Raw genomic sequence first — 72089 nt, 5'->3', positions numbered from 1 at the left:
TTGGGAGAGACGTTAGCTGGCTGCTCCTTCACTTAGGATGTGTCGCAGGAGCCAGAAATTAGGTTTTCAAATACCTTGACAACACAGTCCAAGAAGGTTTCTTCTTTAATTGCCCCTATCTTAAAAAAAAACACCAAATTAACTAGTGTAGTGAGTGCCCAAGAGGTAACAGGGAATGAGAGGGCTCTCTGGCTTGTTGCCTGGTAGGAGGGAGTTTTCCTAGTGAGGAACAGAACTTGTAGTTTGAGAGGTCCTGTATTTATTGCCAGCTCAAGGCAAGAGAGGCAGATCTGTGTGCATGCAGCTGTGTGCTTAAGAGAGCAAGGGAAGAAGATAATAAAGGTAAAACTGAAGGAGAATTGGTACAATGGGGTACAAGGAACAGCTATTGTCTCTGAACACCAAGAAGGAGCAGGAGGAGCAGTTCAAGGGAACTGGGGTTAGCACGTCATGCTGAGCAGCTGGGAATTCAGAACATCAGGAGAGACTAGTATGTGAGTTACACTGAATACACAGTATGAGCCAGTCCAAGGGAGAAGTCCAGGCCCCTGGGGTACAGAATTGGGGAAAAACAAACTGTCAAAGAATATGCACCTCTGCTTTGTAAATGCACCATGGTGGCAGCACATACAGGTCCCCTTCTCGTATTAACACTGCGGTCAAGTGGAAGATAACAGAAAAACAAGCTGTCAAATTTGCAATGAGATGTAAATATTGCATGGGGTAGGGAGTAGGGGGCAGCTGGGAAAGAGACATCCAGATGAATAGCAGAGACTTTCAAAATACAGGAGAAACTCACATGAAGATGATTAGGGGACTTGAACATCTCCCCTATGAAGAGAGACTGAGATCCCTGGGGCTGTTTAGTCTTGAGAAGTCTGACAGGGCATCTGATCAATGTCTATAAATATCTGTGGGGTGGGTGTCAAGTGGAGGGGGCCAGGCTCTTCTCGGTGGTTCACAGTAATAAGACAAGGAACAATGGGTTCAAACTAGAACATAGAAGATTTCACCTCAACCTGAGGAGAAACTTCTTTACAGTGAGGGTGACAGAGCACTGGAACAGGCTCCCCAGGCGGGTTGTGGAGTCTCCTTCTCTGGAGACTTTCAAAACCCACGTGGATGTATTCCTGTGTGGACTATCCTAAGTGATCCTGCTCTGGCAGGGGGGTTGGACTTGATGACCTTTTGAGGTCCCTTCCAACCTCTGTGATACTGTGATACTGTAAATAGTATGTAAAATAGCTTTCTTGGTTAGAGAAAACTGAGAGTTAACTTACCAGTAAGAACCTGTTAGAGCAGAGGAGGTAGAGGGCTGAAGAAGCCATGAAGAAGTGCATCTTGTAGTGGAATATGGCCTTGAAGGACAGCCACAAGCAGCCTAGAGGCCAAATCCTCTACTCCTGGCACCCTGCTCAGCCTATGAGTATATGAGCACAAGCCAGAAAGCTGAAACCAGAACTTGACTCATCCATTCTCAGATCTCGAGGCAGAGATTGTGGAGGAACACAATGGGGCTGGATAAACCCAGACCAGCTATATAGATTTCCAGGACATTTGCTTTTCCATGTGATTTTGATTGTATTGGAGTATATGCATCCAGGATTTCAGCTCAAACTCATGTTTTCAGAGGAATTTTGAAAATAAATTGTTACTTTGTAAAAGGAAAGTTGTAAATAAAAGGGAAAATGCTGCTGAGGCAACTATACTTTACATATTGTAATTGGAATACCAGGTTACAGTGACAATGTAAGTGCACAAAATAACCTCATCAGCTCACTGAGCAGACCAGAGGTCAAAACCAGAAAACTAAAGAAAGTATAATTTCTCCTTTTCCTACCCCAGTACCCAGTAGTGCAGCTGGTTGTAAAATGCATTGAGGATTCACAGAGATTAATCTGTTTCTCAGGATGAGTGCTTCAACTAGATGTAATACACACATGCTCCATGACCAGCAGGTAACAGTGCCAAGTGGCTGCTTTCTAGGGGAGTACACAGCTGGGGACAAGGAAGTGGAAGGGGGAAAACAAACCAACAAAGAAACAAATAAAAATAGTGATTTAGTTTTACAGCTTTTACTTTGTTTGTTGTTCTGATCATGTTTCAGCATCAGGAGGCCCATTGGAACATAGCCTGTTGTTCCTACTCCCTCAGGCCCTGCTGGTACTTCCTCTACAAGTGACATCAGACACAGGAATCACTCTGTCCCTGCACTCCCCCTCTCTACACAGGACATTCAACATGCTGACATTTTTTGTTGTGAGGAGATAAAACTTTTTAAAAGGCACAGAGAAAGATATCCTGAGAGAGTTTTAAAAGGTATCTGGCCTCACTGTGGTAGATAACTGCTGAATTGTTGCTTCTCACAAAATGTCATCTGAGCCCCTGCTGCCTTGGGGAGCAGAGATGGGACAGGAAGCCAAAGCATCCAGCCTGAGATTGCTTGCTAAGGCAGCACCATGGGCTGCCCCTGGCACAGCAGGGTCTTACTAGAGACTCTCTGCCCCTTTGGTCCCTGCTGTTTCAGGCTCCCACAACGGGCAGCAACATGGTACAGCATTTCTACCATGGCCCTGGCTTCCTGGTGGTGGCCAAGCTCTTCATGGAGCTCCCTTTTGATTTCTTAATTGGCCATGGAGAGTCATGGCTGAGCAGCCTGTATGAAGCACCTCTTTCCTTCCCAAGAGCCAAGGCAGCCATTTGGCAATACCAGCAGAAGCACTCTGTAACACAGAGTTGGAGCTGGCTTACATACAGCCCAGAGCTGTATTGCAGAGGTGCTGGGCCAGCCCATTTGTATGAGGCTGCAGTGGGACTTGTCAATGTGTTGTGGCCCAAAAGCAGAAGTTAGAGCATACAGCAGAGTTGCAAAGAATACAGTTAGTCCTTTGTTCATGCTGAGGGAGGATTTGTTCTGTTCCAGGAACTGTGTTATCAAGGTTGGGGACATGCTGAGCTTTGTGTGTTTCTGAAGATGTACGTGACAGTGGCTAGCATTTCAGTCCTGTGCTTTGCTGAAAACTTCAGCATGTTGATTCAGCCATTCAGAACGGCATCTGGGAAATGGAGCTCTGAAGGGCAGCATGCTGCCCTCCAAGCAGGACTAGATCCCAGACAAGGAGATGAAGTGATAATAAACAGCAGTGATGAAACATGTAGTCACATCCTCAAAGAATATTTGATTTTTGACCCGTGCATAAACACAATCCTGAGGACAAATCCTGTCTAGTATTTTCCTACATATCTATGAAGTCTGTTGTGTGTCTCAAAATCAGTATGGGGAGGGAGAATCAATTTTAACAACTCTCTGAGCTAGGCTAGAGCACTTTGCTTGATTGCAAACTTCTTTCATTGATGCATATATATGTTATGTATGTGTGTGTGATGTATAGACACTTGCACACTAGAGACTGATTGGGTGGTCATTTGCCTGGTCAAGCTGAGCTATACAACCATGGTCCTAGTTTCATAGCTTTTGGCCAGTGAAGTATACGATTTCTTTTCCCCTCCAAACTAATTACAAGATTATTTCATTGTCTCATGAAAATGCTGTCCTAGCACATCTCCTTTACCGCTGTTGAGCAAAGTTCCTACAGTCTATTTCCAGAAATGAAAATTGGGACAATGCAAAGCCAGTCTTCAGTCTGGGCAAGAGGGCCTGGGAAAGTATGACCTTCTGAATCGAACTGTGCCCAACAAAAAGCTGCTCATATTGTCATCGAATCACTGCTTATCTGAGTATAATCACTACTCCTCTAAGAATAATAAACTCACTATGTGCCTACCTCTACTGCAATCTTTCAAAATCAGTTGCTTAATTGACGTTAGATCTGCTTGTTACTATAGAGCCACCCGTTCTTCCTGAGCTTGCCAAGAGAGCTCATTTCAAGTTAAATGCTTGCATAAAGAAACAAATACACCCAGAGGCAATTTTAACATTGCTGTTACAGGTAGCTTACCTGTCACAGATGACTCGGAGTCTCTGAGGTCTCCTGGACGCAACCAGTTCTGGAAAGTGTAATATGCACTCACAGGCTTAAATGAAAATCAAGCAAAAACCATTCTCTGAGCCCTTAAAATACCCAAGTGCTCAGAATTTCAAAGGGCCCTATAGAATCTGTCATCGTAGTATATATAAATATACATTATTCCTACAGGACTTGAGTACCAGCATTGATATTAATAAGGCTTTTCCAGTTCTGTAACCCTTTCCTTTCACACATCTGTGAATACAGGCCTTGGGTTTCCTTCTGTTACAGTGTGAGTCTTAGCTTTGACTTCAGTCCCTGTAGCCTTCACACAAAGGAAGCAGAAAGAGGTGTGCAGACCTGAATCTCCAGCAAATAGTCTTTGCTTACCATGGGGCTGCTGAGCTTCACGCATTTCCCTTTAGCCACATGGGGCTTTTCTGCATGTGTCTGGCAGAAAATCTGGGGATGGAGCAAAGACACTTGGGTCCCATTCTCTTCTTTCCCACCTCTCTTGTTGTCAATCCCTCACTAAGTTTTCTGTTTATCAAGTTAACCATTTTCATGCAGGCTTTGTGCTTACTGATTCAAACATCTCAATCAGACTGGAACTCTGCAGAGTTTGCCATTTTGACAAGGTTGTGTTGTTGTTGGCATTTTTCAAAGACACATTTCTAAACATTGTAGAAAATGTAGAGTAATACATTCCTCAAATGTTTTCTTACAAAGCATGAATTTTCTCTTTTTTATGAAGGAATGGCTTAACCTGGATTCCCCTTAGAGCTGACCAACAGAGATATTTTCTTGCATCAGAAAGATTGACATTTCCATCCAGCTACATTCTGCTGAGCATTGTTTCTGACAATGAAGATGAACGATGCTGTAGCTATGGAAAGGAGAGCAGGAAGGGTAGTGTAGTCCTCTTCCAGCCCAGCCTGGACAAGCATTCCTCACTGCAGCAACACCACCATGAGGCAAGTGCCACTAGTCTGTTACCAGTAGACTTGGCTAGGACTTATGCTGCATTGTCCAAGAGCATCTGGCCTCCCTTTCCTCCCAGAAGCACAAGCCACATCAGTCAGGGACAGAAGCTGTGGGATAGAGGTAAAGCAGAAGTCTCCTCTGCCTTTGCCCATGTAGGCCATTTCCAGGGTACCAGGCCCGGGCCTTTGGACACTCAGTGTCTGACTTGATGGCAGGACACCTTGAAAAAGTGCAAATGAATGAACCTTCAGCATTTATCCTTTCCAGCAGCAATCTTTCACCATTAAGATGGGCAAGCAGATAGTTCAAACATGTTTATCACAGAGTAAGTCACAACTGAAGTGTTCTCCTACATCCAAATGCTAAGGTAATTGCTAAAGTAGTAAATGGTAATATAATGTGGGACAGGATTCCTGATTGTTTAGAATCATAGATTAGGCACCAAACCATTGGAATTATCATCAGTGTACACAGAAGTTGGTATCATGAATAGCCCCTTCCCAAATCAGTCAGCAAGATTAACTCTGGCAGAACATTCTTCTTGGATCACTCATAGCATTTTCTCTGGATCCTCTTTCCTTCATTTTGCCCCCACAGACTGTAATAAAAGTATAGAAATTGTCCATATTGAGTAGACATGTAAAGTTTCCAGGCAAAATAGAAGAAAAGCAATTTAAAAAATGGTTTGGAAAGACATAAAAATTTTATATGAGGTAGAAACTTCTACCTCTTTGCAGAGCTGGCCAAAAACTTTCAGATGTTGTACCTTTCTGCCAGATTTTTTTTGTGAGATGGAAACATTCCACAACAATATATCAACTGAATTTAATATTTAACAAAAATGTCAACATTACTTAAACACTGTACTTTAACTCTATTGAAATCTTTTGACAGTAATAATTTTTAATGGCTTTAACATAAAAGTTAAAAAATCAAGTCCAGTTGATAACAATAGGGCAAAATGTTTCCATAGTATCTAAGTGAAATATCACTCTGTTTTTGTGGAGTGTATTTTCAGGATTAACATTCCAAAGAGGAAATGGGATTTTCTTTAAATTACAGCTAAGAATATCAGCTTGATACTGGGAACTGGGAAGAACACCTGAATTGTAGTTTTTGAAGTTTCAAGCAAGCCTCTTGACTTAAATTTATCAGTTATATGACATGGAGATTAATAATTATCTACAAGGGATAATGCAAGAGCCAGTGAGCCAGCTACTGCTGTCCCTGTCCAAACATTTATTCAGTGGAGAATTCTGCTTGAGTGAGGACTGCCAAACTTGCCAGTTGGAGTATACAGAGCTTTGATTATAAATGCAAGATACGGGTAAGAAAACAGTATGTCTCTGCTCAAGGATTTAATGCAGTTAACTAATCCACTTTAAATCAGTTCAGATTAATCTCCTGACTGACCCCATATAGACAAATCCTTAGAGAATGGTGAGGCCCCATTTTGTGAAGCAGGGTAAGAACAGAGCAGTAAATATTTTCCCTATTGTAAGATTAAGACCAATCAAAAATTGTAAAACAACATCAACAGCTACTCTCTAACAGTAAGAGAGAAAGAGTATTTGGATATAATTCCAAAAAGTGGGTGAACTACTGATTTAATCATCTTACAATGATTATATAGACATAAAATAATGGGATTGTGTAGGTCTGATTCGCTTGTTTAACAATACGAGTGGATCTCAAAGGTAGTGCCTGGGTTTGGTATTTTCCATCCCTATGCAAGGCAGTGCCTGATAATGAGGAAATACCTTCCTATATGGAAACCCATGTGGAAGTGACTAATGAACTGATAATGAGGCAAGGGAGACAGAGGACAAAAGTTAAACTTTGCTAATTGACAAAGAGAGAGAAAGAGGATGCTGAGTGCTGTTGGATGAAGACTCTGGGGTTGAAGGCTCACAGAGAAAATTTTTCTCATTAGTGAAATCTCCGTGGCTGCAGGACCAGAAGCAAAGCTCTGTCTGTGTGGCAGGCTGGACACTGCAGTCCATACCCAGTGCCAGGCAGATAGGAAGTTTACCTACAGCCTGGCCAGCATACATTGCACGTTAGTTACAGTGCTGCTCTTCCCTTTGGTATCAGAGCCACACACCGTTTATTACGACAATAAAATTTTCATCGTTTAGAATTCAGTTTTTAACCATCCCATTTGTTAAATGAAGTGTCAGCACAAAAAGTGAGATTAAAATTGTAAAAAGGGGGGGAGGAGGGGAGGGGAAAAGCACTCGGAGTGCAGACCTCTGCATTCTCGAAAACGTAGTTTGTATTTCAGAACCTGCTACTTGTTGCCTCCATCTGCTGGTGACATTTTGGACATGCAACAGATACTAAAAATTCGTATCTGGAAGCAGAAGTTGACACTGGAAAGTTTCTAAATGTCATTCACCATAGCAAAGCCTGCAGATATTTGAAAAACTAGTCTTAATTTAAAAGCCATTGCTGCAACTTAAAAAGCACAGTATAAAACATGTGCCTGCTAAATGAGACGAGACTACATGGCACAGGAAAATTGTGCAATAAATCAAGGAATAAAATCTCACTTAAAGTGAGTTCATCACATTATAAACAAATAAGCACTGCTCCCCACTCTTTGGAATCCAAATGTCAGAAAAAGCAAACAAAAACCAACTCACTGTACTAGGCGCTCTAGTACTCCCACTTTGGCAAAAGCACTCACTTAATGTCATGGGCTGTGATTCCTAATCCTTTCCTGCCCTTGACCCCTGCTGTCTAGATTCAAACTTGTAACCATTAATGGGGCTGGATCAAAACACTGGCCTTCTGGTGTCACCAGTGGTGTTTAGAGGGGATTTAAACTCCCTGCTTTTCAGCACAGTGAAATGAACACAGCAGTAGATTAATGCAAGGATTTGAGCTCACACAGCATGAGAGCTTTCAAAAATAGTGTTAAAAGAGCTACAACTGCCTCTTTCAGGGGAAGCAAAATGAGGGGAACAGAACAAATGAACAAACACAGGGGAAAGCCTCGTCACTATGAGCAGGGCTCCTCAGCCCAGGGAGCTAGGGAGAGGGCCAGTGAATGTGTTGAGAAGTGGAGCAGGAGCTCTCACAACCCTTCATGTCCTACAGGAACTGGCTTTCAAGCCAGTGCTAGGGTAAAACTGTGCTTTTGGGCCCCATGACTGCATGCAATTACGTAACCCAAGGATCTCTCCTGCAGGGAGAGGATGAAAACACAGGCTGTAGGGCTTGCCATGGAAAAGTTGCCAATCCACCCTTCCTGTTCACCTGGGGTCAGCACAGGCTGAGATTCTGGCGGAATGTAGGCAATGCTTACAATTCCCATTTCTGAACTTCCTTGTTCAGGAAGGTCATAGGGGCATAGGGTGGTCAAGTACTCCTTTACACATTTCATCTCTTCCCAGTTGCCCATAGAGGGGGCAGGAGAGCTGCTCTTCCTCCTGCTGCCCTGTGTGTGCCTGGCTTACAGACCCCACAGATCATGTTGCATCTCTTCTTCAGGCTCTGCAGCAAGATGTGCTCGAGCCCACAGGAGTGACAGGAAAACATCTAAAGTTTTACAGCTTTCATTTCAAAGATTGCTACTAACCCATCTGGCCCAGGAACTTCAGTCTGGGAATGAGCCTACACTGCTGAATCCAGTGGGAGTTTCACCATTAGCTTCAATGAGAATATGATCACACCTCAGTGCTTTGTTTTGCCCATGTTTGTTCCTTGCCTCAGGCAGGAACCTGTTTATTTGTTTGCTGCCTGCACTCACTTCTAACATCAATAGGACTAGCTAAGCATTCAAGCCATTCAGATTTGGGGAAGCACTCCAAAGTTTGTTTGCTTATCTGAACCATCCCAGGCACTCAAATTCACATAAGTCAGCTGGAAATAACGTCAGGAGAGGAAGTTTTCTCAAGCAGACTCCACAGCTTCCACTTGGAGTCTGTCCTGAGGGAGGAAACAGCACTTGTCCTTCTGGGAAGAGAAGGAACATGTGAATTGAAAAGAGCTTTAAAGAGACTAATTTGCTTTCTTACCAGCAGCCCCATCAAAAACTGATTGAATTAGTTAATGATGAGGGCAAATAATCCAATTTTATATGACTGATCTGTCCAGATTGGTTTATATAATCTAGGTGTGAGCCAATGGCTTGGTTCCCATACATGGGTGGGGCAGCTCAGAACCCCTTAGGCAGGCTCAGAGGTGGGGAAAGGGATGTTGCCTTTCTAGCTGGCACAGTTGTTGCCCCAAACACTGCTTCACCAGCCCATTCCCATGTGTTTGCTATCATGGTGGGATGCTCCCACAGGAAAGTGTCCTCTGACTCCTGCATTTCTGTCCACTCCAGCCACAAAAGGCACCAGTATCACAGGATCACAGCACAGGTCAATTCTGTCCCACTGGAGTCCATTAGGGAAACTTTCTGTCAAGTCTGAAAGCAACACAGACTTGAAAACTGTTTATGATTACTAGACTTGTCTGTACAGGAGTTATTTCCATGCTGTCTAGGTACTTGTCATTTCCCTCCCAGTCCTGCCACTGGCACCCTCCACAGCAGCAGAGGACAGCACTGCTACTCAGACAAAAAAGAGCTTAGTGAGAGTCACTGCTCAGGCCAGTTCTGGGCACTCACACATTCTCTGTGGTCTGTGAAAGTTTCTTTGCTAGCATAGTCTTAATGCTTGCACTTTTAGCTTGTCCCTTCACATAGCATCAGGATACCTACTCGTCGTTGCTGAGGAGTTTTGATCTTGTATGAGCAGATGACTGGCATAAAAAAAATTCTTTGTGATCAGTTTGTCACACACAGAACCATTTCTTTCCTCCCAGACTACCCTTCCCAACTCATAGACTACCCAGACAAGCCTTCAACAACTTGGAGAAGAAAGTGCTTCCTCCATCTGTCTGCTCTGTGCTTGCTCCATATCCAAATTAAACTTGCTGTGGACAGCAACACATTCCCATTTCACGCTGGTTTGATTAATGTGTCTCAGCTAAATGTGTGAAGGATTCCAGTCCTTTTGACTGTGAGACTGGGTTATTGTTCAGCCAATTGCAGCTACCATGTGAAAATGGGGGCTGTTTAGTGTTAATGCACCAGAATCAAAGGAGGGGCATCTTGGACTGGGTCACAGAACAACACCCACTTCTTTGAAAAGATGTTACTATGCTCTACTAATCCTGTAAACCTCTTGCTCAAAGCACATCTCCCTCCTTCTCTCCCCCTGCTCTTTTTAGCCCCTTCCAGATAGGCAGGCTCCCCTCACCACTCGCTTGGGATACAAGAGAGAGAGAATGACTAGACTGTAGATGGGTATATTTCACATTCTAGGGTTTTTAATATTTCACTTTTATATTTCTTTTACAGAATGATCCTGCTGAGAGGCTGAGAATCACTGCTTATCATTTCCCCCTCACTGACACTTGAATATATTTTCCCAAGAGAAAACATTAAACAAAAAGAGAAAGAGGGAAGGAGAGAGGGTGAGTGACTGAGCTAGCTTTTCAAAGCACTTCTCAACCTGCCCACATCAAAATAAGAGACAATTGGCCCTTTGAAGTCCAGGACAGAGATTTCTCTATCAGTCCATGTGGAAATAAAAGAAGCCAGCTTTATAAATCACACAGATTTCTCACCTTTCCCACATCAAAATCAGGTACAGTGACCTTTAAACTGAGGTTTAAAGGCCCCCAAACACATCTCCATAAAAATACGGAGAGTTCAGATAAACTGTGTCTCCAGGTACCTGACATTTTTTCCGGTCTAAACCAGAAGACATCAGTCCGCTGAGGAGTGGAGGCTAACTACATTGTGAGCACTTGCATCAATGAAATGTTCCATCAGCTTAACTCATTGAGGCAACTTTGCCATGCATGTCACTTGTATATTAGGCCAATCTTGGTGTTATTGTAGGACCTACAACAACACTGTTGATGAGTAGCTCAGGGGATTTAGTACCACTGACCTAAAAATTGAGTGGCTAGAGGATCAGAGTAAAAATTGGCATTCTTATGAGTTAAATCCTGCTTGGCTTATAGCTGGAGAATCTGAGAAATGCTGGTCAGGTATTCTTGTCTGGGACCCCACAGTAGCTGTGTAAAAGAAGAAGGAGAGTGAGAAAAGCAGTAGGTGTCTTGCAGTGTTCAGCCATATGAGGATGTTGGAGGGTGGCTTGCACCAACGGTACTTTGACAGCTCTGGATGAGGATGCATTCTTGAGTGGTGTGTGTGTTGTTTAGGCAGAGCAGGTCTGCCCAAAGCAAACAAACTGTGCACACAAAAGAGTGAACCTGAATGCAGAATTTGCTCTCTTTTGCTACCCTCTTAGCTTTCAAGGAAGCCACAGCAAAACCTCAAAAATATTATACATTGAAAATCCAGATGTGAGTTCTGAATGTGCCTTCAACTGGGCCCTCCTTTAGTTTCTTGTGAGCCATGAGTTGTCATTACTCCTAAAGGCATTGGCAGGAGCTGAGGAAGTTCAAAACACAGTAAAATCACTCTCCGGGGTCAGCTTAGCCCTCTACCTCTCTTTGGTGAAGAATTTTAGAACATAGTTATATATTCATAGTTGTACTTAGCTACATAAGGTTTTCAGCAAACACATTTTGCTGAGCAGAGATGTGAAAGCATTCAGAACACCACTCAACACCATATGAATATGGATTTATGTTTATCTTTTCTGAGTAATTTATTTACAAAAGATGCTATTCCAACCCATAAATTTGCATCTATTTTTGAATTTCCAAGGCAATGGGGCAGGTGATTTTTATGTTTTCTTCATTTCTGTATTTTTTCCCCTTTGGACCTTTAATGAGATTCCTTGCAAAATCAAACAATAAATTATACTTACGTAATTTAAATTAATTATACTCTGGGTATTGTTTCATCTGTTGTATATCCACCCTAAATCTAGCTGTTAACTCTCTGGTCCATGCCATCAGGCAAAGCAAAACTTACTACTCTGCCCTGCTTCCTCAAGTGGGCACTCTGAACTGTAGTGAAAAATCTTGGTGCAGCTCAGTTTAGTCCACTTTGGAGGAGGCACAGTTTCATCCACAAATGCCTGTATATCAGCAAGCTCTTTAAGTTGTTATAAATCATTGTTGTTTGTCTCTGCCCTCTGACTGCTTGCTTCTCCTGTGATGAACCAGCTGAAGGAATCAACCTGAATTTGCTTGGTTTCATTGGGAAGCTATATTTTCTGTTTTATGTAGAGAAGCCTTGTAGTTAATCATTTGGCGCTTGTCATGTTTTCACTTGTCAGCCACAGAAGCACAGTGGTAGCATGCTCCAGCCTAATCCATCCCATTCTCAGCACAATATTAATCAGTAAGATGGAGTTTTTGATGCAAAACCTATGTTTATCTTGACATTTGAATGATGGATTTTAAGTTTGTCAGGCTTCTTTACTCTCCCTGCCATGAGAGAACATCTCTAGTTCACATTCGCTCAGGACATACTTCCATAGCTAGCAGTGCTGGCCTCAGTAGGTGTTTGCTTTCTGTCCCCTTCCCACTTGGTCCTGCTCATGTGTCATCCTTTCATGAGCAGCACTGGCCATTAGTGACATTGTTTGTGCAGCCAGATGATGGACTGGGTAAATAAACTGTTCTCATTTAGATTAACCCAGGAATAAAACCAAGTTATAGCTCCCCAGTTCATGTAGGCCCAAATGTGACAGGTGACATAGGAGCAGGAATGAGCAGCCAGGCATAGAGACAGAGGATGGAGACTGCTTATGGTGGCACTTGGCTCTAGAAGGGATGTTGGTGAAATGTCAGTCAGTCAGTCCTGATGACTCAGCAGGATGAACACATTTCACAGAATAGGGATTTTCCAGCCATGTATCTATACGGTGTTTGAACCAAGAGTCCTACATGGTTTAAGCATGCTGGGTGATACAGACTCATGCACACAAATGCAGACAGTCTCTAAGCCAGTGCAGGGTGCCTCTATTATTAGTACATGAAAGGAACTGACTATTAGAAAACAGTAGGAATCCCTGTTCTGAACCTCACACTCAGCAAAATATCTCAAGTTAGGCATTGAAAGCCTCTAAGGAGCTTTGAAATCTTGGCCTAACACAGAGCCTCATTCCAGGATGTATAATAGCACAAAACCTCCTGTGAAAGTCACTAATTATTTCATGGCTTTTAAGCTTCCTCATGATTTTTAAATAAGGCCTCTTTTTGCCTTCTATAGCACAAATCCTATTAATCATGGTATTAGTTATAATACCAGCAAAATGGCAATATGGCTGTAACCCTCCAACTGCAAAACCACAGGAAATGTAGCCAGAGATTTCAGAGACACAAGTGGAAAGATACCCTTCATTCTCAGTCTGGGAAACTGGGCCCTGCCCTGGCTTTGAACCGTGTTAATTGGCCAAGTATGGATTTTTTTTTCCTCAATAATGTTTTTGACTCTTTGTGAAAGAGAAATTCAGCATTTATTTAAATGAACTGAACTCAAATTTAAGCACTGCACCCACTTACCTGACTTTTTTAGCACATTTAAGCTACAAGCAGAGAGGAAAACCTTACCAGGCCAGAGTGTTTCTGGATGAAGTGATAAAGGAAGAAAAATCAGATTTACACAGACTCGAAGCTATAAAGTCCTTTTCCACCCCTTTCCAAATCTCAGATTTCTGTACTTTCTCCTTTGAAAACCTACATTTGGGAAACATTCTATGCAGAAGAGTAAAACCCTGGGAAGAGATGTGAAAGGACAGCAAAACTCAACAGGAATCTACAGGCTGGCCTTCCTGATGAGTCAGTAATGGGGTCAGCAACAAGCAGTCAGGAACATACAGAATTCACTAGTGCTGGCAGCTGCCTCAGTTCTACCAAGCTGCACTAAGGACATGTCTCTGTGTTTCAGTTTCCCCAGCAGAAAAAAAAAACAGCTTAAGAGGCTCCCAAATATGTCTGCTCTCACTCACTGCTGCCTTTATAAAGTAATTTCACACTTTCCATTGTGCCAAAGCAGTCTCTAGGGCTGGATGATGAACTGGATGATATGAAATGTTCCAAGTTAAAATGAAGAAGGATCTCTGAAAAACTTCAGGGTCTAGCCATTTTCAAGGTACTTTAAGAACAGTATTAGCGTTCCTTTGTGAGAATATGGTGTGCTGTCTCGTACAATAAGTAAAGGATTTAAAAAGAAGGAATAGAATTTGCAGTACCTGCACACCTTTTATGCCTTCTTCAATTTTATGTCACTTTAATTGGCTTTAAATTTTTGATGAGATGACAAACATCAAAGGAAAGTAATTTGATTTAATCCTGTGTCTGTAAGAAAGTTGCCAAATATAAAATGAGTTACAAAGTCTGCTATGAACTTTGTAGGTTGGACCAAAAAATGTCTGCTACTCATGGGACTCATGCTTAGGACTTGAAAATTAAGTAGGGGCTGGAGCAACATATTCTTTTTCTCTCCCATTTCAGGGTATATTTTACTCCCCACATTAGATCTTCACCAGCTGTTCAAGAGCACCAGAAGTTCCTGCAAATATTGTCTGTCCATGGATAATTTCAACAAATATACAGCCTGCAATCCTGCAAGAAACCCAAGGTATTAACTCATTCACATACATGACATATGTAACAGGATTGTTGGGATGGTCAGGGGAGATAAGAAGAGAGATAATTGTTGGGATGGAAATTTGGAAATCCTGATTTGTAAATGCAGAAACCCTGATAGAAGCTATAAATGCTATAAAATGTAAATGTAAAGTCTGAAAAGTACCAGTCTGATATATAGGTATTGTATACCCACGTCATGTCACGAGTGTGTGTGTGAGAAACAAGGCAGGACATGCAATGTCTGTGTATAATAAATACAGGCTTCAGTGAAGACTGACAAGCCTCTACAGTATTGTGGTAGGCAGGCTATAGCATTGTAAAAAAGCCCTATCAGTTGTGGGAACTCAGGAAAGTTTCCATTGGGAAAGGCCATTTTATACATCCCTGGTCTGGCAGCAATGTTCTGTGCACTTGCAACTGGCCATTGTTGCAAGTTGCATGCAGTATCATTAATCTCATAAAAGTCCTACAGATTGAGACACTTGAATAAAAGCTAACGACTTATACAGGATGGGAGCAGACCACAAATAAATCACATTCACATCCCTCCAGGAAAAAGAGAGTCATAGTTCCATACTAGTCTGTTCCCATCTCTTTTTTCTCATCATCACCTTCCACTAAAAAACACCCACAGCTTCTACCTGCAAGACAAGATGCTCTTGTCACCTTTTTCCAAGGTGATATTCTTGAAAAAGAAACCCATTAAGCACCACTTTTTTTTGCTTTCCTTTTTTTTTTCTAGTATGAAAATTTTTTTTATGTTTCTTTCAAATTATTCTGTTACAAACCCATCTAAAAAGGTTTGACATGGCAGAAGCCTGTCAGAAGGAGAAAAATCGGAGTGATAAGAGTAGGAAAGATAAATGTGGAGTTACTACACACTATATTAGCTTGAAGCATACACTGATGTAGAAAGAAGCCAGAGGCACTAACTGCTAGAGTAATTTTTCCTTCAGAAGCAATTAGCTTTTCACCAGAAAACTGAAGGCAAGACTTCACAGCATAAAGAACTCAGTGACAATAGCAAGTTAAAGTATTCTTATTTTTATGTCATGTCCTCCTCTGCACTTGTGCCAAGGCAAACCAGCCAGCTTAAACAAAACCAAACAAACCAAATCCTGCAAAATATGCTTAATTTTAGTTCTGCTGGCAATAACAATGAGATAGTTGTGGTCAGGACAGGCTTACCTATGTGCAAGTATTTCTATCTCTTGTTGTATGGTGTAAAACTCTGCTCACTTATTTTTTTTCTCCAAAGTTTTGCTAGGTTTCCTGTATTTCACTAAGGTCTATCTCAAAATTTAAGGTTTCAGTCTCAGTCTTCTTTGGTTGTAGCAAAATTGAGTCCTTTAACCTCAAATGTTGAAAATCTAGCTTTGTTTAATAGGCTCTGAAAGTATTACTCTCACTTGCTGAGCTATAACTAGTAATCTCTTCTGGTCATTTGTACTGCTGTGTTACATCTTGTTTTTGCAATAACATAGATGTTTTTCCCAGCTGGCTGTGGTCATTTGAAAGCTTGGCATGGTACTTATCTATGGTATTCATTTTGGTCACCTTTGTGCATCAAGTAATGCCAAACCTGTTTGCACATCCATACCTAATGCTGATTTCACAAACATGTCTGCTGCATTCTTCCTTGGCATTCTGTACGGTACCCTTGTGTCTTGTGAGTTTAGTTCTTATCTGTCTAATATGCTCTTACTGGGTCTCAGTGTCATGAAACTTAATCCATAGCTTTTGAAACTTTGAATTTTTGGTGTTTCATACACTATCACACCACTAGTTATTATTTTAGAGCCCACGGATTGATGGCTCACCCTATTTTGCAACAACAGGGGCTGCTGTAATTCCCTGATCCCATTGCACAAGATTAACTGTATAAAGTAAAGCACTTTAGGTTCTCTTGCTTTCTTGGGAGAAGAGAATCAGCTTCATATGTTTTTGGAGCAAATGATCCTGACATTAACCCACGGTTGGGGTTCTGATATCCTACCCAGAAATGGCCATTAGACTGGCAACAGCAGAAACTGCGTGTGGACTCACTACAGCCTCCAAATGAGACCAATGCAACTAGATCCTCTACAGAGATCTAATGAACAGTGCCAGCTGTGCTGTTTCCTACATTGAATTTAAGACACCCTTCTGCTGCAGAAGACTAAGGCAACAGGATTCATGGCAGAGAAAAAAAACAGGTGTGCTATGGTTTCTGTTAATGCTGAGAATGCTCAAAGTACAGACAGCAATAAATGAAAATAAGAACCAGAAAGCTGATTGTTTGGGGGGGAAGGGGGGACTAATTTGTAGTTTTCTTTGTTTGTTTGGGGTTGGGTTGGTTTGTGGGTTTTGTTTGTTGTTTGCTTGTTCTGTAGATTCAGCTAGCATTTGCTAAGAGTTAGTCATAAGCAGAGAATTCAAAAATTCAAGTCTAGTGAAACAATCTTCTCACTAATGGGCAAGCTGTCAGTTTAAGGACAACTTGTGGGCCTTACCAATGCACCTTCTTGAAGAGGTGTCTTGTATTCCTGGTATATTCCCATTATTTCTTGAAATGTTAAAACCTCGTTGCCTTTAATAAAGACAAAACTATCAGAACAACCACAAATGCTGAAAAGGGAGGAATTTTTGTTTCCTGTAGTGAGACTCAGCTGACCAGCTGCCTTTAATGCCTGTATTGATTCATCAGTGGCAATTATGACTGTTTCTAGCTCTTGTGTGTTTCCATATGAAATACACTTTTCTTCACCAAAACCCATCATAAGTACATAGAATAACTGATGTATGGGCAGCCCCTTCTTTTCCCAGGTAGTTTTGTCAATCTGTTAAAACTGGACTTTGGAAAATAGTGCTAGTCATCATATCAGCCTTTCAGCAGACACCTCAATTTTCCATTTAAGATACAGGATTTACAGTTAGAGTTACCGACAGCATTATTATGATCCTTCTGTTGTTAATGAGGATGACTCAAAAGACATTCACTTTTAAATACATCTAAAGCTTTAGACTTAGCATTGGTTTAGTTTTCCCCTTTTCTTTCTTTCCCCTCTGATACTAATTTCAGAGGTTCTCGTACCCCTTCAAGTCTACAAGTTTCTCAAAGAGTCTCAGTCCTTGGGAAGAACTGAAGCAGAGGAAGGGCTCTTCTGGGAAGAGGCCTAGACATGATGTTTCAGCATGTGCACATGAATCAAGATACTGACTGCTAAAGTATTAAGAGAGGTATAGCTGGTTATAGGGATGTTTAATGAGCATAAACAGAGCTGATTCAGACAGCATAGCTGCATCTGCCTGCAATCCTGGGGCAGGTTTGAATGTTGCACTTCCTCCTCAGCCTGCAGTGCTGCATCACATATTAGAGAGATGACTTCATCAGGATTAAGATTTCTCTGTGGTATCCCAGAGTTCCCTCTCCACAGTGTTTCTGACATTGGGAGATTGCAACTCTATATTTAACTAGAAATATACCCTTCTCTTGTTCCTCACTGAGCATGGTCTGTACAGAGGGACCCCTAGTCTGTATCTCCCAGTTTGGCATAGCAAGATGATGCCAGCCAGGCTGGGAAGAAGGCTGTAGTGGGCCTGACAGAGCCATGTTAAATGACTATGGAAAATCCTGTTCTGCATGAGTCTACCTGGGAAGATTCCTGTGATCTACTTTTTTTCCCCCTTCTTTTTCTTTTTTAATGAAGATTAAAAAAGGAAAGCCTGTCTGAAAAGAAAACATGACTTAAAGTGTTCGTGATGTTAGCAGCTACTAGAGCCGCATATGCATAAAGCACTTGGTGTTTTTTAAAAAAAAAAAAAGTGAATCTCCTTCTTTATCTTTTTCTTCAGCTGTTAAAGGCCTCATTCACTTCCCATGTGTGTCCCACTGACAGTATTGCTGCTCAAGCAGACTATGCATGAATCGTGATAATGTTTTATTTTGTTATAATTGGTTTCTTTAAACCAAGGCTTTAACACATACTGTCTTATGCCGTTACTGAGAGCATTCTGACCTGCCCTCATGTAAATTGCAGCATCCAAAAGACATGGGGTTTTCTTTCCTTTCTTCCCAATAGAGAAGTAACATCTGTGTGAATTCACATTATTTCCTAACAGACGAAAATTGAATTTAAATGCAGTCTATAGCAAGATAATAAATTACTCTTGTTAGAGGAAGTTGCTGAATAGAGCTAACTGAAGCACTTTCTATTCTCTCAGTGTGACATCTGTCTTTAGGGCAAACACTTTGAATGTTGTTATTATAAGGAGGTGTTATAACAAAGGTACCTACAGTGTGAGTATAGTTCAGTGAGACTGAGAGTACTGTGTTGTTAGAGCTGGTGAGAGTGCTGGATAGGATCTTTCTATGTCACTCCTATGTTGCTATTCCTTACACTACAGTAGAGTTATGTAGTGCACCACCCCTACAGAGACAGGCTACTAGAGATGGGGCTGTTCAGCCTGGAGAAGAGAAGACTCCGGAGAGACCTTATAGCAACCTTCCAGTACCTGAAGGGGGCCTACAAGACAGCAGGGAAGGGACTTTCTAGTAGGATTTGTTGTGCTAGGGCGAGAGGAAATGGATTTCAGCTTGAGGAGGGTAGATTTAGACTAGATACTGGGTGATGACACACTGGAAGAGGTTGCCCAGGAAGGTTGTGGATGCCTTCTCCCAGGAGCTGTTCAAGGCCAGGCTGGATGAGGCCTTGAGCAATCTGGCCCAGTGGAAAGTGTTCCTGCCCATGGCAGAGGGGTTGGAACTAGATGATCTTTAAGATCTCTTCCAACCCAAACAATCCTATGATTTTCTGAAGAGGTGTTGATTCTCAATTCTTTTGAACCAGTTTTATGTGGCAGTACTTGCTGTAACTTAAATGAGGTTACTCCCTGCACTTATCGGTAAAAAGGCAAGAAAGGCTGGACTGACCACAGAAATATTTTTGTGACCTTCAATGAGAGGTTTTGCTTTTATGCCTGAATTGGCTGTGCAGTTCTATGTGCACCTTAAACCTTCCATCTGAGCAGCTATATTAGCAATATCCAAACTGTGACTTACTAAAGTCAGCTAATTTGAGGTTTCAGATCTGTGTGTTGTTCTGTTGTTGTTGATGTGTTGTTGTGGATATAAGCCAAGCCATGCAAAAGCTGAAATATGAAAAGACAGAAAAAGTCGGCAAAAAAATGAAGTGGTTTTGTGTGGCTTGCAGTGATACATTAACTCTGAACTTCAGCAGAATTCCTGCAACAAAGCAGAGACAAAGCAAGTAAAGAACTAGTAAAAATTGGTAGAGCTGGCTGAGGAAGAGAAAACTGCAGTGCAGCTTCCTGAGGTTTTGGGGATAGAATATTTGGCCATGAGGGCAGTTACAGTGCAGTCCTTAAGTGCACATTTTCGAAATGTCACTTTTCTTTAGAAATGGACTATTGATTGCAGGAGCAAGCACAACTTGCCAAAATACATGTCCAGCTTTCAGAACAGCAGATAACTCTGATTTCAGTGTTCATGACAAAGACACACAGCCAAGCAAAATGAAGGTTAGAGTAACTAAACGTTTTGCCTGCCCGAGTCAGCTGACACCAGCAGAGGGAGTTCCACAGCTGCTGTACAAATCACCTCTTCCCAGCAGAAACTCCACTGGCTTACTTTGACAATGTGAACTGTTCTCTTCAAGCTTGGAGAAAACACAAGGCCCTGATTTGAATAAATATAGCAAATAAGGAATGATGAGTGAAGCTTGCAAGAAAGCAGAAAAGCAAGCAAGAAAGCATGCAAGCTTGAAATCCCTAACTCCCACCACTATGGCAGTGTAAGTAAGCCTAGGGTAAAATAAGTTGGGCTGAAACAAGGTATGAAATTGGACAGCGGATAGAAACAAAATACAGCAAAAGTAATTAGACTTTACTAGAGAAAAAATATGTTTTGCCTGAAGCTTCACCTGAAGAGGATGAAAAACAGTGTCACCCATAGGTCATTTTTGTACCAGAAAAGTTTCCCTGTAATATTCTACATATTTGCATGACATTCAATAGGAATTACTCAAAGAAAAAAAAAAAAGGCAACATTTGAGAGAAAAAATTAAGCAAGCTAGGTGACCCTCCTAAAGGAGCAGAAAATCATTTTACAGTTCAGTTCCTGCTGACAGTGAGGATTTCGGACAGCAAAGCAGAGCAGCTGGCTAGTGTTTACTCAGAGAAATGCCAGGGAGTACGTGTTACAGCCACGTACTCAATGGCCTTTATGAGCCCCCTTGAGATCTGTGCCAAAACAATAACACTGCATCTTGGACACATATGAGTTTTCAGGATGTTTAAAATTTGGGGCTGCAAGAAACTTGATTGAATTGGTGTTGCTTAACAACTATCTGGAAAAAGATGTGAACAAGATGGCAACATTTGAAGATGACAGAAGTATTTAGATTTGCCGTGATAAGAAGTGACAGTGGAGAACTTCAGAGAGATCTGACAAAGTCAGATGAATAAGTAGTTTGATAAGATACAAAGTTATTGTTGGCAGCTGTACGATAAATGAATTGAAGGTGCTCAGAAAAATCATCCAGGCATTCACTGAGCACATCTCCACTGAAACTTGAAGTCAGTGTGCAGCAACAATCCTGAAAGTTAATTAAATGTGAAGATGTGTACAAAGGAGGATAGGAGACTATTATAACATCAGTCATGGTACATCTTCATCTGTGCTCACGTCTAGTCAATCAGTCTCAAAAGGGTGTAGTAGAAACAAAAGGGATTTAAAGTACTGTAAATATGAAGATAATTCCAGGTGAGGGGAGAGTGAGATCTGAAAGGTTTTAATTAGAGAAATGAATAATGTATTCCAATGGTAAGAGGAGACAAATTTGTGTAAAGACAGATTTCCTTGCCACAAGATGTCATTATTCACAAAACTTGAATGTCCTCTTGCAGGTTCAGAAAATGGGAGGCATTAACTGAAATAAAAGGCTTTGGAGAGTAAGAGAGGGAGATTATCAAAGGCAGCATTTCACCAAAGTGTTTATCATAGATGGAACAAATAAATATTAATAAGGAATTTACAGTGATCATACATAGTGGAAAATAACACTTTGTCATGCTTTAAAGGATACTAGATTTCTAAGGAACTCAGCATAACATTACAAAAATTAATTCCTCCAGGATGCTGGCCCAGGTACTGTGCTAGGTCTGTGTGCTGAATGGAAGAGAAGAACTTGAGGTAAAGCTACTAGTGTAAAATGCTTCTATCAATGACTTTGTTGTAAATGGAAAAAAATATGCAACTACTATAAAGGTGTCACTTTCCTCTTGATTATGGAGAACAAAAGGATGTGCTTAGGTGCTGGGTCAAATCAGGGACATGGCTGACTCATTATCTCACCCTAGAAGTTTATGACCTGAAGCTGATAGTTAACAAAATTCATACTTGACTCAGAATTAACCATAAGGCTGCAATGAGAAAACATAGCCTCTGTATTTTCCTTATAATTTGATAACTGCCAGCAAAAGCAACAGAAATAGAAAGACTCAAGTGGAAAACTTTACTGTCGTCCTGCCTCCCCAGGAGAGCAACCAGCAGCTTGGCCATGGTTAGCCACTGCGGTCAGTACCAAATCTGACCCCATCTGAGATGTGAGCTCATATAATTATTTCCTATCCTTGCTATTGCTCAAGAACAGTACTATTATTGTGTTGTCAAGGCAGAAATGGAGGTAAATAGCATCTGCCACTCTAGTGGCGACAAGATGTGGAATCATTTTTGCATACAGCTGTTGCATGTACAGAAAAAAAAAGAAGTAAAGCTGTGTGGCTGGAAAAAAATAGACCAAGAAGGAAAATCAATAATTGCACGAAAGGATTACAATCTGTTTCTTTGTAGATGTCTCATAATGCAATACATTCATTATGCAACCACTTCCCAATACTTCATAATACCTAGCTCCCCAGGAAGCTAGGAAAAGATCAAGTCTAGGAAGCTAGATCAAGATCACAGTTCTCAGCTATCAGCTTTTCCACTAGGAGAAAAAAATTCTTCAAGACAAATACTGAGAGACAGTGTCCCCAGAGCAAGAATGCAGCATCCCTCAGCCTGTCACTGGGCTTCTCATCCTTCTCCCATCCCTCCACCTTCTGGCATGTGCCCTCAGCAAGGCCCTTAGGAGACTTCTGGGGAAAGCTGAGTTTTGATCAGCTTTCAGCTTCACAATATCAGGGTCTAACAATCTGCCCAAAAAAATCACTTTTAGGTGCTAAGTTGAATTCTGGTTTTAGTTCTTTGCTTTTAGACTGGTTGGTTACTTTCTCCAGTTTAAAAGTCAAAGAGTCACTGAGTGAACAGTACCTTGTCCATATTTATATAACTATGGCATGCCTTCTCTTTCAGCCTAACTATCTAAAAGCATCATTGCAACTGTGTGGCCCTGGTCCTTATGTTCTGATGTGCCTTCACCAAGCCTCAGCACATCTAGGGTGTGGCAATGGAGCGGGCAGCATATAAAAAAGTCTTGGCCTCCATATAGACAAAACAGTGTCTGATGATTAGACAGAAACTACAGCCTTCTGAGTCTTTCACCCTTGCATTAGGTTTCTCAAGATAGAGCAAGCTCCAGCCCACATTGTCATGAAGGCAGCTTCTCAGCAGAAGGTCTCAAAGGTAGTCACTAGAGGAGATGAGCTGGCACAGCTCCATCATTTGCTACCATAGACTTGAGACAGTAGTTGCTGTAGCTCTGTAGCGAGGAGGGATGTGGGGAAGTGGTGGAGCTGGGATCACTCTGCCTGTAGATCACTGGCACTACTGAAGAATCCAAGCCAGCTATTACACCAAAGCTCCAAAGCTCAACAAAAACAGGGGTCCCTGACTCAGCTTCTGACATAGCAGAATAGCCTCATAGCTGCACCAGACTCACCTTTCCCTGCTGATTAAAGCCAAACTAGTTTAACATTCAACCACTCAGTGCTACAAATTTCATTCAGATAAGACGTGGGCATTTACAATCTTGTTTCTGCTGAATTAACTGAAGCATACAGTACAGACCTTGGGCCAGCCGTGGGAAGTCAAATTAATTTTGGTCCTGGATAAAAGCTGCTTTTTGTTTTTCAAACAACATACAAAAGATATTTGAAGAATTTCATGCTGGCAAAGCAAATTTACACTTTGCCTTTTGTGACCATAACAATTTCTCCTAGTTCTAAAAGCCCTACAGCCAGATACTCTGTACTCTACACAGCTGTGGCCTAAGCGTATGTCAATACTGGGCCTGCTGAGCAGTAAGGGATGTCTGATTCAGTGTAACTACTGAAACAGCACAGACTGTAAATTAGTTCTTGCACAGAGCTAAACTGCCTCTAGTACTGATGCCAGCCTATTTAGCTACCACCAGTGTATTTCCAGTGCAAAGCAGTATGAACCTTAAGCATGCTCCACACTGCACCAAATTGCCTATGAATCCACTAAAGATACCCTGGCTGGATTCCATCTGCTATGGAAAGAGGCTGCTAACCCGGCTCTATGGTACCTCAAAAATCCCTTATGGCAGAGCTGTTGCTCCAGAAGAGCAATCAGTACAGACGGTCCACAGTAATACGGAGAATTCAGTGCTTGTGTCTGAATCAGGCCTCTGGGAACTGCTCCTCACTTGGTTGCTTCTACAACCCCCTGCTGGGGTGTCAGGTGCTACAGCCAAAACTGAGCTTTAAGCACATTTTGTCTCTATGGGACTTCCTGGGGTGAAGTGGCTCTTTGTCAGGGGAGTGCCATTCCACCAGGGTAGCAGAGAAAGCACCACGTTAATAAATCTTGTGCTTTGTTTGTGCTACTGACTTACATTGTAAATTTGCAGTGTCATATGCTGCAAAGCCGAGCAGTATACAAAGGATCTATTTAAAGTAGACCCTTCTTAGGATCAGTCTTGTTTTCTCCCATAATGAATGAAGTTAAGGTTCTCAGCCTGTCCAGTAGAGCATGTTAAAGGGGTGCTGATCTTTAGAGCATCATTAGTTCTATGTATGTAAAGCTTTTAAGGCTTATTTTAGTGGTGGGCTACAAGTAAATGCAGAGCAAGCACCACAGCAAATGAGTATATGGGAAACTGTAACACAAGCCATTCTGCAAATAGGCATATTTAGGTATCTCTCTGCTTTCCCCAGAATTGGACTAAGGACTTTGTAAACTTTCTTCTCTTAATTACACTGTTAGAAACCTGGATCCACTGACCTCTCCCATTTTTCTGAGTCGACAGGTATGAGAGTCCTTCTATGCTAGAACTGCTCTGTAAAAGCTGGCACATCTGGTCCTTGACACTCTATGCCCATGGTTGACAAGATTAACTCTGAACTGCAATAAGAAGTAAATAAAACCCAAACAAAAAACCAAAACCAAAATATGTGTGACCTCTTACATCAATAGCTCTCACTAATACCAGACAATGACTAGCACAAAGGTTGCCTATTTCCATGTAAGGAAGAAACAAGATTATGATCCTCTTGGGATTGTACAACAGACAAAAATAGAAGCCTTAATCAACCAGGTTGGCTGATTAACTTGGTCTATAGGGACATGTAAACGCATTCAGACAAAATCAAGCACTTCAACAAAAGCATTTCTTTCTCAAAGAAATTGAGAAAGCTGCAGACATTTTGCCTGGTGCTTTACAAAGTTGACCAATAGAAACAATTTCTCCCCAGGCTGCAATGATAGATGTTATTAAACACCAGTTTTAGAGAAATCATTTTCCGAAGTGTTTCTTTTCAGGCCAGGTTCAGCTACAGGCTTCCATCATGTGGGAAAGTAGCACTGATTGTGGTAACAGCAAGCAGAGAGTTTGGTGCAAAGGGCCCTTCCAGTTCACAGTTGCACAATGCAACTACTGTATAGAAATGGCAGTGCGAAGGCAACTCCAGAGCAGGTGGCAGGCAGGAGGTGTAAGATGGCCCCTGCACTGATAAAAAGCACATGCTCTGGCTGCAGCTGACACCTTGCTTTTCACAAGCTCAGATACATCTGTCACAAGGTTCCCGCTCTGTCCATCACATGCTCCCTCAGCCCACCACAAAACCTCCTTCATGAGAGAATAAGGAAACTGAGAGTTTTGGCAGAAGGACAGGCAATGCATTGAGTAGGCAAGAAAGGACATAGGAAGACATCACATGGAGATTTTTCAGGTGAAAACAAATGTTCTCCACAAATGATGTCCCTTGCTCTTCACCAATGCTTGAATAAGTTCTTTAGTCTTAACTTCCTGAATGGTTGTTAAAAAGGCACCTCTTCCTTGGACTCCAGACTGATGATTTTCAATGCTTACCAACTGGCCATTGATCCTGTCATGTCAGAGTTGAAAGTCATATGAAGCACCTCAGAGTTTGACATGACAACAAATAGTAGCATTACCCTGAGGTGTTCCACACCTAGGCAAAATTCCTAGGGCTTACTCCCCCCACTAGGCCAAGCTCAGAAAGGTATTGCAAACCACCTCTATCTTGTCTTCAATACCAGTGAAATGGGAGACAGCCCCCCTGAATAGGGTAGCACTGTTCTGATGAGCAGGAATTGATAGAGTATGGCTTTGGGCAATGTTCCCACTCCAATCATTCACAGTTTTCCTGCAGCATGGCCTCGCTTCCAATTTTTTCGTGTAAGGATCCTTCATTCCAAGGAAAACCCTCACTCCCTCCCTGGTGCAGTCAGCCAATCTCCTGACGTGCTGCTGGGGAGCCAAGTGTCTTTGTGGAACTTCCACAGCTCTAGTGGAAGATTTTTCTGAAAAACTGGGATGATGCTTTGCAAATATCCTGGTTAGAGGCAAAGCTGGACTTTTGATTTGCCTTTATCTTCCTGCAAGTAGTCTGAATTACCAAGCTTCAAGCTCATTGTTACAGACTCTCATAACAAGTATTTTCAGGGGCTACTGGGAAGGCAATAATGGCATAGGTGATCCTTGCTCACCTTCTGATCCCCTTGTACAAGTTGCAAAAGATTCTTCGCACAAGTTCTTTAGAATATATATTCTTTGTATATAGACTGTGGCAGCTGCAAACAAGATGCCCTGTCTCTGCTTCATGAAGAAACTGGTATGTGTTTTATATTGCTGAGTAGAACAAGAAGCTACTAGCCTGTCACTGGGTAATTAAACACTGATTCATGTCTGGCTCTATGAATGCTGCATGTTTATCCATTTAAACCTCTCCACAACATCCTGCTCCTGGAAAGGACCAGCCTAACTCCAAGGCCTTTACGTTCTGCACCTCCAGCTCTGGAAGATGTGGAGCTGCATGGGTTGCCGTGAGGCTAAAGGAAAAAGTGCTCTGGTTACATCCAACAGCTGGCATAGGAAAAGAAGGCAAACCATATCACCAGCAAACCATTATTTTATTGATATGATTCTTTCCTTTCTCCTTAACTGCCCTGGCTTGGAGCACTTCACATAATTTTCGTCTTCCTCCCCACTAGTCATGCATCTCCAGTACAGTTTCTCAGCTCTAACTGTAAGAGGAGCAAGTATCTGTACATTCCTGTCTTGGTAAATGGTTAGCGCTCTGAGAACACACAAGGTGGAGCTGCCTTAGCTGCAGAGGACACCTCTACCAGTATCATTCTGAATGCTTGTTGTTATCTCTTACCCTTGATTTATTCATCTCTAGATAGCAATCTGTTAGAGCAGGGACCAAAAACCAAATGCAGGAATGAAATTTCAGGAAGTTTAAATTTGTCTTCTTCAGCTACTTAACCTCCTCATCTTCTCCCCATTGCCAACATGCTGAGCCTTTCTTACCACTGTAAAATTTACATAGCTTGTTAATTTGGCCCATACAGCATAACCATGCCATAAAATATAAAAAGAGTGGTAATGAATGGCAGGCAGCCTGTGAGCTTCTCCTGAGCAGCAACATTGGATGGGTGCCTGCATTATCATTTAATTCAAATATAAAGGATTTGTAATCTATGGCATGTTACCTCCTCCAGAATTGTAGGTTGTTGGCTCCCTCGCTGTTTTACACTCCCTTGGTGGCATAGAGCTCATTGGAGTGCAATATTGTCCTTGTTCATCATATCAAAGGCATTTATTGCCATTCAAGGCACAGAGCTCTTTTTCAGTAGCTTCACAAGCCTGAAGCTTCACATTTTTTGTTGTCTGGTTAGGAAAAAATGGGAATGTTTCACACTCCTACCAAGTGGAAGAAGTCAGGCTTAACCCATCCCAATGCAGGAGTACGACAGTGTGATACGAAATACCTCTACTCTAGACACTGCTTCTGTTCTCTGAATGTCTTGGATATTTTGGGAGACTCTTCCTCTGAACAGCAGCTGCAGCATCCTGGTTTGATAGCACTTACACATAACATGTCTTCCATGTTGTCCCATTCAAATTAAAATGTATCTCTTTTTTTTTCCTTTGCTCCTTCTCATCCCTCCCTCTATAGTAAGAGTTTGTATGACTTGCATGAGGTCTCTGCCTCAAGCAGTCTTGTGACTTCTGCAGTTTTTCTTTTGAAGTCCATCACACAGCAATCCAAACTCACCTACGGAGCAGCTGCATTTGGCATGTGCCCTCCAAAAACAACCAACATTTTTTCATACCTAAAGATGGAGAATTAAGCAATAAATCCAAACTTTCTGCTTGTATAAATTCCTTTCAGCTAAGCAACTCTCGGTGTAAATATACTAGGTAATGAAGTGATAGGTTGTGTACAGGAACAGATCTTGACTTCTCTATGTGTCTATAGCAGTTACAATTCTATATGCCATTAGGCTTTAAATAGACTTGTCTGAGCAGTGTAGCTGAGTTGTGCTTTCTTCAGGACATGTACATTGACTGTCCTTGCTCTGGTATTTATATTCTTAGCCATGATGTTGTAACAATGTCAGCATGGGGAGCTGCCTGCCCCTGTTGGATTACTTGACTTAAAGGATGTGATGAGTCGCAGCTGATAGAAAATATTCTTGTTCACATGTCACAATGTTCTGAGCAGGCAATACACAGGGAATTTATGCTGGATGTGGACAAAAGTCCCCTTCTTTCAATCCCTCATGTGTAGGACTTGCTGTGCAGTTTCCTCAGACTAGCATTCAACCCACACTGAGAAAATGTTGACAAGGGGTGAGAGATCAGGCATCATACTGTAGAATTTTTGTGCTGACCCCTTAGGTCCTTCAGTTTTCATTTGAATGCATGATGATGTGAAATTTTCCTGTTGCTTCATAATTTTAGTGTCCAAGAATAACACTTTTCCCTTGAGAAAAAATGATTATTTTTTAAAGGAAAAGTGCCCTGGGAAAGCAAGAACAATTTCTTCTGTCATTGCAGCCAAGCTTCCCAGCATTGGCATGGCAAGAAGGAGCTAACATACCTGGAAGGCTTTTCTTTGACATGATTTTCTTTTGCACTCCCTAGTTAGCCATAAATACCTATTATCATGGACTTTAGACTTCTGGGTTTTTTTCCACATGTTCTTTGAGCCAACAGAATACAGCAGTAATGTGGATGTGCTGTCCAGGCATGAGAAAGGTTGTCTAGATGAAACTTACTCAGTAATAAACTGGTCATGCAAGCATCCTTTGCACATCTGTACAAAGTTTCTTATTCTGGAAAATATTTTTTATTGTCAGGACCATATTTATACAAATAGACTTTTAAAATACATTTAAGCATAAATAATACTTGCATTTTAAAGGAACAGAAAGATACAAAAAACATTACAATATAAAATATATTAATTCATATGGAGATTATTAATTGTAATGTTAGGTATATTCTATGTCAGGGGAATGACTCTGTTACAAAGAAGAGTTGTCCAACTTTTGTCAGCAAGAGCTGGAGAACGGAGGAAGCATGGTAATAGCTGGAGGTTCAGGTTACTAATTAAAAGTAAGGGAGTGTTCAGAGTATTCATACTAGTTAGCAGAAGAAACACTAACAAATGTTTAATAGTTATCCTTAGAAAATGTAGGAGTTCATAAATATATACCTGTCTTTGGACCCAGGGTTTTCAAAGGAAAGCTTCAGGCAATATTAGAAAATGCACTAAGTAATGAAATAATATAAAAAGTACATTTAAAAAGATGTAGTCAAGTAGAAACACGTATGTATAGTATGTATAGTATGTATATAGACAGATGTGTGTATATATGTAGGTGTATCTGTATTTTAAACATATTCTGTAAAATTTATGCATACATAACGTATGTGTTCACCATCTATGCATACACGTGGACACTTATGCATACACCTATGTGTACATACACACAATTTAGAGGCGGCTTGTCTTGTGCGAAGGCTGTAAGGTAGTGCATCAGAACACTGCGGCACAGGCTTAGTCCCATTTAAACCAGCGTGGAGCAGCAAACGAGGGCCGGGTATTATTGCGAGTTCTCGTTTCCGGTCCAGGTTGCACTTTTATTTCTTTATTTGTGCTTCTATTTGCAATGCATGCTCAGATGTCCCTCCTGCGTTCTTGGGTGCCTGCGGGTCACGGTGGGTTGCGCAATCAACTTCGCCGCACTCCTCTTTACTGCTCAAAGCGGACTACGCATATCAGAGTGTTTTACGTTACCGATGAAGAACAGAGAAACTGAGATGAGGTCAGGCACAGCCGGACCGCGTCGGGCCGATTTTCTCTCTGGGCCGCAGGCGCCGGAACCCGTCCCTCTACTGCCTCCTGCCTCCTCCCTCCCCGCCCCTTCCCGCGCGCTCACGCGGGCCGACGCCGGGCCCCGCCCCCTGCGCAGTCGAAGCCCTGCCCCGCACGCCGCGTGAATCAGCTGATTCGCTCCGCGGGAGCCAGTGGCGAGGCCGGCGGCCGGAGCGAGGGCGTGCCGGGTGAAGCGGCTGCGGCGCGAGGGCGGGGTGGCGGTGAGACGTGGGGGAGGAAGGGGGGGGGGGCCGCTCTCCCTGCCACGGGAGGAGCGGAGGCTGGGTAAGGCCGCGCGGGGATTGTGGGGAGTGGGCTCCGCGCTGCGCACAGGCACTGACGCGAACCCTCGTCCTGCTAGCGGCCTCCAAGCGCCGTCTCCTCGCCGCGCGGCCCTGCTTGGGGCATCGACCCCCAGGCCTCTCCCCTGGGAGCTGCTCCGTCAGGGCAGGTGCTACCCGCACGGCTGGCAACAGGTGGGGAAAGTTTGGGGAGCGCTGAGGAGCAGCGACGGGAAAGGCTAACCTCTCAGGAAGGGAAGCGGGGAGCGCAGCGGTGCGGTGGGAACCTGGCTGGCCGAAGCGTCATGGGCCGGCCCCCGGCGATCGCTGTGCCCCGCACGATCCCTGCGCCCTCCACACCTTAAATTTAGGAGTGGACGTGATGTGCTGCACTGGTCTTAGGGGAACCAGCGGCCGAGGACTGTGCTTGAGAAGCTGGGGAGAGGCTAGAGAACAGCTGTGACTGACTGTACAACTCTTTCTGCAGTCTGGGAGAGCAGAGATGCGGAGATTTTTTTTTGTAGGTTTCTAAAGGGCTCCTCCCTTTGGATGGGAAGAGACTACCTGAACTTTAAATAGTATGACCTTCATCTTCCTCCACTTTCGTTTCAGAGACTTCGCTCTGCATGACTTGGTTGCCGTTTGAACTTTCAGAGCTTATTGAGTGGTAGTCCTAGTATAGCTGCGGTGTTGTGCACAGATGACGTAGAATGCTGGCACTCTCGCTGACCTCTCAGCACAAAAATATTTTGGTGAGGCACTGGAGAGCACCTACAGTAGTTGTAGATAATTGGTAACGACTTGTGTAGCGACTTGTGAAAACTAGCTGCAGTTAACCATATTTGGGTTTTTGTAGAATTAACTCTTTTCAGAAGGGGAAGCACCTCAATGTGTACTAATTTAAGAACACATAATTTCAAAATAAGGGGAGGAATGGACATTCAGAAATGTTTTGAGTCTCTTGGTAAATTTTAAATTATGTGCTATAGTAGACAGTTTTTCAGCAGTGTTCTTTTAGCTGATCCTAGGCCCTTTCTTGTTGTGTCTTTCCATATTGCTTTATGTCTTGTTTGCTGTCATCCCTCATTCACTGAAACTGGCATTAAAAGCTTTGAGCTCTCATCTGCAGGGATTGCTAGAGTCTTTTATTATCAAGTTGTTTTGCTTTGCTCTGAGCAAATCACACACAATGTGGTTGTACTTAGTGCTGACCCAAACACAAGGGTTTCTTGAACTGGCAATGCCTATGTGAACCATAGCAATCAGTCATAGATGATATATATATCTATCTATCTATATGTAGACAGGACTAATGCTGACAACCCTCTTGAGTTAGAAAGCTTGGTGTTAACCTCCTTCAGAACCTGAATAGATAATTTTGTATAACATCTTGCAGCGTTGGTAATGTAAGTTACCGCTAAATAATGTGCAATAAATTTATTAGCATATTTGTACACAGCTGAGAATGTGTTCAAACAAGTCTGAAAGCCATAGAAGTATTTGTAGTATGTTAACTGTAGCAGGTAAATAAACACATGAGGCTGGTGGGAGTTCCAGTATTTCTGAAAGTCAGGGGCATGACAGTTGTTCCTGTTCAGCACTTAGTGCAAGATTGCTCTTTACACCCATGACGTTTGTTAAAAGAATGGTCAATGTCCAGCGAAGGACACAGTCCCATAGTAATGAAGGTAATGTTTATTTCTTGCTGTAACAGTTACTTTGGTGTGATAGTGTTTGATTTTTGGAGAATTTGAATTAGCATTCCACTCTTTCAGTGGAGAGTATGACATCAGTGCTAGTGACCATCTGTCTGTAACACAAATCCATTTCATAATTTGGCGGTATTTCACACTTTTTTACTCTTGCAGTGTTGAAGGAAAAACGTGTAGGAAGTAAATATATGGGCAGAGCAGTTCAGGTGCTGGTGTCATACTGATCTATATCCTGAGAATTGTGTGTTGTGCCTGGCTGTTCACTTCTATGAACGTTAATAACAATTGAGATAATGTTAGTGGAAAACAAATGACGTATATATAATGCTACAACATGATATTGCATAAATGTGAAAATCACATACTCCTATTGGGAGGAAGAAACTTTAGTTTGTAGCTGTGACGAAATGACTTTCATATTAGCTGTGAAATGGGAATAAAGTTGTGTTGAATTGGAGAACAAATCTTATGAAGAGCAACTGAAGGAGCTGGGGCTGTTTAGTTTGGAAAAGAGGAGGCTGAGGGGAGACCTCATTGCTCTCTAGCTATGACTGGGTAGGTTTAGACTGGACATTAGGAAAAATTTTTTCCCAGCACGAGCGGTCAGGCATTGGAATTTGCTGCCCAGGGAGGTGGTTGAATCACCAGCCCTGGATGTGTTTAAAGGTCATTTGGAATGTGGTTCTTGGAGATATGGTTTAGAGGGTGAACTTAATAGACTGTGGTTATCAGTTGGACTTAGTGATCCTGAGGGTCTTTTCCAACCTGAATGCTTCCGTGGTTCTGTCTTAGGAGTGAGTGAAAACTTGCGGTAAACTTAAATTACTTGTATATGTCTTAAAAGATGACTCATTTGTGGAAAGAATATAGTTTGACCATAATTTTTCCTTGCTATGCATAAATGCTTAATGCAACCTTAAAGATGAGCTTTTATAAATAAACTGTATCACCTCTATCATACTGCTTTCTTCATTTTTAGTTCACCAGTGGTGCTGGTTACTTACTTAAAAATTGCATAAATAATTTTCTATTGGGTCTTGAAGGGAGATCTTGTGAAAAAGCTCATCAGGTGTCTGGCTTTATCTTACTGTTATAATCATAAGTTTCCATGAGAATTACGCTGAGTTTTTTGTGCAGTTGAAGCTCCTGAAAATGGAAGAAATTCTTTGAGCCCTTAACCTCCCCCCTCCCCAAACACAAACCAAACCAAACCAAAACTCCCACCCATCAAAATAAAACCCAAAATCACAACCAATGCAACCCCCCGCAAAAAAAACCCCAACCCGTCAACCCCCTAAATTATAAAGTCAAGGATTTTAAACTTCAGTTTCCCAATCTTAAATAAGTATCTGTATGGTGTAAATGATACAATTGTTAATACTCTGTCAGAGTTGCCATCTCTCTCTGATTCACTGATCTATTGGATATTTACATGCAAAGCTAGAGTTCCCCACAGACAAGTGTCAGCATTATCCCAAAAATTAACTGTGGAGTTAGGTGGCTTTAAGTAGGCTAAAAAACTGTTCCCAGTGTACATGCTTTGAGCAAGAACTCATCATAAAGTTAGAAGTTCAAAAAAGGTGCTTCCATTTTCCTTTATTTCTTCAACACTTCTGTTCCTCAAGCATGGCATGACTGTTTCCTTACATTTATGAGACTTCCTCTGTTAATATCTAAAAGTTAATTTTAACACTTCTACGTTTTTTTTTTTTTTAATTCTTTTTTAGTTGAGGAAGGGGAGCAAAAAGTGTCTTGAAAGCAGTATATTTTTGGTGAAAAGTGTGACTTTTTGATCCTGGAAAGAATGTTCTGATCATTTTTGGAGCAAGATGCATATGACTTATCCCAGTACTATTCTAGAATGCTAATTTAATTTTGTATTTCTGTGGTTCTTTGTTTTTTTTGTGATACGTTCTTTGCCAACCCTGAAGCCCAAATCACTATTTTAGTGTTTTGTATGTGGAAAACTGGAAATATTTGATATGTGTTGTGGCTCATGTGTATAAGGATCAGCTTGGTAGTTCGTTCTTTCAGGTAGTGAAAGTGCTGGAATTTGCGTTAGTTATTTCAGTTTATCAGCTTGATGATTGATGTTTCCCAGTATGAATTGAAACTTCTGTATGCAAGTTACAGGTTTGCATATAAAGAAAAATTACAATTATTTCAAAATTAAGAAGCCAAACAGTAGAAGCAAAGATTAATTGTAGCTTTGTTTCATTGCAAGAAAAGTAACACAAAGGTATCTTCATTAAGATGGAAATGTGAGGGTGAAATTGGAAAATTTGAAATCTGAGAATATGAATGTGTAGAGTATCCACTTTTCCCTCTTTGACTTCCGTAGTCTTACCGTATGTTCATAGATACTCTCCTAACACGAAGAAAAGTTCTGAGCTCTTAGTTGGTTTTATGCATTTCTCCATAGGCTTTAATAGAACTATACCTTCCAATAGTAATATGTGCTTTGATTGAGGAATACAATTGTGTTCAACTCTTAACCGTTTTCTGCTCATACAAATCTGTTTAGACATTGAGCTTGAGCATAGAATTCTATCTTATGGTTAACTGAAAACAGATGGGTTTGAGAATTACGTAGACAGATTGATGATAGTTAATACCTGCTTTTCAACTAGGTTTTGTTCAGTCTGTCCTGACAGATGAGCTGAGTAGGTAGGACAAGTCTGGCTGTTTAGCTTTTGTCTGCCAACTCAGTGCGAGTGAACTAAATACTTCAACCATCTTACTGTTGTGAAAGTGCTTACTTATTTAACATGAGATCTAGAGCTTTTCTCCCTTTTTATTTTTTTTTAAAGGTTAATGTTATTTGCAGTTAAATAGCTGACTTTTATGTTTTACAGTTTGTGAAAATGTTATTGTCCCTTTTGAAAGAGGAATGATTTGGTGGTGATGGAGTGCTGCCACTGACAGATGGATGCCCAGGAAAGAAGGTGAGAATGGGCAGCTAGGTGAAGCCACAGAGAGGCTTCCTAAAATAGCCAGCTCATGATCATCCTGTAAAATTAGGTGGTGTCAGCGTACTTTTTATGTAACTTAGACTAAAGGGAAGAAGAGGAACAACTTAGCTTTCGTTTCAATTATATCTGGAATATTCAACTTGTTACAACAGCAATTTTAAGTCGATTATTGTAACTTGTGGAGGAATAGCCCTAGGCTAGAAACTTGAAAGTAACATTCTCTGGTGAACAGTAAATCCTTATGTGTCACCTGCATCTGTGAATTTTGATTTCCGATCAGTAGCTTTGCAATAGACTTACTCTCTTGCTCCTTATTTCCTCTGCTAAGATACCTGACAGGTCAGATGTTCATGAGATGGAAAAATTAGTGTCTTGTAATGAATTCTGGTATATGAATGTCCAAATCTGTCTTACACTGTTCTCTGAAGGCTTAAGTGGATAGAAGCCCAAACACCGGGCTTTGGACTGAATGTAATGCACAGTGTGTTGATGAAAGCTCTCCGTATTACCGTGTTGTTGTCTTTGGTGTTCTTTGCCTATCCAAATAAAATTTGTATTTTGATTTTATCTAAGTGTCCTAACTGTGATGTTGGACACTTTTTTCTGGCCTATAACTTGATTGGTTTATTTCTAATCTACTTACAGTCTAGACACAAGTCCTATGTATTTAAAATGCAAGATGGACTCTGTGTTTTAATATGCTGTGTGTTTGGAATTAATTGCTTATCTGGATTCTAAGAAGAGTTTCTGGCTGTTTCCCTATTATTTTTTTTTTAAGGTTTTGTAATTTTTTTCCTTCCATACATATCAGAAAAGAAAATAAGGATTGGGAATGGGCACAGGAACTAAGAGACATCATTCAATTTCTTGATTTTTCTGATCTTGAATGTTTCAAGGGCAGATTGTGCAAAGGTGTTGTTCATCCTATGCACCACAGTAGGAAAATGTTTAATTTAAAAAATCAATAGTCTGCATGAATAAGGCCTTACAGCTTTTGAATCTGCTACTTGTATAAGTTGTACACAGTGCAGCCTGTCAGACTGGGTTTGCTTCAGTTTTGGAATACATTTGAATTTTTTTTTTTATTTTTTTTTGGTGCCCTTTCTTCAAGACAAACATTGTCATTCTGTCAAAGCTTTTTTTGCTACCTGATGTACTTCACAAGTTTGTGTAAAGCTGCAAGAAGTGATTTGTATAAGGAGTAAATGTCTGTTGGCAAATAAGAAGCTAAAGCTACGTTTTATTGCAGAATAGGTAACAAAATTCTATGTAAACTTTTAAATAACAACTCTTAATTTAATTGAAATGCAGCCATTGTGTACTGATGTTTAAAATTACTTTTTTAGTTTAAATCAAATGATTACGCAAATTGTGAAAACTGTGCTTCTTGTCAAAGTTCTGAAGAATTTTCTGCTGAATGGGAGAAGCTGCTGCCTGAGCATTCAAACCAGACTCTGTTGAAGTATTGAACCAACAAATTCCAGTCAATCCTGCAACCCCAGATTCCTCCGTTGTGTTTCAGGATAAATTTTTTGTTCTTGTTCTTGGTTCAATTGAGTTAAATGACTGGCTTGTTTCAATCTGAGAAACTTGTTAAGAATTTAAAGAAGAAAAAAGCAACCAAAACCTCATTTTCTCTCTCAAGGTGGAAATGAATGTATATGAAGGATGAGCTCTTAGAGGTGTAATGTTTTTGAAGGCATCGTGAATGCGAATAATCTGTTCATGATAACATCTGCACAAAGTGCATCCTTGGCTTAGTAACTTTTAAAGCAAATGTTGTTTGAGGTGTTTATGTGTAATTTCAGCATACTTGGTATTTTGTGTCATTGATGGAAACGTGATTATAAGGCTGATTGCCCTGCATTTTGTTTTCTGAGTGCTGAGTAACACAGAACATTAATAAAACCTAATAAACCAGAAATGTTCCTTTTGCTTTCAAAATCTCACTGTTGAGGTAGGAAGAAAGTTGTTTACCTGTGGGTAGAACTGATGCAATAATGCCAGCACACAATGATAAAGTTGTGTGTTGCTGTGAGCAACAAATACAGTATATAGTATGAAGGCTATATTTGTTGTGAATTAATGTATCTTTAAGTTTACTAGTGACAAGAGCAGCTGCTTTTCAGATAGGTAAGCGCAAGCAAAAGGGAAAGCTAACAATTTCAAATAGAAGATACTAATTTTTCATTTAAATAACATTAAGATGATTAAATGATAAATCAAATATGTTGACTTCCTGAACCTAAAACTAATGCCTGAACTACTAAGCCTTTCCTACATATGTGAAAAGCTAACTATGCATTACTGAACCACTTAAAGCTGATTCAGCGTTTCTTCAAATCTTCCTGTAGCTCAGAAGAGGCAGAAGGAGCCAAAGAGAGAGGCCTGGTCTACGTTTGGAAGGCTGGTTCTCATTCTGTAACTCCAGAAAGGCTTCCAGGCCTTAGTGGAAAGACTGTATTGCAGGCAGCCCTTGGAGTACATCATGGGTTACTTCTAACAGAAGGTAATAAACATCTTAATTGTAAAAACTTGAGGTAATAATGACCTTAAGTTAGTGACAAGTTTTCTTCTTTTAGTTTTTTTTTTTTCATTCCATATATCTCATTCACAAGTTCTAAACAGTTAGATTTTGAACTTTGCCAGTATTTCCTTATTAATTATAGTTTAATTAAAACTGTGTTGGAATAGAATGCGTGTAGCAATTTTTTATACTTTTTTTAAATTGCTTTAACAATGGCTCTGGATTTCCTGCTTAAAAGATGGCAATGTAATCTGAAGCCTGCTAACTCAAAATGACATTTCTTGAGATGTCTTTCACTCATAAAAGACTGCACAGCAGCAGGTTCTGTTAATGTGTAAGAGCTTTTTTTCTGTTTGCTTCTGAAAGAACATGTAGCTAGCATTAGATTGAGTTTTGGTTTGTGAGCAGTTTGGCATTGTGAATAAAAAGGATTTCTAAAAGCCAGTCCCTTTGAATGTTTGCATAGCTTGGTCTTTATTTGTACTGATCAGTGGGCACACAGTTGTAAAAACTGAACTGGAAGTTCTCTGAAGATTTTTCAGGAAAGATTCCAGGTTATTGGTGAGCCTGCCATAAGCACCTTTACTGTAGTTGTTATGGAGCTCCAGTGTTTTTCTAGAACATGTTTCTTTCATAATTAAAAGGGCTTTTTGCATGTGTATTCTTAACCCGTGAGGGTTGTTATTTATGGATTTGTTTTCACAGATAGCAAAATGGCAAATCATATGTTGGTTTAAAAACTAGATTTCTACTTTTGTATAAAATTATCAAACTAACTTGAATTACCATTGCTGCAATCCTTTGAGGTAAAGGTAATGAAATTTTGAAGAGTGGCAAGACACATTTATGCGCATCCCATACCACCCTCCCAATTTCCACCTGGTAGGGCAATCCTATTTTACTGTGGGGTGGCAAACAGTACAGTTTGATACTAGATCAGACAAAGATGAGCTCTGTACTTCGGCATGCTCTTCAGGCATGGATATATGTCCTTAATATGTTGTATGTTCCTCAAATAGAAAGGACCAATGAGTACATTTAACTGTAGTAGAACCTTTAGCAGAGAAGCAGTACTTAGTGCACCAATGCATGCATGTGCAAGATAAAGTGAGGTGTAGAACTTAACAGCAGCACTAGCAAAGAAAAACGAGCAGTTTTCATGTAGCAGTAGGTACAATTTTGCTGACCCTGAAACAAGCTAGAAATTGGTATGTTCATCTGAATCTCTCTTCAAATTTATTTTTTTTTTACTTCATTGGACTCATGTTAAGGTTTTGGAGTTTGGTTCATGTTTTTTTTTGTGTGCTTGCTTGTTTGTTTTTGTTTTGTTTATTTTGTGGCTGTTTTTCTCTCACAGGTGGAGAGGTCTACAGTTTTGGAAAACTGCCCTGGAGATCAGGATCGGAGGAGTTGTATGCTAACAGTCCTATCTTAGAAAACACTTTGCTTGGACATCATGTTATTACAGTGGCAGCTGGCAGCTTCCATAATGGAGCTGTGACAGAAAGTGGTGTGGTTTACATGTGGGGGAACAATTCTGCTGGCCAGTGTGCAGTTGCTGATCAGCCATGTGTGCCAGAGCCACAACCTATCAGTATTTCTGATTCTGAAACCAGTCCCCTGTTATCAGTGAGGATTTTGCAGCTAGCATGTGGAGAGGAACATACACTGGCACTATCTCTCAGCAGAGAGATATGGGCTTGGGGGAGTGGCTGCCAGCTTGGTCTCATAACAACAACTTTCCCAGTGACAAAGCCACAGAAGGTAGAGCACCTGGCAGGACGTGTTGTGCTCCAGATTGCTTGTGGAGCCTACCACAGCCTGGCTCTGGTACAGTGTCTCCCAGTGCAGGAAATGAAGCCTATCCCAGAGAGATGCAATCATTGCAGTCAACTCCTCATTACCATGACAGACAAGGAAGATCATGTAATCATTTCAGATAGTCACTGTTGCCCACTGGGTGTAGCACTGTCTGGTAAACAAACAGCAAACAATGTCTTCTATCCCTCACTGGAGACCTTAGAAGGAAAAAGTGTAGCAGGTAGCCAAAGTGAAGACTGTCAGAAACCACTTGTGGAAGAACATACACTTGTAGCTTTAGAATCTGATGGAGCAGGTGCTCTTTCCAGCAACGATGGACAGGAAGACAGTGGAATTTCTAGTCCTGGAAATATTCTGTTCCCAGACAAAAAAGAAGTGAAGGAGTATGTGGTTGGTCTACCAGACCACTCATCAAATGAGAGCCTGGAGAAAAACACCTGTACAGAACCTGAGCAGGTTGGTACCTAGCAACTAGCTCTTAATTTTCTACAGCTCCTTTTGTGTCTGTGACAATGTTATTCTTCTCACAAATGAAATATTCTGTTAATATAGCTATGATTATTCCTGTAGTTTCAAAATGTTTCTTCTCTGTGATGGTTCTCAACTTTTAAGTGGAAGGGTTTTTTTTTTTTTTTGTACTTCATCCTTATACAATTGTAAGCGTTCAGTGTGAGCAGGCTTCACAGTGCTGTGGTCTCTCCTCTCCATGGTTCATGGTACCACAACCATGTAAGCTGGTTTCTCACTCTCTAGCTATGTTAAGATTGTATAGTTTTTCCATTTGTTTAGGGCAGTAAGCTAGTGCATGTCTAATTTACCTTTGAGGTAAAACTTTCTTTTCTATACATGGAAGGAATCCCTCACAAATTTAATTGCTCAGTCAGTTAAAATTTTAGGTTGCAATTAAAGATTGTAAAGGTCATTGTCTTTTACCTTAAAGCATTGACCAAAAAGCTTTTAATGTTTATCTTGTAGGGATGGCACAAATACCTAAGTATTACAGTGTAATGTTCAACAACATAGTTTGATCCTATAGCAGAATAATAAATTAATAATTTCCTAATAAGCATCAGAAAATGCTTGATATGGAAGTTCAGGAGCTGTTCCCAGCTGCTGGCCAAAATACTATTTTACACTTAAAAAAAAATAATCTTACTTGATGTGTTGGAAAGAAGATACAGCCGAAAGCTGAATCCAAAATCTTGAAGGGCAGCCTGTCAGTCCCTATATAAATATTGTCCTACTGAATAGTTTATGATAAAGTTAACATCTGGAAATGTCTTTTGTCACTTCAAGTGCTGTGTACACATCTTAATTTTTGTAATTGCATAGTTGCAGTAAGAATTTTTTTACAGTGGTTTTGGGAGTTAAATGTTGGAGTGCCTAATAAATAGTTTATTTTTGATTGCTGCCTCTGGGAGTGGGGGGGAGGAAATGTAGTATTAAAACCAAACCAAACTGTCCAGTCACTCAGTGATTCAAACTATTTGGCAAATAACATCTTGTGCATTATTGTTTATTTGGTGGGTAAATTGATTGCTATTACAGGTAACCACGTGGTGGTATTAATAACTGTCTTGAGTAATTTTGTCCCTTGTGTGACTTGATTGCTAACTAAACTTTATACAGACAGCACAGTAGTGTAAGGGGACGCATAGCCCATGCTGCTTTTAAGATCAATCTTGCAAAATAAGACAAGTCACTGTTTTCCTTTAAACATATCAAAGAGAGAACTTACCTCTGTGTAATTACAGCATGCTCACTGATGCACTTTAGTTGGTGATAATTAAATATTAATATCAATTGGTAATGAGCCTAAAATTAAATCTTTTTTATATTTGTTTGCAAAGATTTTTTTTTTTTATTTAAAAGAAAAAGACCCACAGTCTCTTATAGATGAGCTACAATACAAACGCAACAGACAAAGCCTAGTCCATATAAAAAAGGTGCTTGATCCTACCTTAAACGATTCTGTGGAACCAAGGTACACCGAAGTATAAAAAACTTCCTCTTAATGTCCTGTTTGGTATAGCACATTTTTTTAGGAGAGAATGTGTACATCATCGTTCTCCTGTTATAAGCTGTCTTGTATCATGGTCTTCAATTTTTCTTTGGTTTTAGCCTGCTCAAGAAGAACAAATTGGTGCTTGCATCCCTGGCCCTCCAGGTACCAGCACATCTGCCTTGAACAGCTTGGTGGCCTCTTGTGCATCAGCAGTTGGTGTGAGAGTAGCTGCTACATACGAAGCTGGAGCATTGTCTCTGAAGAAAGTAATGAATTTCTATGGCACACCTTCAAGTGAAACAGGATCTCAATCTGGTAGTGGTTCCCCAGGGCCTGAAGCTCTGAGAGACAGTCGAGAAGAGCAGGTCAGACTGGAATCCATGCAGGGGAAGAAGAGTTCCAGTTTAGTAGATATTAGAGAGGAGGAATCTGAAGGAGGGAGCCGAAGACTTTCCCTGCCTGGCTTGTTGTCACAAGGTAAAAAAACATGTTGGGAAAACCCACTGGGAAAGTTATAATTTCTAACTGAAAATAAAACTTTATTGAGCACAAATCTAATAGTCTACCAAAGGTGTTAGGAATTATAAGCTGTCTCTTAGGATTTGAAAACAGTGGAGGGAGTGAAGGCTAGCAGGTACTGCATGCTAAGAAAACCAAGAGCATGGTGGGTTTAGGAATGTTCCTTTTTGGTTAAGTGACATAAGTGGTGGAGTAACAATCATTAAGGTTAGAAAAAACCTCGAAGATCATCAAGTCCAACTGTCAACCCAACACCACCATGCCCACTCAACCACGTCCCAAGTGTCGTGTTTACACATTTCTCAAACATCTCCAGGCACGGTGACTATACCTCCCTATGCAGCCTGTTCCAATGCCTGTCTGCTCTTCCAGTAAAGAAAGTTTTCCTAATATCCACACTAAACCTTCAGTGGCATTGTTGTGGTCCATTTCCTGTTATCCTGCTTCTAGCTTCATGGGAGAAGAGACTTGACACCATCTCACTGCAACCTCCATTCAGGGAGTTAGAGCAGTGAAGGTCTCCCCTCAGCCCTCTCTTCTCCAGACTAAACGATCCTGCTTCCCTCAGCTGCTCCTCCTAAGACTTGTTCTCTAGACCCTTCACCAGCTTTGTTGCCCTTCTGTGGCCATGCTCCAGTAACTCAGGGTCAATGTGAAGTGGGTGCCTAGTGGTAGTCTGAGTGTCTTACTACAAATGATGGCCAACTGTCCTTTACGTAGCTTGCGTAGCAGACAAACCTGTAATCCCTACCGCACTAGGCTGCGACAGGGATCTAGAGGTGTCGCAGTTCCCACTCTCAAACTTCAAAGCTAATGACTTCCCTCAGATTTTAGTGTTGTTAATGGCTCTGGATGAGTACGTTGTTTACTTCTATATTGATCTTGGATCTGAGGGGAGATTTTAGGAAGCATTGTAAGCTTTACTTCTTTGCAGGATATATTTTCTTTCAAAACATACTTTTTCAATGTGTAGTTTCTTTCGGTTCATTTGCTTCAGTATAACTGTGTCAGTCTGATATGCCTGTTATCCTTTAATAGCTGGTAAAAATTAGTTCATCTGTTATCTTTTGGCACATGTTACTTCTGTGGATCAGTATTCTTGTCAGCCTTTGTTCTCAATCTAAAGACCTCTTTGATTGGTCTTGGTCAGTTATCTCAGATAGTACTGTTAGTGCATAACACACAATCCAAGTGATGTATTTACCTAAAATAATGAGCAATCTGTGGGCCTGTTTTCAGTTTCTCCTAGGCTCTTAAGGAAGGTGGGACGAGCAAAAATGAGAACTGTAGCTCTGACTCCAACCTACAGTGGTGAGGCCGATGCTCTTTTACCCTCTCTAAGAACAGAAGTATGGAGCTGGGGAAAGGGGAAGGAAGGACAGCTAGGGCATGGTGATGTTTTGCCAAGGTGAGATTTCTCTGGTAATTGTTTTTTTTTCCATGAGGTCACCAGGAAATTTTGAGTATTCAGCTTTCTCAAGTTCAGGCAACTGCCTTGCCTTGTGTTCTTGTTCTGTTAAGTGTTGTGACCTCAGTTTGTTCATGTAACATGTTTTGTGATGCTGTAGTGTTACTGAAGATAAATTGGTTACAACTTTCCCCCTTACAATCAATAGGATTTTTTGTGATATGTTGACTTTGTCCACCTTTGGGTGAGGTTCATCATCTGCTTTGGCCCTTCATGATGTTTTTGACTAAGTTGGTTTATTGCCAAAGAACTCCATGTATGCTTGCTTTTCTCTGTTTTGGGGAAAAAGATAAAAAAACATTTTGAGTTTATTTTTGTGTTAATACCTCTGATTGTTTTTATTTTTTCTCTCCCCTCTGGGTTCTGGGGATTGACAGGCTTCAGCCACTATGCGTGAAAAGCTTAGATGGTAAAGAAGTGATTCATCTCTCTGCTGGAGGCCATCATTCCTTAGCACTCACTGCCAAATCCCAGGTACAAGTGATTGCTGTCATTCATTGCTTATCTATGAGAATTGTCATGTTTGGTGTTTTTTGGTGGGGGGGGGAATTTCAGCTCACACCGACACATCTGGGCTTTTTTATCCTTGGCTTCTAAACTTCTGTTTCTGTTTGAGAGAGCAACTTGGAAGCAGTGTGGAATTTTAATTCTATTTCCACCAAAGTTGTGCATGTACTATTGACATAGGTTTAAAGATTGCCATGATTGGATTTGGTGCATTTCATTTCTGAACATGAATTTGAGAACACAAGAAGACAGTGGAAACTAGGAAAGTGCTTCTTTGAGTGAACAAACACACCTTGGCTTGTGTGTGTTTGTTCACTCAGTGTGCTGGACTGCTACAGGTCAGTATGTGCCCGGGCATACAAACTTCCATTCTGATGATTAGCCATGTTTCTTACAGGTGTATTCATGGGGCTGTAATATCTCTGGTCAGCTTGGTCACATGAGCTCTCCAACAACAGTCCCTCGCCTCGCAAAGGTACTTTTTGTTATCTTAATTTTTCTTTCATTTCAGGTTTTCATATGAGTGAGTGCAGAGTAATTTCTAAACAGTGACTTTGTTTATGGGTCTGTGTGCTATATAGGATTAAAGCCCTTGACTTCTTTGGCTTATACCGTGAGTGTGATCCTTAGATGAGCTTGTGAAAATCTACCCGAGAAATCCTTTATACGGACTTCCAGTGGATTTTTGACTACATGAAATTCTAAAACTGAGAAATATGACTGGTTGTATCTTCTTAGGAAATTTCAGTTCTACTTTATATATTATTTCTCACATAGCAATATTGCAGTGCTGAAACTTTTAAATACTTTAGAAAACTGTTTTTATTAAAAAATTGCTTCTGGCCTTTTCAGCTTTGCTAGATCATGATCATAGCTGTTGGGTTATGTGTTTCCAGAGCCGGTTTTCTGGTAGCTTTGAGCTTTCATCACATTGAATGAATAGTCAAATAATGATTTTTAGGTTAGACCAGACCCTTTCCTAGGTTTCCTGGTGCTTGTCTTAGTGGAAAATTAGATGCAGAGTTTTCTTTCTTAAGTCTTATGCAAATTAATGTCTCCCAAATGTATAATATCCCCCAGTAAATGTAGAGGGCACAGTAGTGTTCCAAGCTCACTTGATGTCCATTAAGAATATATAACATATAATTTAATAATTATAATTTAAAGGCAAAAAATCAGCCATTGGAAAGAAAGTTAATTTTCAGTATGCATGCAAGGAGTGTATCTATTATGAGATGCTGAAGTTGAAAAATTACCAGTTGCTGCAATACTTCTTTTTGTCTTTATGTGCATATGTGGTCCTTCTGGTTTTGAGTGATGATTTCTAATGCCTCTTCTTTGTGAATTTCAGGTGTGTGGTAACGGTGTTTGGAGTATGGCAGCAGGACTAGATTATTCCCTCTTTTTAGCAGATGAAGAAGACTTCCAACCTGGATTATATTACAGTGGCCAGGAGACAACAACAGAAAATACTTCGTATGAAAATAGCTGTACTAAGAGTCCAATTTTGTTACTGTCATGTAGTAAGGTGAGTGTTGTTGTAAAGGGAATTATTAAGTAATTGCCCTTACAATAATAAACAATACGGCAAATGGGTATTAATAAAAATATTAGTAACCCTTTACTATATGAAAATTGCACAACTCGTTAAATAGCATCGTTATACGGTTGGATTATATATTTACAATGGGAATGTACAGTCTCTGGGCAAGATACAGACAATTATATGGAAATTAGGTGGTAGTAACTTAGAAAGAGAAGGTCCCCGAGAGCAGATAGCGCTCCATTACAGTGAGGGAAGGCTCGATAAGAACCTTTAAACACAAAGGGCAATGAATTAATTACTCACAGTCGGTTCTACCCACGCAGGGGATGCTGCTGCTGCTGTTGTGTTAGCAATGGAGCTTTGGGGTGCTCTCGTATGGCGCTGGCACAGCAGATTGCCAGCAAGAAGGGTTTGGTTTGTTGCATGGTCCTAGGCTGATCTGGCTGCAGCAGATGGCAGGTAGTTAATGACGCTTCTCGTGACGGGCACTTGCTTGGTTCCTGGGTAAACTGAGGCACAGCACGATTCTAGTAGCACGGGAAAGCAGGCTAGGTGGATCCAGCTTCTAGGCTTGTGGGTCTTCCGGCTTGCTGTGCATGGCTCGTGGCTTTATCCCAGGCTCTGGACCAGGCAGTCGAGGCAGGGCAGGGCAACTCAAAGCAGCTTCATACATAGACAGGTCCAAGTAGTTTGAAGAGCAAGGCTTGAGCAAGGTTTGAGCAAGGCAAAGGTGACTACCAAGTCAACCTATGTATATATACCTGGCCAGGGATCGATTGGTCCAATGGGGCAGTGAAGCTAACGTGTAGCTGCCCAATAGAAAGGCGTTCTGCCAGGCTATAAACATAAAAGGCAGAAACAAAGGCCTTGTTTCTGGGGGAGCAATGATCAACATACATGCTCTTATCCCAGGTACACAACTTGTTTACCAGACAGGCAGGAGTCCTGTCCCCTTTGTTCTTTTTCCCACATTGCCCTGTCTTTCTGCAGGAAGGAGGGGAGAGAAAGGGACCTTGTCTAGACATCTTAAGGCCTGTCTGGGTTTGTACGGGGCCATGTCACAGTGAGTGATATTTCAAGTTAGTGCAAATCGTACTGATGCTCTTTGGAAAAAAACACAGTGGTGGTTGTTCAACTAATTTCAAGGATGTCAAGGAAAGTAACTGGTTCCTAGTGGTCAAATCAGAAGCACAGCTTATGGAGGATAGAGAGGAGGTCTAATTAGTATTGTTCTCTTCCCTGCCTGTTTCTTCTTTTTTTTTTTTTTCCTCTTTGAGGGGTAAGGAAGTGTTTCAAATCTATCAAATACTTTTCATTCTATATCTACACTCTGCAAAAGTGCCCCCTTACACTGTGCTGTTTTCACCACAGTCTTCATGCCCTCTTCCAAGTTGTTTGTATGATTTCAGGCTGACCTGGGTTTAAAGTAACAAAAAGGAAATGGTGAGGGTAGAAAGCAGCTCTTTGTCTCGGCTTTTCTGGTCTCATTGTCGCTTTTCTAGATTAAGCAGAATATGAGCTGGAGAGGGGGTTTAAGGAGGGACAGGGATTGAGACACTCAGTTTGTGCATGCATATGCACTTACACACTTATTTACATTCCTTCTGTAAGATTTTTTTTGCTAGCCACTCCCTTCTCTTGCCACCTGACTTGCAGATTCTTGCATAGCAGAACTGGCCTGTGGGTTGCTTGGTGAACAAAAAACTGACTTGGTGTTTCTAAGGTATCCTGTATTTAACAACAAAGGAAATAGAAGTAGAGCTCAAACACTGAGTTATTATATGGTATTGCATGTGAGCCTGAATTAGTGAGGAGACAGAATACTTCAGTGGCACTTTTGCTGACCCTAGAGAAGAATTTTGCTTCCAAATACTGTGGGACTGAAATGCCTATTATTACCTATGCTAATACCACTTGTGCTGTTAGTGTAGTTATTGGTATTAATCCAGTTTATTGATACTGTAATGCTATTCTTATCAATAAATTGACATCTTTCAGTACAGTCATAATATTAAAGCCTTGTTATTCTTACTTTCTAATCAATAGAAGAAATTGCTGATTATACACTTAATATCAGTATTGTTGATAAAAGCATGAAGCATGAACTGTCTCTTAAACATGCAATGATTGTATAAGTCACCTTAAAAGGTGGTCTATTTTATTGTATTTTATGCACTGTCAGTACCAGGAAAATGAATAGCATGGACTATAAATGTTTGTTATAACCTTTATCACTCTTGCATTAAGCCATTATTGAATGGATTATTTGTCACTGTATATAATAAACAATCTTTAAGAGCAGTAAGTGTTAATAATATATGCCATATCCTTCATTGCCCTATTTTCAAACTGTTAAATAAGAAAAATATTAAAGCTCCTGTTTTAACTTCTCTCTTTTTCATCTTTCAGATAGGGTACATAAGCAATGTGATAGCTGGTGGTGACAACTGTTTGGTCTTAGTAGACAAAAATGTAATGGGATATATTGCCAGTTTGCATGAGTTAGCTTCTACGGAGAGAAGATTTTATTTCAAACTGAGTGAGATTAAATCTCAGGTTCTTAGACCTCTTTTGGGTTTAGGTAAGAATTTTTTTTAATTATTTTTTTAAAAATACTGTTTCTCCTATCTTCCACAAAAAAAGTTTCTGTAATGCAAAATTTAAATTATATATATATTTTTAAATTTTTTTAAAGATAAAGAGAAGGTCTTAATTTTCTGCCCTGTTGAGATGAACTGGTGAAGTACAGTTGTATTTTGAGACCTGTATTAGTTACTAGTGTTTGCAGTGTCATGACTGTTTTACCTGAAATAACAATTATTTGAGCTGCATTTAGTCTAAAATTGTTGAATTTCTGGATAATGAGCACCTTGTGGTAATTCTCTTTGTTAACAGATGCTGCTCTTCTGTAAGGTAAGCAAAATTGCTTTTTTTCTGTTACAGATAATTTGGGCAGTGCAAGTACAATCCAGTTATTGCAGGAAATGGCAAGCAGGTTCAGCAAGCTATGCTATCTCATTGGTCAACATGGAGCTTCTTTAAGTAGCTTTCTTCACGGAGTAAAAGAAGCAAGGAGCTTGGCCATCCTGAAGCATTCCAGTCTCTTTTTGGATAGTTACACTGAGCAAGTATCCAGTTCCCTGTCATCTTGAGTCTCTGCAGGCTTCATCTACTGACAAGAAGCATCCCCGAGTTAGGGGAAAGTAGATCCTAAGAAAAGCTACAAAGTGACTAGTTCAAAGTGTCTTCTTGAAATTTAAAATATACAGAGAGTTTTACACAAAATTTGTTTCATAGTGTATTTAGTATTTTAAAGCCTTCACCAATGGAGCATGCTAGACAGCTTTAGCTTTCCTAGTGTAAAACTCTACACATAATTTCTTTTTTCATTGCTGCATACATACCTGTAAAACAAGTGATGTGTTTGTACATAATAGTAAGGATCTTGTATTACAATAGTGTTACCATGGCTAGGCTGCTCAGTAAAGCTACCTTTGGGGGTTCATTGTGGTTACAAAATGCCGTTTTTAGTACTCATTAACTAAAATCTGTCTCCCAGAAGACTGATTATGTCCTGATACCTGCTTAAATAGCTAGCATCACACCTTTTAACCCAAAAGACTAATCTCATCTAAATGTGGCAGAAGTCATATTTGAAACCTACAGGCTTTTGTGAAAAATACTAGCTAGAGGGCAGAGTCTAAAAATGTCATACCTGAATGTAGTGTGGGTCACCGGATGTCTGAAAATCTTTAAGGGAACAAAATTTCAGAATCGTTGACTCAAGTTGTTATGCAGTAACATTTTGAATATGCAGCTAATTGCACTTTTTTCTAATGCAAGCACAACAGTTACTACTCTTTCTGGGTCAGTGGTGAACTTAAGTTGTATCACCCTAAAAGAAGTTTTGTTCTCTGTTTATCAAATGGGTTGTTCATAACTGTAAATATCTGTTTTCTTCCTTTCTTAATCTTTCAGTTTTTCTTTTAACTTGGATTTCCAGAGTTGAAACCTGGAGTTCCAAATTAGAAACGTTTCTTAGTATCTTCTTCTGTCCTGTCAAAGGCTGAAATACCTACTTTCCATTCTCAGTTTTCCTGCCTGTCTTCTGCTCTCCCCTTTTACTTTTTGATGCTTTACACATTTCTCTGTGTGGCATCAGACTCTATGCAGGGACCTTAGCATAGTGCCCTCAGCATCTTCCAAGGATCCATTAAGCAACACAAGTATGTTGGACTAAGATGAGACCTCTTCCCTCAGAGAAAGGTGGATTTTTTTTTTCAATGGTTTTCTTTTTTTTTGATGGGGAGTAGTGAAAAGTAGAATGCCAAATAGCAAGGAAAGAGAAATTCTCATCTTGAATATAACTACAATCTAGCAGTGTTAAGCTATTGAAACAGATGACCTAGTCTGTACATGGCCAAATTTTAGGGGCCAGAAAAAAAATACAAAAAACCCCGAAGGTTTAATTTGCAAAGTAAACCCTCTGCATTGTGATAATGACAGTGGAAATGTGGAATAGGGATTCATGTTCTCTGCTCTTTGTGCAGAGTGAATACTAAGTGTGCCAGTAACACTGAATACTTCACCATTCTAGTGTTTTCTCAAGTTCATAAATTACTTTTACAGTAGAAGATATTAAAGATCTTGTTAGTAATTACAACAGCTGCTATTTCAATGGAAGCTCTTATTCTGTAACTGAGGCTCTTTTTCTTCCCTATTTTAGGTATTGTACTTCAGTAACAAACTTCCTCGTAATGGGAGGATTTATGCTCCTTGCAAAGCCAGCAATGTAAGTAAGCCTTTACCATTTTCTGGAGTTTTTGATCAACTAGCAGAGAACTGTATATTAAAGAATCGTGTGTGTAGTAATGAGCATGAAGAGATTTGGTCTCAGCTTGCTTGAGTACACTTAACTCCTTTTCCATAAGATGAAGAAAATATTACCTCCCACGTGTGAAAAAAATGGGGGTTAAAATCCTGTTGAATGGGTTTAATTACTTTATCTTGAAGGTGGAGAAAGGAGCGAAAAAGCATATATTACTGAAAATTCCTTGAAAAAGGTGAAAATAGATTTCAGATAATGATTTTTTGGAAAGCCTAGCCTTAGGTTAAGTTTTCATTATCTGTTCAGTGTTTGTTAGCATTTTATTCTTTCAGACATTGCTCTGAAAAGAATAGAGAAGAGCAAAATTTTCTGTAAGAGTTAGTAAGAGTAGATAATGTGAATTCACTTCGGTCTGAATTCTTTAATTTCATGGAAGTGCTTTAAAATGATGCAAAACTAACATTCCTGCACATGTATCTTCTCTGCCTCAAGGCTGCTTTACTCTATTTCATGCATAAATGCTCTTGAATGTAGGAGGAATGCTACTGTAAGATCTCAGACAGCATATTTGGAGTTTATAGATGATAAGGGATTTTTTTTTTCTCAGTTCAGTAGTATTGTAGTATTGAAATAAAGTTAATGCCACTGCATCTTACAATCCAATGCTCTGGAGTTGTTGCAGTTAAGGGTATTTTTTAACTCCTGAAGAATTGCCAGCTTTTCCTTCTACCATAAATTCTGTAATCTGGGAGTGGTTCTGTTACAGCTGTTTATGGAGTGCTTTGAGTATAGCATAAATGATGGTATTGGAAGCTCTTTGAAGCACCAAGATACCTAATGCAAAGAATCTTCTGCTCCTTAGAACCTGTGCCATGATCTAAACAAAAAATCCCACTGTAGAGAGACACTGAGAATCTTTCTGCGTTGGTCAAGATTTTTTTGGTTGACTTACAGGAAATCTTAGTTCAAGTATTTCTAATTAGTACTGGAAAGCTCTGGATGGTAACATCACTTGTACTGAATTCGTCACATCAGTTGTCATGGTCAGGTGTCATAGCATCTACTGCAACCCAGGTCTCATTAAGTGAATAACACTTCTTCAGATTCTGAAACTTCAGAGAGGAGATGTCTTAGAAGTTTTGGGCTGTTACTTGCAAAGGGAAGTCAAGAATATCTCTGCCAATAATGATGAATTCCCCTCCTCCCTGAAGAATACAATACTGTCTTGAGTCAGCAGTTAACAATGTCAGCCTGTCTTTTACAGATACTCTGCAGTAGGGAGTACATAAGAAATAGAGCCCCAGCTTAAAAAAGGAAACTGTTGGCTTCAATAGAAGCCTCCATTGTTGTCAGGTTGTTGAGCATATTCTCTGAAACATTGTGAGCTATACTCAGTGTTATGAATCTGCTATTATTTGACACTTCTACAGAGAAACCTCTGTGTGAGAATCTCAAATGCTTTAAACATGTAAGCCATCCATATGGCTAAATTTAAGAAATATGATCTCTCTAAGGAAGACTTTATTCCTAAGGCTTGTGAACAAGAGAGTTCTTAACTATCATTAGCAGACCCAGACAAGGTACATTACTTTGATGGGTGAAATGGCACCTTACTAACCATGCAGAATTCCTAGAGACCCTCTTGTGCAATTCTCTGATCTGTTTTGCTGTCCCTGGGGCCTTCTTTCTCAGCCTCACCTGATTCTTGCAGCTTGTGGCTTAAGTGCTTCCCAGCTGGACATGACTTAATGCAGCTTTGTCATATATGCCTGCATGTGTGCACAGATATGGTGAAGGAGAGGGAAAAGTAGGTTTGTTTTTCTTTTAATGAAGAACTCCTGCTTTTATGTGCTAATGCATTGTCTTCAGAATCATTTCCCTCTTCTTCTCTGAACTAGATTAGTTCTCCCTCTTGGAAGTCAGACTGAGGATTGAAAAGATTTCCTGCCTTTCCTTGAGGTAGGATGTAATTTTTATAGTTAGGGGAAAGACTGGCCAGTTGCCTTGAAGTGGCAGGGGTGGGATTGGATATATTTAGGGAAGTTCACTGGAACAAAGTTAAGATTTTCTTTAGGCCTTCTTGTATGTGAATCAACAGCATTAGAAGCTGGCTACTCCAATCAGTAATGGGGAAGTCATTCCACCTGTTGGCTCTTTCACTAATCATGTATTAAAGGGCATAAAAGGTGATTACTTACTTTCCAATCAGGGCAGCTTTGTCAGCTTTCTTCAGCCAGTTTAATGACAGGATGTGAGAGTGTAAGTAAATCAAGCCCTGTGTTGCAGTTAGTAGAGAGCTACGTCTGTGTGACTGTACTTCTTTAAATCAGGAACAAATTAATAAGCAGCATGCGTTTGCTTTTATAATTTTTATTGGTTTATAATAATCTGAAGTGTGTCAATCTGAGCTCATTTATATAAAATGTTACTGATGTCTTGCTGTCTTTTTTATCCTTTCCTCCCTCTGTTCCCTAATGCTCCCGTCATTTAGAGGCTTTTTGAGTAAAAACCAGGAGCTGTTACAGAAACTGTCTGAGAAGAATGAGGAAACCCTTCAGCTAGTTGAAGTTATGAATGCTCTGTTTTTCATGCCATTTGGACGACTTCATAATTATGCTAGGACTTTGCTGAAGCTTGCCACATGTTTTGAAGTGGTAAGCTGGCTTTGTTATCTATATCTGCATAAGTGCACACACATGAAATTGTAGACTCTGAAGTAACTGTGAAACAAATGTCAAGGTAATTAGAAATAGCTTAGTCCTCAGAGAAATTTCCTCCAACTTGTGCTTGCTGCAGGGAAGATGATGCAAGTTCATTTGTACAGTGTCACACCACACCTGCACAGATCACATGAGAGGTAGAAACTTGGTACCCTTACAGAACTTGTTTTTGTGCCCAAGCACTTAACTGAAAATACAGTATTTTGATGTTTGCCTCTTGCTTTCCAGTTCCATTTGTCATCATTCCTGTAGCTATCCTTGGCTGTTATACACTACTAAAAATACTGCATGCATAGTAGGTAGCTGTTTGCCACCCATTTAGATGTACCTAATTGCATTCTTTTGAAATAACCAATAACTAAACAGGAACAGTAACTACTGTATTGGTATGAACAGCTTGTTAAGTTGCAAGAAGGTAGATCATGTAATTGGATATTAATTACTGTCAACATTCATAGAAGTTTTGTGATTTTTTTTTTTTTTTTAAAAACTCCCAGCACACTAACAGAACATGTGACCAAGAAAATAATGTAGTCTTCACTGATACTTTAATAACCAGGTCATCTGTTATGCATTTGGTGCTGATTTAATAAAATAAATAGTTGCATTGCAGCGTGGTTACTGTTGTTGGTACAGGTGTTCACTACACTCTCAGGTCTGTCTTACCTTGTGCCTTATAGGCATCTCCAGAATATCAGAAACTACAGGATTGTAGCTCTTGTTATGAGAGCCTTGCTTTCCATCTCAGCAGAAAAAGGAAAGAAGCAGAATACACACTTGGCTTCTGGAAGACCTTTCCTGGGAAAATGACGGTATAATGACATTTGTCAGTTCATTAGCAGCTTGAATCTCTTGCTGTTAGTGTTATGCCCTGTGTCTGTTGCTGATGCTATAGACACAGTTGTGCTTCTCATTTTTCTAATTTGTGTTGCTGTAGTTCTCTTTAATGTTAGAAAGGTTCAGTCTTTGCTGTGAAATACAAAGAGCGCTGACCTTAAGTCACAGTGAGAAGGAAGCTGCTGTAATACTTAGGTTTATCGTTTAACCCTTCCCATAGGATTCCCTGCGAAAGCCGGAACGGCGTCTCATCTGTGAAAGCAGCAATCGTGGGCTCTCCCTACAGCATGCTGGAAGATTCTCTGTGAACTGGTTCATCCTCTTTAATGATGCTCTGGTGCATGCTCAGGTAAGCCACCATGTATCCAGAAACAGAACCTTAGCTCTGCATCAAACAACACAAAGTATTTTTCATATAGTGAAAATACGTTTATGTGCTCTTCACTGTAGTGTTGCTTGAACACTTAAAAGAGGCATTTTTTTCATGCTTACAAATAAGCTTCAAGGTATGTACTTTTGGTGCTGTTTGATTGCTGTTGCCCTGTGGCTGGCATGGTTTCTGTTGGCTGTTTTTCAGGAAGGGGCATATAAGAAACTTGCAGTGCTCAATTCTCCCTAGTCTTCAAAAAACAAAAAAAACCAAAAACAACACAACAAACAAACCAAACCCACTGAATTGTTTGAGGTAAAAAAAGCATGGGGCAAGGGTAATGGTTCAGTACCTGATGAGGTTTCCTTTCTCCTTCTTCTTGCCTACAGTTCTCAACACACCATATTTTTCCCTTGTCCACACTGTGGGTAGAAGCTCTTTCAGAAGAAGCTGGTAATGTGTGAGTATTCTTGCTTGTGATGTCAGGTATCTTGGGAGAGTGGATGAACATTTTTTAAACAATTACTGTAAACTGGGAGCAGAATAGGATGGACACAATAACGTCTACTTCCCTTCCTTTTTTCAGAAAAATTATTTCTTCTTCAAAAAATAGTTGTATAAATACCAGAATAAGGGAGGCAAGAGGGAAGCGAGTAGGCTTTCCTGCTGCTTACTTTCACTGTTGATTTGAATATTAGTAGAATACCAACTGGGGTAGGGGAGGGAAGATACAGTATTTATGCTCTGAGAAATTTTGCCTTTTTCTGGATGAAATTTCACTAGATTGAAGTATTTCTCTTCCCCCAATGTAGGAATGGGTTGAAGATTACAACACCAGAAGAACAGCTTGTTCTTGTTTCTTCATCACCACAGGAAAAGGTAAGCATGGCTTCAGTGATAATAGATGAGTTGTTTTCCCTCTACTGTGAAACCTAAAAGGGAGAAGTATTGCCTAAATATTCACCTACATCGTTTTGTGATTTGGTGTGCAGGGTGACTGTACACTGTGCTTGACTGTAGCACTGCTCCAATTTACAGCACTGTACTGAGGAGTGCAGAGGTGACTATTGCAGTTGTAAAGCTGTGATTCCGTGAGAAAACAGATGTTAGCTAAATTCTGTGATGAAATGCTTTCTGTTTCAGAACAAGTGGCTAAGGGCAATTAGCCAAGCAGTGGATCAGGCACTTAGAGGGACTTCTGACTTAATTCTATATGGAGCTGGTGGGAATGTGCCAAGACAGGAACCTCCTATTTCTCGCAGTGCCAAATACACATTCTATAAGGACCCTCGATTTAAGGATGCTGTTTATGATGGGAGATGGCTTTCAGGAAAACCCCATGGCAGGTAAAATCACTTAATAAACATAACAGTTGGAAACAGATTGGCTGCTGTACCAATAAGTAGGCTCATTCACAGAAGTTATTTGGGAAGTATGAAATGAACTGGTTATCTTACACATGTGTATGGCTTTGTATTTTTTTCCAGAGGGATCCTTAAGTGGGCAGATGGAAGAATGTACTCTGGATCTTTTCGGACTGGGCTGGAAGATGGGTAAGATCCCACTACTCGTGTAGCTAGAGGGCAAGAAATACCTTGGAGACAATAACAAAACCCTTTTAGTTAAAGATTTTGCAGTGAATTTTACTGCCTCAGGGTTGTTAACAAGGTCGATGTTGATACATAGATAGTCCAGAGGTAGGCTAGTTGTCTTCACAGACTCTGCAACTGCATGATAAAAAACTTGATCTTTCATAAAATCTGAAATTAATTGGGGTGATCAGCTGTAGGGTGGAGGAAATAGCATTCTGATTTTAGAATGGGACTGTGATAGATAAATATATATATGCTTCTGTTATTAATGAAGTATCTCAGATTTGTAGCTGCTTGTGCTCCAATTCCATGCATTGACAGGTTTGGTGAATACAGAGTGCCAAACAAAGTGCTGAGTAAGGATGACCATTATGTGGGGTACTGGAAGGAAGGCAAAATGTGTGGACATGGAATCTACAGGTAACGTGTAACACTTGCTGATGCTCTGACCCTGCTTACCAAGCCTCTGCATGTAGCTTTCTTGTTAAATTACAAAATTAAATTCTTGGTGTTAAAGTTAGCTTGGTTTATTTTCTGCTTTGGTTTTGTTGAATTGCTTGCAGTGTATACTTGTATGACATTCTGTTATTAATATCTATTCTAGTGTTGTTACCACCTTTCAGTAATAGAGGATTCTTTTTTTCTGAGAGATACATAAAACCTCTAATGACCTTGTTGGGCAGAGACTGGCTGCAAAACAAAACATGAAAAGACTTCAATTAAAGGCTCACTTTTAGCCCAACTATACTTTTACTATAGTTCCTGCTTGGTGTAGCTGTAGTGTAATTCCTGACAGGAAAAAGAGTTGATGTGTTCTGGGGGGAAAAAAATGAAAACAAAACAACAAAAAAACCCCACACCCGAAACCCCCAAACAAACAAAAAACCCCCAGTCAAAAAGAGAAAAGCAAACAGACACCAAAGAAACAACATACCAAAAACAGAGCACACAAAACCAAATCAAACAAAAAACACACCCAAAGAATTCCAGACCCACCAACAAAAAAGCCAAAGCACAACAGAGAGGTAGATTATAGGAATTTTACTTTTTTTCATTTATAGCTATGCTACTGGTGAGGTGTATGAAGGGTGTTTTCAGGATAACATGCGTCATGGTCATGGTCTGCTACGCAGTGGAAAGCTGACCTCTTCCTCTCCCAGTATGTTTATTGGACAGTGGACAATGGATAAGAAGAGTGGTTATGGAGTTTTTGATGATATTACAAGGTAATGCTTCAATTTTACAAATCTTTAAAACACTGGTGTAACGTACAATTGTAAATAGGAGGGAAGGGTTATTGCAAACTGGTCGTTTAGGAAAGTGAGACTTCTGCCCTGTTATGTTTCTGTCCTGGTAACTGAGTGTGCTGCATCGCTCTCTCAAGAAGTCTTCACCCAGCAGACATGCTTGCAGTTGGCATGATGAGTCAGACCAGCATCCTGTTTGGTTATGGGTCCAATCAGCTGGAAGATACCCCTGAATTTATATTGATGGCTGGACTTGTTCTCTTTATTATGACCATAATTTTTCCATGGTAGTAGAAGGAAGATGCTCTGTGTAAGCAGCGTTCTATTAAATTGGTCTTTAGTTTCCCTCTGAAAGCAACCAAAAAAAAGTACTCGACAAGTTCATATTTATTACTTGTAGGGTGAAAACATCATATTCATTCAGAACAAGTGGAAAATAGATAATTTCAGAATATTTAGGACATAGTTTCAAGTACTCTATCATGATGTATTTAAAATAATAATCTGAAAGAGCCTGGTGTTCACTTGTGAGCCTTCTTGTCTTTTTTTTGTTTGTTTGGTTTGGTTTGGTTTGGTTTTTCTCCTGACATGACCTTTGTTAGGCTATTATCAAGGATCATTCTGCAACATTATCTGTTTCCTTAAAAATTTCAAAATGTTATGTATGACTTTATAGGTCTCCCTCCCCCAAGCAGAACGGATTTGTTTCTTTCATTTATTAACCTCTCAATTGGAGTCATCTGAGTTTAGGTAAAAAAAAAAAACAAACTGTTAAATACATCAAGTAGATACTTGAAAAAGGTAAAGATCCCCTTTTTTATGCAGTTTAGATCTTGAATAAACCAGATCCAGACCAGATAACAAGATCCTTGTTTCTATTGCATTGTAGCTACTGCTCAGGTTTCATTGGATTGGAATTGGCTTTAGCAGGGTTTCAGCATCTGGAAGCTTGCTTGGATGAGGCCAGTTTGTAATGTGAATTGTGAAAGGAAATTCATTAGTTATTTCTATCAAAAAGAGTCTTTATTTCCATGAATCTAGTGAAGCTTGATTGACAGACCTGAAGCAGTGCTGTATGAATCTTTCCTAATGGTTTCTATGATGGTCAAATACTGCAGTAAAGCCAAAAAAAGGATTTAAATGTAATACTTGTATTCTTCCTACTTCATTTTTCTTCAGAGGAGAAAAGTATATGGGAATGTGGCAAGATGATGTATGCCAAGGCAATGGTGTTGTGGTCACTCAGTTTGGACTGTATTATGAAGGAGCCTTCAGCACTAACAAAATGATGGTGAGCTGAACATTGATCTCTGTGCTATAGTGACTTTTGCTCTGTGTGGTGGCTTTCTGGGGTAGATGAGTGTATGTAGTGCTGTGTAAACCGTCTGTTCTTCTCACCTCCTGTTTTCCTGGCTTTTTAAAACTGTCTTCTTTACCCTGCTCAGCTTTACCTAGGACTCCTTCAGAAACTGCTTTTAAAAAAATTATTTGCTAGGGATTTTTAACAGCTTTTCAGTGTACCTTTAGATCTGCAGTCTGGCCTTCTGTTGTAATTACCACTTTTTGCTCTTTATGATTCTTTTTATAGGGGACTGGAATTCTGCTTTCGGAGGATGACACAGTCTATGAGGGGGAATTTTCAGATAACTGGACTCTGAATGGAAAGGTTGGTATTACAGTTGTCACTTGTAAATAATTACTGTCTTAAAGTCTCCTCTGTACTTTGGTTCCTGATGGACTTCAGTTAAATGTTTTGGTTTTTTTTTTTATCTTCTCTCAAGGGAACATTGACCTTACCCAATGGAGATTATATTGAAGGTCTCTTCAGTGGAGAATGGGGATCTGGTATAAAAATCACAGGGACTTACTTCAAACCTAGCTTGTATGAGAATGAGAAGGACAAACCTAAAGCACTGTGAGTGTTGAATAAAAAGTAATTTCTCATATGCTTCAGTAATACTTAAGAACCTAACTAATGTCCTTTTCCAAAGACAGTGAGATTTTGGACACTTTTTTTTTGTTTTCATTTCTCTTCCCTCCTGCTTAAGAAATTAAATAAAAAATTTCTTTATAGCTGTTCTTGCTTTAACTTCTACTTGAATACGCAAGTAGCAGCATGAAATTACAGTATAGCTGACATGCTGCTACTGTCCTGTAACAGTCTCAGACTTTTTAATTTATATTTAAAATGGCTGCTGGAACCTGAGTTCACAGCTGCTGATGGCGTCTGAGATACTGAGGAAGACTTAACATTTGAGTGACTAAATCAGTCACAGATCTCTTTGCCTTCAGCCAGTTAATTCATTCGGTACATCATTTAATGATGCCAGTGGCAATAGCTAATTCTGTCCAAATGTAGCTAGTACACCTTCTTCAAGCAATGTATAAGAAGAGTAAAAAGATCTGCTGAAATGCCAAAAAGAGCATTTTAATGCCTTGGCAAAGAGAATTTTGAAAAGTGTCCATATAACCCTACTTATAACAGATGCATTAGGTCAATTTGCTTAATTATCTCTGGGGAAAAAATGCCTTTTATTTAAGTCATAACTGAGATACTTTTAAGTAGAAGCAATTTAAAGAGTACTTGATAAAATATCAGTATTTGGTAGCACCATATACAGGTTTATAGTACTAATGGTTGTACAGGTTTCAGTATCTTTGTAGCATACTCTCAAATTTTAGATTAAAATGGAAAACACAACTCTAATTTTTTTGCATAGATTACTTCTCAGTGTGCTTCCTGAAGCATTCACTGGTAATTTTTGGCAGTGCTAACACCTGCAAAAAGATGCAAAGTTAAGCAGACCTCTGCTGAACCAAACACTTGCAACCTTAGCAGCTGTCTGCTTTTTACCCCAGTAGGGAGTCTATGAAGAAATGTCAGTACATGTTTGTGAAGACTGCTTGTGAAATAAGAGTTTCATCTACTCTCTTCAGGCTCTCTTGAAGTTGAAAATCCTGGTATAATTTGTGAAAAGCCTTAGATCCTAATTTTTCTTTGTGAAACTAGAAGCAGTGTTGCTGGTTCTCATCTCAAACGTGGTGGAAAATAAAAATTTGACCATTTCTGACACTTGATTTAAATCAAGCTGAAACTGTTAAGTCTGACAGCATTTATTTGCTTTACAAAAGCTTCTCAAAGCTCTCCATTTCATTGTCTGAGGTAACTGTGCCTCTGTAGGGAGAATAACAGTTCTTGGTTTTCTTTTGGCCATAGACAATCCCTGAGCATTGGCTGTCAATGAACAGATGGCTGAGCTGTTTACTCTCTACTTGCACATCCCTAACATGTCATTCAGCATCATCTATAGATACTGGTTTAGGGGCAGATATCATGTCCATCCTTGGCATTTATTTGTGTATCTATGCTATTTGTACATTCCAGGACAGTCAGATATTTGGGACATAATTGTACTATGTCCTTGTTACATGAATGTGTCCTAAGCCTTCTGAATGAGTATGAGTGGTGAAGATAAGCCCAGTCAAGTGCACTATGTCCTGATGTCATTGAAATAAAACCAATCATTTTGTGTTTAAGCAAGCATTTCCTGGAAGACTACAAGAAAGATTTAAGATTGACTTGTTGAATTAATAAGGTTCATAGTGGTTCCCACAGTTAGGTATGAAAACATTTTAACCTTGTAACGTTGTAATATGTTATATAACGTTAGTTAACAAGGAAAAAAATAAGTGTAGCATCTCGTAAGTTCTTGTAAAAAAATGGTGAGAAATAACACATTAAATAGTGGCTTTTAGCTTTAGTCTTAATGATAAACTGAGCTCACAGTAGAGACTGTGAAGTATATCAGCTGAGATCAACATGAGCTGTAGGTGGTCTTCCTAGCTGAATGTTCTCTTTCCCCACTGTTCCATTTTAACAGACTGACTGGTCATTTTGTTAGGCGGAAGCTTGGGATCCTGGCAGTACCTCCTGATGAGAAATGGAAGGCAGTATTTGAAGAATGCTGGAACCAGCTTGGTTGTGAGAGCCCAGGCCAAGGGGACAGGTGGAAGGCTTGGGACAATATTGCAGTGGCCCTGACTACCAACCGACGGCATCACAAACACAGGTTGGTTCCTAGAGAGTGTTGTCAGCGAGACAAAGGAAGCATTGAGAAAAACTGGAATCGCACACTAGTCTGAAGTAGAAGACTATAAAAGTTCAGTTACAACAATAAATCCTAAACAAAATCAGAGCTCTTAGTAGTTCGTACTATAAACCCTTCTGAAGGCATACTGATGTTTTGTTTAGTTGCTGGCTTCAAAGTGTTTTACCTGTTGTATGACTTGAATAATCTGTACAATGTCTTTGTCCTTTATGTAACTGCAGCCCAGAAGTATTGAGCCGCTCGCATACTCAGACACTGGAAAGTTTGGAATTCATTCCACAACACATTGGTGCCTTCACACTGGAAAAATATGAAAATATAAAGAAATATTTGATAAAGGTATTGGTAAATGCTCACATAGCTTGTTGGTAAGGCATGAAGTCAAGCTTATTTTGTGGTGGCTTTCCTTAATTCCTTCCTTATTTGCACTCTGATATATGTTATATTAATTCATGCTTGCTCATAACTTCCTAATTTATTGAATTAAAATCTACAGCTAGGACTAAAATCACTGTATACTTAATGGAATGCTACCTTAAAGTCAGTTTCTGCTCAGTTAATGTAATGTACATTTTAAAAATGTATTTGTCCTGTTTAATTTTTTTCAAAGCCTATTGTTGGATCTCTGACCCATTTCTCTTGAATTTATCTATTTATTTTCCCTTGACTAGCACTGACCTGACTGGCCAATTAATATCTTTCACCTCAGGCTTGTGATACTCCTCTCCATCCATTGGGCAAGCTGGTAGAAACACTAGTAGCTGTCTACAGAATGACCTATGTTGGAGTAGGAGCTAATCGACGCTTACTGCAGGAGGCTGTAAGAGAGATAAAGTCTTACCTCAAACGCATCTTCCAGTTGGTTAGGTAATGAGACTCCAATTTTCAAGTTGAACTACTGCTGAATTCATGAAAGCTGTTTCATGGACTCAAACTGTCCAGTGTTTATATGCAGTCCAACTGTGCCAGTATCTTTACTCTGTTTTGAGAGTTGCTTATGTTTCCTTGACGTTTTTAAGGAGTCTTGAATGTTCTGTCCAAATAGAAACATTCAAGTCTATACCACAGTGTATTATATCCTACATTGTACTTTAAAATGTGGCTGTAAGACACTTGCCTTGAATGTGGATGTCCAATTTAATGTCTCTGAACATCCATGCTCTGAAAAGACTGTTCAAAGGGTGCGGAAGAGGGGGATGAGGACTCGCAGCACATTCTACTGAAGTTCTTACCAATGGATTAGCAATGTACCCATGATGTGTTTGCTTAATTCCTGAGAGCAATTACAGCTTTGATTCAGTCCTGCCAATTTGAAAGCAGAAGTACTCCAAATTATTAACTGTTAAAAACCTTGTCTGGAGGAAAGATATCTTTGGCATTGGAGAGGTTGGCACCACCATGTATTATTTCAGTTGACTCTTCTCTCCAATCTGGCTTTTTAGAAACTTACTGAAAAAATTTTGTTCTGTGTATTGCCATTTAGGTTCTTGTTTCCTGATCTTCCGGATGAGGGCAGCACAATTCCATTTCAGCCAACAGAGACAAAAGGAAGGCGATCGTTTTGCAGTGGTAAATCTGACTCCAGATCAGAGTCTCCTGAGCCAGGGTATGTAAAATAAACAAATAAATAAAAAGAAATAGAGGCTTAATTTTATTTCAGCTTGCAGCTTTTTGTTGAGTGGGCAAAGAAAGATAAGCACATTTAACTTAGGGATATAAGCAGATCTTTTGGGTTTGTTTCCTTTTTAGGTGTGGGAGTTTTTTTGTGGGGGTGGTTTTGGGTGGGGTAAGGTTTTGGGTTGGGGGTTTTTTGTGGGTTTTTTTTTTTTAATCTTTGTTTGGTTTGGGGATTGTTGTGTTTTATTGGTGTTAATTATTTTTTTTTGTAGCCCTTTGATTTTGTTCTGGGTAAAAAAGTTCAGGCTTCAGTGTAGGCTTGCGAAAAGTGTTTGGGATATAAGCACTGGGTGTAATGCAGGTCCAGTGCACATGCACTGTGTTACAAATAGCCAGTTACATGGAGCTCACCCTTGAGGTCATCCTTGTCCTGTCCACAGCAGTCCCAGGTGTGATCAAAACTAGGAACAGGGACCAGCAGAGGTAGCCTACTGAGAAAGGATCCAATGACCTGTGCAGATGGTAGTAGGCACCTCAATTTCAGCTTTCCCTACTAGGATTACAGCTTGATCCTAAGTAACTACTGAGTTTATGGAGCCCAGAGTGCGAGTGGATCTAGGTCAGGTAACTTGGTGATTTTTAGCCTATTTTATAGACAGTGATTTTGAGGGTAAAACTCAGTTTCAAGCAGAGTGGCTCAGAATGGGGGCTAAATGATCAGCATGAAGATACAGGTAAAACTTTACTGTAGTATGGTATTCAGCTTTTATATTATACCAGGAAGAGAGGCAATGTTCTGTTTAAAACATGTATATACAAAACCCCTTGTACTATTACCACTCCCCCCACCCCAAATCTATCTGTAGGTGGACTGTAAAGGAAAATTACTATGATGTTTTTTTTTTAAACACAGATAATATATGATGAATTATTATTCATCAGTAATAAGCTTACACTAAACAAAATATTTGTTCCACTGATCTTTTTTTATAAATAATCAGGTTTTTAAAACATCTTCCTCTTCAAACCACCTCCCTCTGTTGTGTTTGGGTTTTTTGTTTTGTTTTGTTTTGTTTTTTTATAGTTATGTGGTAACCAGTTTTGGTTTGCTGCTCCCTGTGTTACTGCCACGACTCTATCCTCCCCTGTTTATGCTGTATGCATTAGACAACGAGCGTGAGGAAGATGCCTACTGGGAATGTGTTTTACGTTTAAACAAACAAACTGATCTGGCTCTTCTGGGTTTTCTTGGAGTGCAAGCGTGAGTATGCTTCAGCAATGAAACAGAACTTGCATCGTGGCATATAATTTGATAAAGCAAGTGAAAAACCTCTTATTGTCTTAAGTGATTTTGTTGATTAAAATGTATCAAAACATATCCTCAGGCTAGTTAGTATGCTTGAAAGTCTGAATTAAAACTTCCCTCTTCCAAAGGAAGAGGGGATTGAGGGGGTAATGGTGGAGATTGGCATTGCTACAGAACCAGAGTGAGACGTTTCAAATTAGGCAATTTTCCGTCTCGTGCTAGATGTAGTAGATCCTATAGAAGGAGTTGTATCTCATAGAAGATGATGATGACTTCATTTCAGAAGGTGAAAAATGCCTTAAAAATATGCTTTCTCAATAGACTTTGTTGGATTTTTTTGTAGGAAATTTTGGCCAGAAACTGTATCCATCCTTGGAGAGAGTAGAAAGGTATGTATGTTGAGCCTTGAATTACAGTATGCTTTGCTCAGAGCTTCTTTCAAGAAGCTGAGATCATGAAGTGGTCAAAGAAGTTTTGACCAATCTTTTTGCTTAAAAGATGCTGTTTTATCTTGTTGCCTTAAAATTTGTCTTCTACTTAAGAATTACATTAGTGATTTCTTCCAGTTGCTGTCAGTCCAGCTTTGTCACTTACTGTCTTACTCTGTGACGAGTATTACTTCAAGAAAATACTTTGTCTCTGATTATGAAAGTGTGAGAATAAAAGTCTATCAAGGAAATGTTCAAGCTGCCTAAGAGAGTTACACTGTTGTATGCTGTCTGGTTAGAAGAATTGTGGTGGTATTAATCATTATCTTACTAAAACAGCTGAAAGCTCAGATGGTAATAGTATAGTACTCAATCTCTGTGGTCCAGTAAAAGTGGTTTAATAATCACATATTGGAACAATTTTAATGTTTACAGTGTACTTTAACTCATGTCTATTTATAAGTCAGTGTACTTTTATTTGAAATGTTCCATTTCCTAGTCATTTAGATATTCCTGCCTTCATGTCATCTCTTCTCTGTGTATACCTGTGGTTTCTGTGCAGTCTGTAATAATCAGAAACACAGTTTTCATCCTAGTAGTTGCTGCACACAGATGAGCTGGTCTTCTTTGATAAGAGGTTGAGTGCTGCTGCTGAATTCCACCCTGAGCATGTGGGTTCACAGCAAAACAAATTCCTTTTTTTCCAATTCATGAAGATTCATCTGATAAAACATGATGCAAACCTTCACTCAGACTGGAAGTGTTTTTAGGTACTGGGCAAAATTTTTACCAGCTGAATACTTCACACTTCTGATTATTTTTTGTATTGGCTATAGAACAGAGCCCTTCCACTGTGAAGTACTATGTGGCATGGATCTTCTCTGAATTATGCAGTATGTGATGCTCTTTGCAGCCATTTACCGTATTTGCTAGGTCAGGTCACTTCAGTTAAACAGGATGGGTTTTAGCCAAGACATCACCTGTATCTGCTTCTTTCCTCTGTCCAGTTTCCTAACTTCTGTCAGTTTCTCTCAGTCTTTGTCCATCCATCTGTTCTCTACTTGCTTCATTCAGAAAGACTTAGACACTCTATTTGTTCTTTTCCATTTGCTCAAACCCAAGCCTTTGATTAGGTTTCAACCATTCCCAGTCTTAAAGTTCCCTCTTGATTTTTAACCATTCAGATTTAACAATTCTCAGTCTTACTTTACCTGAAAGATACCCAAAATCTGATTCTCATAACATACCCAAGAATTCAGTACAAGCTTTTCTGAAGTTTAAATGGAACTCTTAAAAATTACATATAGGCATATTTCCTGATTTTAGTGTCCTTGTCTGAAGGGAAAGAGAAAATATTTTATGCCCATGTCACATGATGCTCTGCTTTTTTGCTGAATAGTGGGGGTTTTAAACCTGTGTGATTAAATCTTCTTATGGCTACACAGGTATCATCAAATACAAAAGATGCCTGCTTTGCCTCTGCAATTGAGTGTTTACAGCAAATCAGGTAATTCTCTGAATTTTGTCTTCTAGTGTCATACTGTTCCTGCTACAGTCAAGTTTACTTGATTGCAATCCTTCACCCATCACTTTTTGTTCACCATCAGAAGAGAGGTCACCAAGACATTTCAGAGTTCCCAATAAAAACATTGGCAAATTCTGCAAATGAGGAATGAAGTACAGCCTCATAAACATGGCTGAGATTCATCCATAGGATGCCATTTAGAATCAAAATCAAGATACCTAATCAAATACACACATGAATTCCTAAACAGCTACTGTAAAATGAGCTGTGCATGGAGAGCTTTTTCTCTGTTAGCTGACATGAGGAATTCTGTTGTAAGAATTTAGGTAGAAATTAAAAGGATTTTTTAAAAGGATTTTTCCCCCTTTCCCACCATGTTAAAATACCTTAAAACTGTGGAGATAGTCTCACTTGCAGTACTGTGCCTCAATCCCCTAATTATAGCCTGGGGTACTACATGGCCTTGACAGCCATAGCTGTTTTGGTGTGAATGATCTGGCTTGGCTTCCTGGGCACAGGCATGCTAGCTAGCAAATTGTCTTCCTAGCTTAGTTCAATCTGTATCTTCTTGCTGTTACTCTGTTCTGCTTCTGCTCTCCAAATAGTACCACATTTACCCCAGCTGACAAGTTGAAGGTGATCCAGCAAACTTTTGAAGAGATCTCTCAGAATGTACTTAAGAATCTTCAGGAAGATTTTCTGTGGTCCATGGATGACTTACTTCCTATTTTTCTCTATGTGGTGCTACGAGCCAGGTAGGTTACTATGAGTAGCATCAGTCATAAGCTGAGTATAGGGAGTATGAGTACTTTCACCTGTATTAAACATTAGTCCTGTTACAGGACTAATTGCAAGCTTTTTGTAACTTACCAAATTTTCCATTTTGGCTGCTTGCATTAGCCTTAAAAAATTTTGAACAGTTAACAGTGAAATTGCTGATTGCACGTAGGGAAAAGCGTATTTTTTCCACAGCATCATGTACAAAACGCAACAAAATTCTACCATCTTTCGTTCACCTGTTCTCTTTCCTTCTCCCCCGTGTGACAGGATAAGGAATTTGGGATCTGAAGTGCACTTAATCGAAGACCTGATGGATCCATATCTGCAGCATGGGGAGCAAGGCATCATGTTCACTACCTTGAAGGTGTGAAAATTATTCAGACTTACTTAAAGTCTTCTCTGGAAATCTATCAGCTTAGGCCACTGTATGCTATCTTCCTACACTGATGTTCATACAGTTATACATCAGGTTGTAACTTTTTTGACTTACTTTTTTTTTAGCTAGGATTAACAGGGAAACTTAAGTTAGAGCTTATGATAACTTAGCGATTGCAGGCACTGCTAATAAAACAGTGCAATGTGCAAATGTACTTCATTCAAATGTAACATTGGTCCTTGGTGAGTGATCTGAATGCTCACCTGGAGTTGTCATTCCCTTGCAGTGTAACAAACTTGAAGTGCTGCTTTGGAGGTTAGCTGTTCCAGTAATGTTTAAGTCTAACATTACATCAGCATACTTCAGGAAACTAATTTTGGAAAAAAATCCTTTTTTTTTAAATTACTGTGCCCCTCTCCACATTCTATTTAGTATTCTTCTCTTTTTAAGTATGGAAAAAGGGAAGCAAATCTGTTTTGATGAACATCCTGTTGTACTCTAGGAAATGGAAATAGGTTGCTTGGGTGCCTCCACACTGTTCAAACAAGTGTGTCTTGTGACAGCTGTGTGGAACTTTGTGGTGTTGTCTTGTAGAAAGGACGTTAAATCTGAAACTTAATAATGTTAAACTTAGCTGCTAGGTGAAGGTGACTCTCTGTCTGTATAAACTGGAAATAGTTGCAGAGTTTTTTTTCAGACCTATTAATTTTGTAGTGCTGCAAAAAGGGAAAGTTTGAGTTGTTTAAAATTTATCAACAAAATAAGCAGAATGTTATTTTCCATGAGTGGAAGCATTGTCTGAGACATTTGTATTAAGCTTTTGCTCATAGAATCATAGAATTGTCAGGATTGGAAGGGACCTCAAGTATCATCTAGTTCCAACTCCTCTGCCATGGGGAGGGACACTTTCCACTAGATCAGGTTGTCCAGAGCTACATCCAGCCTGGCCATAAAAAATTCCAGGGATAGGGCTTCCACCGCCTCCCTGGGCAACCTGTTCCTGTGTCTCACCACCGTTATGGTGAAGAGCTTCCTCATAATGTCTAACCTAAATCTTCCCTTCAGTACTGATCCCTGAGGGATTCCACTTGTCACTGGCCTCCACTTGGACATGGACCCATTGACAGCCACTTTTTGGATGCAGTTGTCAAGCCAGTTCTTTATCCATTGAGTAGCCCATCCATCAAACCCATATTTTACCAGCTTGGAGATCAGGATGTCATGTGCGAGAGTGCTGAACCCAATGTGTATTTGAGTCAGTGCTGAGTGAATAACTGTCAGCAACAGGTCAGGGTGTTTATCTAGGTGATAGAAACCTTTAATTTTCAGTTTGAGTGCTTTTAAGATGCTTAATCTTTGCTCCTCTGGCCTGTAAGACAGTATTTTCTTTCTTGGGTCCTTATGTTACAGGACAAAGAAAGACTTGTGAGCAAAACCAGGTACTTCACCTTGGCAAAGCTGGAGCCTGTGAAAAGTATTCAGAGTCCCAAATTACGCAATCTTGTTTCATTAGGATTTGGACATAACTTGTAACTCAAAAAAATCTTTCATTGATCTTCTGTGAGTTTCCATGTTGGAAGATTCATGTGTTGAGAGTCACTGTATCATCACTGCTTGTAGAAAGCCTAGTTCTTTTTCTTGGATAGAATTTTTGTGTATCATGCTTTATCCGCTTGCTGAGAACAGGTATCAATGCTAAACTGAACTTCTCTTTTTTTAAATCCAGGCATGTTACTACCAGATTCAACATGAAAAGCTTACCTAGACCATTTACAATTGGGTTCTGTGGGATATTCGACCTAGTGGAAATTCACTAATACCCACTTCCTTCTCTGAAATGGCTCTTAGAATATACTCCGTTACAGTTCTGTGGTTACCGATGAAAATACTCGGTGGTTTCTTCTGAACTTTCAGTTTTAAGATTGGAAAACTGCAGCCAGAGGCTGTCTGTGAAGTGGTGACAAAGCTAGAGACTTGTTTGTTCAAGTACTTGCCAAGAAGAAATACCTTCCTATTCTAACAGAAACATTATTTATTCCTCCTGAAAGAACAGTGCTGCAAAAAGGCATGGCATCTACATCGAGTACATGTGAGAGTCTGGACTGCATGGCTTCTAATGCAGTGGGGTTGTTTTTATTATTCTTGGTTTGTCAACAGAGACTTTTGAAGATATTTAGTTGCACCACTGAACCATTCAGTCTTCCTGAATTAAGCTGTTAGGTTTGTTTATTTAAACAATAGAAATATGTTAGTATTTATAATGAATAACCTATTCATGTGTTTGGCTGTAAAGATTTTGAGGCATCTGTGTTGAACAGCATTGCTGAGTGCAAATTATTCATGCGCTGTTGTGGAAATAATCCCACTGTTATGGGCTTCCCCACTTACTGGAATTATAAATATACAGGTATTCACCATTCTTTCTGGTTATGAAATGAATAAAAGGCACTGACCACTTCAAATTTTGGCACTGAATTGAAGACTTTAAATCCATAGTTTCATTACCCTGAGGTCGGAGGACAAACATTTTTCTGGAAGCCCATGGGAGAATGGTAAAATACTCTTGAATAAGATGACAATGGATTCAGTTTGAGACTTTTGGCTGTTAACTTATATGTCGGAGTGAATAAAAGCTAATCTTGTTGCATTTTTGAACATGTAGAGAACAAGCAATTTCTCTGGGGTATATGTGTGTATGTGTTCTGTGGTTTGTGGTTAATTTTATTTATACCAATGACACTAGTAGATAACTTGGGTCTTGTGGGTGCTGTTCTTTACCATGGCCAACTCAAAAAAAGGGGAGTGAGGTATAGATTATAGAATGTTACAATGGCTTAAATTATGTCAAAACTACCATAGATGATGCTAATCATATTTTTAAGTAGTCATGGGTAGTGTATTGGCACCAAAATGGAAAGAAAACATATGTCAAAATACTGTTTTGAACAGTGACTGTAATGTAGCAGTTTTCATAATAAAGCAAAAATGATTGGTCTTTCTGTAATTAATTATTTTTAGTTTTGTGACAATCAGAGGAGGGGAAAGAGTAGTTCTAGCAAGATGATGTTTAAAACTATTGTTATACTTGCAACAAAATATAGAAATAATAAACTTCAAGTTTGCAGAGAATTTCCTTAGCTTAGTCCTGGTTTTTATATTATACTGAATAATTTGAGGAGAGATAATAGCATCAATAAAAGGGAAGCTATAAAAAGATGTTAATTGAAACAGGAGCAAAAAAGATAAACAGCTAAGGGTGGAGAGTATAATGAAGGAATTTGAGCACAAACTTTTTTGCTAGATTCTGTCTTCTCATGCATTAATCTCTTAGAACTTAATGTTAAAAAAAAAAACAAACCCAAAAAAAACCCCTGAAACCTGTAGAAGCAGAATTGCTCTTTGAAAAGGAGCTCTGTTGAACAGCTGAGTTAACCAATGGCAATAATTTTCATCTACAAAGATCTCAATTCAGGATTTATTTCACCTTTTGTGGGAATGGAATCATTAAAAACAAATTTGGTTTTGTTCCCCTCCCCACCCCACCCCCAATAACTGTTCAGTGTTAGTATTTGTTGTCTTCAGGTATTTCAGAAGAAAGGAGGGATTTTAGTCTTCAGCTCTGATGTGTGAAAAACCTTGTTTGATTTGACCTTACTCCCATGTTGATTCTGTACTTTACACTGGGACTGTAACTAGAGATGGGAAGTTTTTCCATAATTTTCCTGCCATTCGAGAAGGAGATTTATTTACAGATATGTAGCAACTTCAAATGTGTATCTTTATTCACTCTGAATTATGCAAAGCTGAGAACTAAAACTGCAAAGAATACATCTGCCTTTATTGTATGCACGTACACCCTCTTATAAAAAGTAATGGTATTGCACATGAATTTAGCTTGCAGATTGATGTAAAGAGATAGTCTGGGCTGGATTACTTTTTTTTTTTTTTCTGATATATAACTTGGTTATTAGCTGAAGAGAATCCTAGGATTAAATGTGCTTCTGACACAGATTCCATTTCACAGCCTGTGTGGGCTGCGATGCATTAGGAAATTGGTATAGACCAGGTTTGATTTGTGTATGAGTGAACTTGCAGGATTTCTCCAGCTGTTTTTCTTCATGTTAATTACTTTTTCTTTCTTTTTCTTTCCATTTTTTTTTCCCTTCCTGAATTAGAAGCTGAATATTTCTTATGCTACAGCAGAACTACTGTAACCAGTAACAGAAGATCAATGATTAGAGATTTTCATTGTAGTCACAGGCACAGCAGCTGAAGACAGACCTGAAGAAATAAGCGAGTTGCTGAGAATAAAACTGTTAAAGTGAGAGAGAACTTAAAGTAGGCTTTTTATGCAAGAAAAGGGTTAAGGGGATTTGTACTCTTCTCCTTGGTAATGAGTAGTTCTAAGGTTAAGTTTCTGCGGATTAGAAAGCAGAGGATGTCCATAGATTAGCTAGGGCAGTGAGGTTACTTGCTCTGCTAGCATCCAGCAAATACTCTTCCTCTCTGGACATTCTGCATGAGCTGAACATAGTGTATCCAGTGGTGTTTGCAGGTAAGAAAATACGCACTCTGCTAAAACTGTTGTACTGCACAGATGCATTTCTGCCATGCAACTGTAAAATTATTTTCTACCCATAGCTACAGCAAAGCTAGTTAAACTATGTGATACCTGTTTAATTTCCACTACCTAAATCTTAGAGGTTTATATGAATGGGGAACAGGAGCTCAGAAGGTAATTTTTCCCTCACTCCTAAGCTTCCCAATATATTCTTGAATGGCAAGTGCTATACAGTAATGATTTATTCTGCCAAAAGTAGGTTTGCTTCCTAACTGTATTTGTTTGTAGAAGCAGTTTAGGGAGCTACCGT

At 39.9% G+C, this 72089-nt stretch overlaps 1 protein-coding gene across 1 annotated transcript; it reads left to right on the top strand.

Moving 5' to 3' along the window:
* Nucleotides 1-35023: 35023 nt before the first annotated feature.
* ALS2 (alsin Rho guanine nucleotide exchange factor ALS2) lies at nucleotides 35024-70257 on the top strand. The gene is made up of 33 exons (XM_054381352.1): nucleotides 35024-35063; nucleotides 37445-37599; nucleotides 38975-39894; nucleotides 41560-41920; nucleotides 43202-43370; nucleotides 43808-43904; nucleotides 44335-44412; nucleotides 45289-45465; nucleotides 47893-48064; nucleotides 48427-48607; nucleotides 50210-50275; nucleotides 52803-52965; nucleotides 53712-53843; nucleotides 54089-54217; nucleotides 54628-54698; nucleotides 55051-55117; nucleotides 55382-55584; nucleotides 55726-55791; nucleotides 56152-56250; nucleotides 56892-57056; nucleotides 58257-58368; nucleotides 58666-58743; nucleotides 58859-58992; nucleotides 60980-61147; nucleotides 61408-61525; nucleotides 61896-62053; nucleotides 62670-62792; nucleotides 63888-64064; nucleotides 64453-64498; nucleotides 65983-66044; nucleotides 66668-66817; nucleotides 67110-67206; nucleotides 68945-70257. Exons 1-33 carry the CDS (start codon nucleotides 35044-35046, stop codon nucleotides 68981-68983), a joined length of 4953 nt encoding a protein of 1650 aa, XP_054237327.1. The 5' UTR covers nucleotides 35024-35043; the 3' UTR covers nucleotides 68984-70257.
* The last annotated feature ends 1832 nt before the right edge of the window (nucleotides 70258-72089 follow it).

Source organism: Indicator indicator, chromosome 5 (genome assembly GCF_027791375.1).
Source record: "Indicator indicator isolate 239-I01 chromosome 5, UM_Iind_1.1, whole genome shotgun sequence".
Taxonomy (NCBI): domain Eukaryota; kingdom Metazoa; phylum Chordata; class Aves; order Piciformes; family Indicatoridae; genus Indicator; species Indicator indicator.
Note: the sequence above shows the minus strand (reverse complement) of the source record. Positions and strands in the feature narration are given on the sequence as shown.

Coding starts and splice junctions, on each gene's coding strand:
- ALS2 (XM_054381352.1), top strand. CDS start 35,044: ATGGATGCCCAGGAAAGAAG. Junction 52,966..53,711: donor TTGCCACATGTTTTGAAGTG/GTAAGCTGGCTT, acceptor TGTGCCTTATAG/GCATCTCCAGAATATCAGAA. Junction 53,844..54,088: donor CCTTTCCTGGGAAAATGACG/GTATAATGACAT, acceptor CCCTTCCCATAG/GATTCCCTGCGAAAGCCGGA.